This window comes from Desmodus rotundus, chromosome 1 (genome assembly GCF_022682495.2).
Source record: "Desmodus rotundus isolate HL8 chromosome 1, HLdesRot8A.1, whole genome shotgun sequence".
Classification (NCBI taxonomy): Eukaryota; Metazoa; Chordata; class Mammalia; order Chiroptera; family Phyllostomidae; genus Desmodus; species Desmodus rotundus.
In genome coordinates this window covers 1,192,973-1,253,920 of record NC_071387.1, presented here as the reverse complement: position 1 = coordinate 1,253,920, position 60,948 = coordinate 1,192,973, and the positions used below count along the sequence as shown (strand labels likewise).

The following is a 60,948-nucleotide window of genomic DNA, read 5'->3' as shown; positions in this document are numbered from 1 at the left end:
AAAGTCATTTTGGAGAAGATTGCGGAAAGCCAAACACAGACCGGGTTGGGGTTTTTTGTTGGTTTGTTTTGGGGGCGTCCCCATGTGTCACATTGCACACACAAGTGTTTATGAGTCAGCGGACAGGCTCTGGGGGCCCCCACTGCCCCCTGGCAGAGAAGACGCTGGAGCGGGAGCTGAGGCAGGCCTCGTGGAAGGCCGCGGCTGGCTTGTGAGGGGGGCTCGCTCACCACCCAGGAGCTTTGCAAGCCAGGCGTCAGCCTTGGTGCCTTCCAACAGCTGCGGTGAGAACGTCGGCCCCTCACACGCCAGCCGCCCTGCGAGGAGGCTTTTACTCCACGAGCTGGTTTATCAGCGCCTGGCTGGGCAGACTAACCGGAGCGCAGCCGGTGGCAGCTTGTTCCTTCTCTCCTCTTGTTTGCGGGACATTTTCCGCAATAAAGAGTTCACGAAAGCCCTGGCTGGTGTGGCCAAGTGGGTTGAGCACCGGCCTGTGAACCAAAGGGTCGCCAGTTCAATCCCCAGTCAGGGCACATGCCTGGGCTTCGGGCCAGCTCCCCAGTAGGGGCGCACAAGAGGCAACCACACATTGATGTTTCTCTCCCTGTCTCCCTCCTTCCCCTCTCTAAAAAAAAAAAATTAAATTAAAAAAAAAAAAAAAGGAGTTCACCAAGGGCATGTCCCTGGGCCTAGGAACCCCACGTCTAAGAACTTCTGGAGAAACATTTGAAGTAGGTTCTGTAATTCAAGTGGCTCCAATTACTTAGCTACAAATAAGTCACTTTTTAAAACATGGGTGCTTGCAACACTCAGTTCTTTAATGTAGACAACATAAACATCAGAAAGGAATTGGTCTCCTTTGGAAAGATGAGAAAGCTCTGGGGTCGGCCGCACACCCACGTGAGTCCACCCCACACCACCGCACTGTGCACTGAAAACCGGCAACGCCCTGGCCGGCGCGGCTCAGCGGGTTGGGCCTCATTCCGAAAGGGTTGCCGGTTCCATTCCCAGTCGGGGCACATGCCTGGGCTGTGGGCCAGGTCCCCAGTAGGGGGCAGGTGAGAGGCAGCCACACGTTGATGTTTCTCTCCCTCCCTTACCCTCTCTCTAAAAATAAATCAATAAAATGGTTTTAAAAAACTAGTTAAGATGGCAGGTTTTATGTCTCGTGTGTTTTACCACAACTGAAATTGTAAAGAAGAGGGTCCGTTCTGTTCCACGACGGAGTAGGGTTGGAGAATTCAGTGCTGTGGGGAAGTGAGGACGATCTTGTTGGGTGAAGGAGCAGGTTGCAAAACCCTTCGCTCAGCTCAGCTGCGCGGCGTTTGGGTGAGTGAAAACGCGTGAGCTCGCCCGGCCAGGCCGGAAAGGCGCCATCCACCGCCAGCGCCACGCTGGGCACCCAAGTGCCTGCTCACGAAGTCCTCCCCAACCCTGGAGGACCTCTCCCTGCCTCCCGCGAGGTGCCCTGGGGTCCGACTCTCCTCCTGCTCTGGCAGTGAACCCCGCTGTGTGGGGGTGTGTGTTGCAGGCTGTTGATGGAGAAGGGGGCGGATGACAGCCGGGACAGTGGTCATCACCGGGGGCATCTTGGCGACTGTGATTCTGCTCTGCATCATCGCGGTTCTGTGCTACTGCCGGCTGCAGGTACTCGGGGGCTGGGGCCGGGCAGGGGCACGGGCAGGCCTGGATGCAGGTGTGAAGCGGACAGCCTTGGCCCGATTCCCCGTGTGGGTCTCGGTGACCACGCTGCCCAGGGCTTTGCCAGTACTGGGGCTCAGAGGGTCAGGGCCTTAGCCAAGGGCACACAGCTTTGGGCCCTGCTCTCCCTTCCACACCCACGCTCCAGGGCGGCCTGAGGGAGGGGAAGCCACGTGCCAGTGGAGGCAGCACAGCCAGTGCCCAGGAACCATGCTGAGGCCAGGCCACCTGGCTCCCCCGTGCCTCAGTTTCCCATCTGCACAGTGCCCGCCTCTGGTTGCCATGCGGACACAGTGAGCGAACCCCTCATCCAGGGTTTAGCAGGGCGCCCTCCTGAAGGAGCTCCCCCAGGGGACGGCTGGCTGCCGGGACGGGGGGGGGGGGGGGGGGGGGGGGGCAGGCAGAGCGGCTCTACAGCCCTGCCCCTCCCTGCCCCCAGTACTACTGCTGCAAGAAGGAGGAGCCCGAGGAGGAGGAGGAGGAGCCTGACTTCGACGCGCACGCGGGCCTGCCCCCGCTGCACTCCAACCGCAACCTGGTGCTAACCAACGGGCCCGCGCTCTGCCCAGCCGCCGCCGCCTTCAGCCAGCGGTCCCCGCAGGCCCGCGCCCTCTGCCGCAGCTGCTCCCACTGCGAGCCGCCCACCTTCTTCCTGCAGGAGCCCGAGGACGAGGGCGTGCCCAACGGCGGCGAGCGTGTGGCCTACCGGACGCTCAGTCAGGAGGACCTGGCGCTGCCGCCCGGGGCCTTCGGGGGCCTGCAGGCGCTCAACCCCAACCGCCTCTCCGCCATGCGGGAGGCCTTCTCGCGGAGCCGCAGCATCAGCACTGACGTCTGAGCACCCGCCCCCCAGCAGGTCCCCACACCATGGAGGGGTCCCCGTGGCCTGCCAGCCTGGCCCCACACCTAGACCCGGGCTTGGTCCCGCCTTCCTGGCATCCCTGTCCTCGCAGGGCCCAGCCCTGGGTGGGCTCCGGGGCTCAGGGCAGGGATAAGGCCAATGCAGGCTGGCAGGGCCAGGGGTAGGGGTGGCCGGGCTGGAGGAGAGGTGGGTGCGATGCGGCACAGGTGAGCACGGCCCCCAGGTGAGGACTGCGGGGCGAGGCAGGGTCCCGGCACCCTGCCACCCTCATGCAGGTATAATGGACGGTGGCCTCCACCTCGGCCCAGCTACCTGGCCATCTCCGGCTGCCTGGCCCGCCCTGTCCCTCACTCCCTCCCTCAGCCTCAGGCAACCTACCTCTTCAAGGAAAGGTGGCCACGGTGAGGCTTGGGCCCCTGAGCCAACCTTCCCTGGTGATTTCAGACTGACTAGTCCGACCCTCCATCCAGAATAGTGGGGCTCTGTCTCTACCCCCGCCCCCCCATACCCCTGGCTTCCAGGGCCAGCGGCTGAGACCCAGGTTGAGCTGGCCTCTCTGCAGAGCCCCCTGGAGGGGGCAGTTTCAGGGGTGGCTGGGCCTTGGGGATGCCTAGGCCCCACTGGCTTTTGGGGGAAAGAGGGAAAAGAGGCCAATTTGTGAGCCCCTGCTTCAGGCAGCCCTGCACTGAAAGGCACAGCCCGTTCCTCAGAGCTGATGTGGTATGTGGATGGTGCTGTGGACCAGCGGCTACCAGACCCACTGTCTGCCCGAGACCTGGGGGAGGCCCTCCCGTCGCCGGGCCTCAGCCGCCAGGAGCCCGGCAAGCTCTGGTCCCAGCAGAGAAGAGTCCATTCTCAGCTCCCTCACTCCAGCCGGGAAACACTGCCCCATGGCGGCCCTGGAGGAGCACCCCAAACCCTGGTCGCCTGCCATGGGGAGCACAGCTCCTCACCCCTGCGGAGGCGGTGGCCCCTCTCTCCAAAGCATGCCCCAGCTCCCACCCTCTCCGGGTTGCTCTCTGCCTCTGGAACCCCAGGCAGGGTAGCCCCCGTCTGCCCAGGAAGAGGCACCGAGCCCCCAGCCCGCCGCCTCCCCACAAGACAAACCTGTGAGGACGAGGGACCGTCCCCGAGCCGTGGGCAGCCTGAGTGGTCTTACCCGAGAGCTGGGACGGCCGGGCCGGACGGGCCAGGTCAGCAAAGACTTCCTCGTTCCAGGCACTTGACATTCTCCCTCTCCTCCCCTCCTGCTCCTGCCTCTGTGCGACCTGCTTCCCAGAGCCCCCCGCGCCCCCTCCCTTGTGGAACCCACACGTTTGTTTCCCATGCATTAGCTTGGGGGTGGGGGGTGGGGGTGGGGGGCGAGGGCCCGGAGGTGGCACTTCCTGTGGCTGTTCTGTTCTGTCCTTTCCTCCGCTGGTCTCCATCCTCTGTCGATTCACAGGTCGGTTTGAAATGAACAAAGCGCCACCCGGGCGCGTGTGGGGCTGTGGGGAGCCGCCCTCCCCTCAGAAAACCAGAAAGCCAATAAACTCGTCTTTGACACCCCATGCCGCCGTCTGCAGCCCGCCTGGGGTTCCAGGCCAGCAGCCTGAGCCCTCCCGGGAACTTTCTGGACAGGGCTCAGTGCGGCCCGGGGCCAGGTGGAGCTCATCTTCTCTTGTCCAGCCCGTGGAGTCGGGGCTCTGCCCTGAGGGGCGGCCACGGCCAACCCCCTTCAAGTTCAAGTTTCCCGGGGGGTGGGGGGGTCGGTGTCCTTCTTTAGAGACCAGGGGCCACTGGCCTGAACTCTGAGCTCCTGGAGAGGGGCTGTGGGTGACAGGCAGGGTCACCTGGGGCAAGTTACGGCCATGTCTGGTGCAGAGTTGCCAGAAGGAGGACAGAGAGGAGGAGATGGGGGGTGGGAGGAGCCAGGTCAGGGTCAGGACACAAGGGGGTTGGGGCTGGATTATGGTGACTTTGAGCACGCCCACCCCACAGGCCTCCGGTGTCACCCGAGCATGCCACCCTAAACCCTATGCAGTGGCCCCTGAGCTGGTCCCAGTTCGGGATGGGCTGGCCCTGCATCCCGGGGAAGCAGCCACTTGCCCTCCTTTGACCTGCCCACAAGGAGACGCCGCCGCGACACCCTCAGCCCCACGTGGCCTCGCCGTTCCACGGCAGGCGGACCCATGAGTCCTCCCTTTGCTGTGGTGCCCACGTTTGCGGTGTCCTGCGCTCCCCTCGGCTGTCTGTCCTAGCATCATGCAGCCTGTTAGCGCTTCTCCACACTCTTCCCCACCCGCTCATCCCGGAGAGCTACTCCTGCCGCTGGGGCAGCCTAAACATCACCTCCCCCAGGAAGCCCTCTAGTGTCCCTGCACCCAAAGTCTGGATTAAGTAGCCCTCCTACAGGGCCCAGAAACAGTGATGTGGATGGCTCCCGGCCGCCCTCCTCTGCTCTGCCCAGCTCACCTGGAGGCGGTGCTTCAGATTAGCTAGAGTGCCCGCCAGCACCCCCCACCCTGTGTCCTGCCAGGACCCGCCAAGCTCTCCGCTGGTCCTCCCAGCCCCATGTTTTACTAGGGCCCTCCCACCCCCAGGTCCCCGCCACCGATAGGCTCAAGGATCCGACTGAATTCGGACCACAGCACCCGATTCCTGATGCCCCCAAATGCCCCTGCCTGCAGGCTGCCTACCCTGTCACCTTCCGTCCCTGGTTGGGGAGCTGCTGCAGCCTGGGCCCCAGGCCCAGCTTCCTGAGCTGGACAGCCCTGCCTTGCCTCTCACGCCACGCCCCCGCCAGCCAGAGCCACCAGGAATGCACTATGCTGCCATAAATACGACCACTTTATTAACATACAGGGGGTAGTGACAGAGACCACGGAGCAGGACACTGCGAGAGGGTGCCTCCTCCCGGCACACAGTGCAGGGGTCCCTCTGTGCGCAAGCGTCCTGCAAGGGGCACCGGGCGCCGAGTCGGTGGTGAGAGCTCCTCGGAAGGGGCACACCTCGGTGGGACCGGACAGGAGGCGCACCAGCACCCCCTGTCCACCCCCGCTCTGGAGGCAGGCAGGACCTTTCCAGGACTGAGCCCAGAGAAGTGAGGGGGGCCGGAGGCAGGAGGCCTGGTCGCCTCCACCTCTGGGCCCTGGGCCCCTGGGCAACTGGGTGCTGGGCGTGGGGTCTGCAGACACCCCACCCTCGGGCTCCGAGCAGCTGTGTGCACACGGCCCGGGCGGCTCTGTCCGGGGGAGCTGCCCTGTGCTCAGGGTTCTCCTTCCCGGGGTAGAACGGGCTCAGTGTCTTGTCCCGCAGCCCTGTGGCCAGGGAGTCCAGGGAGGGGCCGTGAAGCTTCGGCAGTCCCATGGTGGGGCGCTTGGCGGGTCCGGCGGCGGCCACCCAGCCTAGGAGTGGGGGGGCCTGCAGGAGCGGCAGCAGGCCTTGCTGTAGTACCAGTGGCCACACAGGTTCACCTTGATGGCCAGGGCGCAGTTGGTGCCCGGCTGGTCTTGGCAGCTGTCATCTGGGTGCGGGACACAGTGGGGGGGGGGGGGTACAGGGTGTAAGGATAGGGCCGCCACACCCCCACCCGGCCCCTCCCCGCCTCTTTTCCTTGATGAGGGCATGTTCTGGGGATCACCGGGCCCCTGGGGCAGGTGGCCCATTCATGCCCTTTCCAGGTTCAGGGGCAATAGGCCTCTATTTCTCTGTCACCCCTCTCCTGCCCTGGCCTGCCCCTGGTGATGTCAGGGTGCTGGCACGTGGTTGGGCCTGCACGCAAAGAGGGAAGGGTGTGCACACGTCCAGGGGACAGGCCTGAGAGGGGCTGCTGATCTCGGTCCCCAAAATACCCCCTGGGTGGCCCGCAGGTCCTAGGCCGAGCTCACCCCCTGCGCACAGTGCCCCCTGGAGGCCTGGAGACATGCTGCATGCCCAGCCCTGGGCTGCTGGCTGTCACCCTGGATTCTTGTCCCTCTCCCACAGCTGCCCCCCATCTTCCAAGGCTGATGTTCTGTCCACGGTGCAGGTCTCAGCACAGCTCCCGTGACCCTGAGCACCAGCCTGGCCTCACCCGCACCCCTTGCTCTCACCGCCCAGCCAGGCCCGGCCCTTCCAGCAGCAGCCTCGTTCCCCGGCCTGCCCTGGTCTCCCAAGCATTACCCCACCCCGCCCCCTGGCAGACGTCTGCCTGGCTCCGCCCACACCTCCTGGGGAGGCCCCCACTCACCTGGGGGCTCCGTGGGACAGGGCTGCAGGTCACAGGCCTGCCTGCCGACCGGCTTCACCAGGGGGTCGCAGCCGCGGACGACGTCAGTGCCCTGGTAGCACTTCACGTCGCGCATGCGCACGCCCGCTCCGCAGGTCTTGGTGCACTGATGGGGAACAGCGGGCAGGGGACCCCCGTCTCGCCGGGCTGCTGAGCCCCAACTCACATGGGGCACAGGGGCGCTCAGGGGGTGGGGGTGGGGTGGGGATTGGAGACAGGGAAGGGAGCCGGCTGCCAGCAACCGGCTGACACTCAGCCCCAGGCAGTGCGGCCTCAGATCCCGCAGGCACAGGATGGGCTGGGGCGTAGATCCCCCTCGCTCCACTACCCCTCCCTCCGGGCCTTTCCTGGGTCCTCTGGTGCGGAGGGAGACCGCTGGTTTTCCACTCCAGTAAAACGCTGTTTGTCATCGGCCAATTAGACGGATCCTCCAAAGCCACCCCCACCCCCACCGAGGCTCGCTGTCCAGATGTTGCCCTCGGAAAACCCTGCCGAGCTACCCGGGACAGCTGCTGACCCAAGTTAGCCCCCCAGCCTCCTGCCAACAGCCTACTGCCGGTGGCTCCCTCTCACTCCCCCTACGAGGCTGACCCCACGTCACCCAGGCCCGTCTGGGGCCTCGGCCCTCAGTCCCTGGGCCCACCCTCCAGTCCCGTATGCAGAGAATGAGACAGAACAGAGCCCTTGCCCGCTCCCAGCTTGGGGACTGGCCCAGGCCGGGGACAACGAGAGGCCAGCTCCACGCCACGCACAGAGGACGGTCAGCCTTGGGCGGATGCCCCGAGGGGCCTCGGGATGTGCCCTGGCGCCCACGCCTCTGTCCCTGGGGACTGGATGCAGTGGCTAGAGGAACAAGCTCACCGAGCCCCACACCCACTGTCCCTCCGTGCCAGTCACCCCTCACCTAATTGCCACCGTTCTGGCAATACAGGCGGCCCCGCCCCCAGCATGCCTGGCTGTCTTTGCCCCACCCCCACCCTTCACCGCCGCCTCCCTTCTGTGGCCAGCACCCAGCACAGCGCCGGCACCTAGCAGGTCCCTCCCTTTTTCTGAGGCCAGATGTTCTGTCCAAGGTGCAGGCCTTGGCACGGTCCTGGGACCCGAGCCCTAGTCCAGCCATACCTGCGACCCTTCCCACCCTCTCCACGAAAACGAACTCAGAGTTCCGGGGGGACCCTCGCTCCCGGACCTGTCTCTGCCTCCGCAGCCATTAGACGGCCCTGCCCCTCCTGCCCTGGGGGCAGCACCCATGCAAACCCAGACGGAGCCCCAGCTCACACGAGAATCTGCACCTTGAACTCCAAAGTTTGGGGGCGTGGCTTCTGCCTGTCACGGGCCTGCAACCAGGGGACCCTTCGGTGTGGGTGTCTGAGCCACGCTGCGCAGTGTCCCAGCGAACGTCCCCGTGACCGTCCGGGGCTTCGAGCCCCACGTGACCCTGTCCTCCACCCCTTCGTGTGCAGCATCGGCCCAGGAGGAACCTGGGACCAGGGCACTGGGCACTGTGATGTGTTCCGTCCCCACCCCATGCTGGGGGGCCACTCTGGGCCTCCCCACTTGCCCCCTTGAGAGCTCACATACTCCTGGGTAAGGGCCTGGGGCTCGGGGCCGTGGTGCGAAGGGCACACGAAGACCGTACTCATCACTCACAGGGCAGTCTGGCCAGGACTGTCTCTGTGCCATGAGAGGCTGAGGCAGCTACAAGCCCCGGGGGCCCTAGAATCGCACCAGGAGGCTGCAGCAGACCGGGAGGGGTGCCTGCCGCTCCCCACCCCGCCCCTGAAGTGGGGCTGCCCCATCTCTGCTGGCAGCCACAGGCACCCGGGGCCCCTGCCTGGTCCCGCGGGGCGACACTTCGCAGGTCCCTCACCCGCCCAGGACAGGATGGACATGAGCACCACCGTCCACCACACCCCCGGCGGCTGCAGCGCCCGAGTGGGCTGGACATCCCTCCAAACTTCGGTTTGTTCCTCAGTGAGACGGGGCGGGAAGCCCCTCCTCGTGGAGCTGTGGGCGCAGGGAGGGGGAGCCCTGCTGCCCGGGAGCTAAGGGCTCTGCCCCGGCCGCACAGGGAGTAGACAGCGGGCTCCCAGTCACCTGCCAGCCTGAGGCCGAGGGGTCCTCCGCCGAGGGGTGGGGCCCAGCTGCTCTGGAGAGCTGCAGCCAGTCCTCCTGGCTTCCCTCGCCCCCCGGCACATGTCCTGGGTGGCCTCTGCACTCAGGACCCTGCGGCCCGCCTGGACTCTGACTGACTCCCAGGCCAGGGCCTGGTCTGACAGCCCACAGGCCCCAAGGGCCCACCTAGGCTCTGGCTGCCCCGAGACAGGTGTCAGGCACACATGTCAAATGCACCACAAAAGGCGACAAGGCAAGGCCAGAAGTGCCCTGGGCTAAGAGAGGCCCAGGACCAGTGTGGCAGGGATCCCAGAGGTGAGATCCAAGGAGGCTTCCTGCAAGAGGTGACCCTGGCACTAGCTGGCTTGGTAGAGTTGAGAAGCATTCTGGGGGCAGAAAGCCGTGATGGAGGCTGATAAGGGGGACCTGAGGGCATGTGGGGCCGAGGAGGCAGAGCCTGGACAGGAGCAGACCTGCGGCCGGACCCCAGGCCACCTCGGGGGCTGGCGGGCGCTCACCTCGGACCACGGGCTGGTGTACCACTTGAAGCAGGGCCGCTCGAAGCAGGTGCTCTCCTCAGGCGGCTTCTTGGCCAGCCCACACTCGGGGCCGTTGCGTGTCTGCGGCTTCCCATTGGCCAGCTCCATGCACAGGACCAGCCTCTTCTTCATGCCTCGGCCGCAGGTGGTGTTGCACTGGGGCCAGGGGACAGACGGGGTCAGAGGTCAGGGGCCAGGAGGACCAGAACACGGCCCACAGTGACCCCCAGGGCGACGGCTCCGCCAGGAGATGGACGGCACATTGGCTGAGAGCCCTGGGCGATGACCGTTTGGCCCCAGACGGATTTGACCAAAAGCAATTTAGCAGAAAACCATCTGTTTTGAATCAACATGGTTAAGGACAATTGGCCCGAGATGATCTAGTGATGGGCAGTTGGTTGCCCGAAATGGCCGAGGGAAAGTGGCCTCGTTGGGAACAACTCGAGGGAAACTGCAGGTTGGGACTGTGAAGCTGGCCGTGAGGACAAGGACCCGGGCCCGGAGCAGGCACTGCCGGCCCCTCCGATCTCCAGACACGGGCCACGCAGGGGGCCGTGGCGGGGACAGACGGGGACGGTGTGAAATCCGCAGCATTGCTGAGCATCTGCCTACTTAGACTGGAAAGTTTGAAGGAGTTTCTGGCCTTTTGGGCTTTTCCTACTTCAAGTTCATTTTCAGTGAGCTGTGCCATCACCACTTACGTCTAGGCCCTCGTTTTGACCCATCTGTCCTCCGGCCACTTGGCTGCCAGCCCAAAGTTCCCCCAGCAGGGGCGCCTGCGCCAGCTCAGACCACTCACCCGCTCCCAGTCCTGGGCCAGCCAGTGGGCCGGGCAGTTCTTGTCCCCGCAGGGGTGGATGGCCAGGGGCTTGGTCTCCGTCTGGCACTGAGACTCGGGTACCACCCGGCCGTCGCTGGTCTTGCAGTACACGTGTCTGATCATGCGGCCCTGGCCGCAGCTTCCACTGCACTGCAGGGGGACACCCAGGGTTCGAGCCCAGCCCGGTCCCCAGTTCCCCATCCCCCGATGACATCACTCCCAAGAGAGAGGACCGCCCCCAGGCAGCCTGCGGGAGCGGCTGCCATGGTAACCACGTTGGAAATAGCACGTTCTGTTCTAATTACAGAGACACTGCATGCTTGGTGAAAAACACAGAGACAGAAAAACACACCTAAAACCCCTACAAGGTCACGTGTGCCCTCAGCACCCAGAGGGCCCCCCAGGGAGTGTCTGAGCTTCTTTCTTCCCGACCAGGAGACAGAGAGAGACACACAGGGACAGGCAGAGGGGCCGTGAGGCGGGACCGCTGTGCGGGCTGCCTGTTTCAGAGTAAAGGTCCTGATTCTGCACAGTCACGGGAGGGAGGCCGGTCCCCCCCCCACACACCCTCACTCCAGCAACACGGGGAGGCCGGGGCCCTGCCCTCACCGGCCCCCAGTCAGAGACGGTCCACTGGCGGTCACAGGGGGGCCCCGTGCAGTCCTTCTCCCCCACGGGCCTGGTGCTGGGGTCGCAGAGCTTCTCGTCCTCGGAGCAGCGGATGTCCCTGGTCACCACGCTGCGCTCCCCGCACTTGGCTGTGCACTGTGGGGGGCCGGGCGAGCACAGGGTCAGGACGCAGCGTGCGGCCCTGCCCGCCGCCCCGGCGCCCGCTCACGGGGCGCAGGCTCACCTCCGACCACTCGGACATCTCCCACTGTGGCCCACAGGCCGGGTTGCGGCATATCTTGCGCTCCTCGGGCCGCACGGCATCAGTGGCCTCGCACAGGTCACTGTACACCGAGCTGTCGAAGCCGGGCGACAGCATCTTCCAGCAGCGCACGATGCGGAACTGGTAGCCCTCGCCGCAGGTGCGCGAGCACTCGCTCCAGCTGCTGGTCTCCCACCTGTCTCAGGAGGGGCGGCCTTCAGCGACCCCCATCTTCCCGCCCCACGCAACCCCGTATGCTGGGACAATGCGTCCCCTCCTCCTTCCCCGTGTGGTCCAAAGACACAGGGGCCGAGCCACACGGGACTCTGGTGAGGCCACTCTGTGGAGGCTGCCGCCCTGGGTACCCGAGCTCTCTAGGGAACTCCTAAGTGGGGCCCGGGTGGGTGCCTGGAGTGGCCCCACAGCTGGAGCTACCTCCACCTGCTCTCACCCACCTCCTGGCCTTCCTGACCCTTCGGGGAACCCAGGCCTGGCCCTGTTCCTTTGCTCAGGCTGGGATCACGCCCCAGAGCCCCAGAGCCCCAGAGCCCTGAACCCCACCGTGGGGGCTCTGATGGGTGGGCAGGACCCAGAGCCACCCACTCAGCTTCAGAAAGGAGCAGAGACCCTGCGCAGGGGGTTGAGGGGGAGCAGAGTCAGAGAGCAAGACAAGTTTGCTCCTTCAACAGCAGGCTGGTGCCCACAGACTCATCTGGGGCCCCCACACCAGCCCCCACCATGCCTGGGGAGAGGACACGGTCAGGGCTTCACCTCCAACCATCCCTGAGGCAGAACAGGAGGCCAGGAAGACAGGGCCTTCCCCCCATGACAGGGACAGGCAGTCCGCCTGGAGTTTGGGGTACTACCTCTTAGGATTCATACAGATCACACCAAGTGAGCCTGGGGCAAATGTGCCACCCACAGCGGAAAGTGGTGTCTCAGTCCGCAGTGGACAGCGCTGACGGGCCCCCACTGAGGGTAAGGCTCAGTGACGGGCGGGGGTAAGGGGCGGGGAGGGGTGGGCTGAGCACCAGAAGATGCAGAGGACTCTGACAGGCAGGTTGGTGTGCCCCGCCCACAGAGCTCCTGGAAGGAGCAGGAGGGCCCCCCTGCTCCTCTGGACAGAGCAGAGCCTGCTACCAGCCCCTATCCTGACACACACCCTGCTGGGGGCGGGGCGGGGCAGTACCTGGGCTGGCACTCCCTCCCAGCGCAGAACTCCTGGACCGGCTCCGGACGGGTCAGGGCGTCGCAGTAGCTGTCGTCCACCTCGATGCCATCGTAGCGGACACACATGGCGTAGGTCGACATGACCCCTGAGTTCCGCACAAGAGAAAGGCCTGTGAGCCACACCTGAGCACCTCGGAGACCAGCAGACCAGCAGACAGGTCTCTGCCAGTGGGCAGCCACCCGACTTGCCCGGAGCCCAGCTTCCTGGTTTGAATCAAGGATGATGACCGCAAGCAGCTCACAGAACCGTGACAGGAGCCCTGGCTGGTGTGGCTCAGTGGACTGAGCGCCGGCCTGCAAACCAAAGGGTCACCAGTTCCATTCTCAGGGCACATGCCTGGGTTGTGGGCCAGGTCCCCAGTAGGGGGCGTGCGAGAGGCAACCACACGTTGACGTTTTTCTCCTTTCTCCCTCCCTTCTCTCTCTAAAATAATTACAATCTTTAAAAAAAAAGAGAGAGCTGTGACAGGAGAGCTCAGTGAGGAGGGTCTGACCCTTCTCTTTCCCGCCCGACCCCATCCCAGCCGCTTTGGAGAACTCACTCCGGCCCCTGGAGAGGCACACGCAGCCAGCCGATCACTAATGACGGGCGGATGGCTGGATGGGTGGGTGGATGCAGGATATGGACAGGAAATCTAGCATTCCCGCCCTTCCAGCCTCCCCGGATACAATGTTACAGACCCTCGGGCCCGCCCACCCTCCCGGGGCTCCCTCCAGTCCTTTTCAAACTCCCTCTCGCATCTTCTTCAGTGTGATTCCCTTCCTGGGCCCCAGGGCCCCATAAATCCCATCAGGGGACGGCATGGAAGGGGCCAGCTCCGCCCCACTGCTACTCCCTGGACCAGCCCCCACACTCCACGTCCCTGTCCCCCTCCCCCAGCAGCCCCACGCCTGGCACCCAGGTGGCCACACTCTCCAAGCAATGTGAGTCCCTGCCACGGAGCTAGGATGACTCAGGGTAGTTGTCAGCATTGGTGAAAGCCTGGGAGGGGGCAGGGTGTTTTATTGTTGTCCTTGTTGTTGTTGTTGGGGGGGGGGGGTGAGAGAGAGAGAGAGAGAGAGAGAGAGAGAGAGAGAGAGCAGCCTTCCTGAATGAGGGAGAAATGGAACGCTCCCTCCCTGCTGGTGGCCAGCATCCCAGGGGGAAATCAGCTTCTGGTGAGTGGGGAACCCTGGCCCCTCACTCTGCCGGCCACAGCCAGCGGCACCAGCCCCTCCAAGCCCCAGCCCTGGTTACAACAACCAGCCTGGGAAGCAGCCCACCCGGGATTCTTTCCTTCCTCCGTGAAGGACAGGCCAGGCTGCAGTTGCCGGCCCCTCTCTGCCAGCCTGGGCCGTGTGGTCCTCAGCCCCTCGGCAGGGGAGGCAGCTCCCGGGCCAGGTCTGCTGGGGAGGTTCCAGGCCTCGGACACCAGCTCTGGGGCCCAGGGAGGGCTGCCGCTGGGGACTCTCAGAGCCTGGCCATGTGCCCAATTATTCACTTACTCCTCGTGGAGCGGGGACCCAGAAGGTCCTCCCCAAGAGGGACTGGAATTTGAGTCCCAGCTCATTCTCCCCTGGTGGGGTGAAGAGGACATTGTCAGACTTCCCAGGCCTCAGCTTACTTGTCCCCAAAATGGGAGCCCCCCCCGAGACACCGGGAGAGTCAGAGCCCACTTTCCTGGACTCCCTCTTCATGACCTCAGCCCTGAACACAGTGCTTCTCGAACCTTCTTAGACCGGGAGCCCTTCCTTTTGGTGAGTGACCAGGGAACAGAGGGGAGAGGCTCAGGGTCCCTGACCCCCCCCCCCATCCTGGGGCGGCTGCAAAACGGTTGAGGTACTGCCGAGACTCGGGGTAAGAGCGCCCACCGGTTCACCTGCGGTTCTGCCACCACAGGGTGTCTTGAAGGGAAATGAGGAGGTCGCCCTGTCCTGGCTGAGCTGGGGGACGGGAGAGCTGCGTCGTGGACCTAAAAGCCCTCCATGCACCCTCCAGGGCAGCGAGGGGCGCTGCTGCCTCGGCAACTCAGCGGGACATTCACAGACACCGAACACCACCGGTCTGGCAGCCCCACCAGAGCCATGGGCAGCCTGGCTGTGTCCCCGCCCAACCACAGAGCCCCAGCTAGAGAAGGGGTGGAGCTCGGGCCCCCCATAGTGCCTGCCAGGGTCCCACTGCTGGCTCTGACCCCCACAGCAGCCCCAGGGGCAGCCGATGGAGCCCAGCCCCTGGGGGCCACAGCCAGTGTCTCAGGGTGGTGGTAGCCGGCCACGTGAGCAGAGGGATGTGGCTTCAAGTCCCAGCTAAGCACATGTGTCTGCCTGTCAGGAGCCACCAAGGGGTCTCCATGCCCTGCCTTGCCGCCTCCAGCAACTGTGGAGTCCTCACCCCCTAAGATCCCTTCCTTTCCACCGAATGGACATTTGCTCCAACAGGACAGCAACAAAGGACAGTGGGTGAGGAGCACTGGGGGGAGCATGTAACACCCAGGAGGCCACCCTCGCCGTGGTCCGCCGCTAGCAGGGCACCCCGACCCGAGTCGCGTCCCACTCCCTCCCAGGAGGGCCGTGTGGGGGGCGGCGGCAGGCGTTACCTGTGGTGCAGGTGGCGCTGCAGGGCTCGTGCGAGGAGAGCTTCCACCGGTACATGTCCGCCGGGCTCACGCCTTGCTTGCGCGCCTTGGGCCTGGTCCTGAACACGAGGTCAAGCGGAGAAGGGGGTGAGAGGCCACGCAGGCGTGTCCTCACCCATGGGGGCGGCGGTGCTTTGGCGTGATGGCACCCCTGTCCTGAGCCCCAGGCGGTCCCCCGCCCCCGCCCCTCTTAGGGTAGAAGGGCCCACTGTCAAGGATGGGGGGCGCGGATTAGGATGCAGGGGACGTCGCCCGTCTCAGTGACTGACAGTCCCAGCGTCCTGCACTGCGGCTAGTCACAGCCCCTTTCGGAGTTTGGGGCCAGGCCAGCACGGAGCAGCCCCCCACACATGCTGGCTTCCCGCTGTCACCTTCTAGCATCCAAAATGGGTCCTCCTCCCCACACCCTCCCCGGGGAGGGACATCGGAAGGCACTTCATTGCTGAGAAGGTGCCAGAATTCTCTCCTGTGGCCTCCCCCCAGGGTCCTGACTGAACAGGACACTAGCCACTGGGCTCCAGTGGTCAACATGGAAACCTCGGCACGGAAGGGGACGGGGCCGGGGCCAACTATTGTGAGGACTGTTTGCTTCTCTGGGCCGGTGGGCGTGCTGGGCCCGACCTGCGACCTGTGACCTCCGTATCTGCTGTGCAGGCTCGTGGGGGGGCTCAGCACGGGGGAGGGGACGGGCAGCAGCTCTCAGAGCCTCAGGCCTGAGATCACAGGTTTTTCCCACTGCCATGGCCCATGGAGCCCGCCACCCTCGGAGCCCGGGGCCAGGCAGGGTGCGAAGGCCTGGCCCCCGCACATCATCCAGACCTCGACCCCCCAGCCCCTGCCCTGGGCCCAGAGGGCTGGCTGAAGAGGGGAGGAGCTAAGTATCCCAGGGCGTGAGCGTGGGCACAGCCACGGGTCCTTTCCCGGGGACCCGTTGTCAGCTCTGAGGACGGTTGTAGGGCGTGCTCTCGGACAGGCCTTCTGGTGGAGGCCGTGGCTGGCACTCCAGCTTTCGGAATTTCCCAGGTGCAGGAGAGAATTGTTGTTCCCGTTTACTTTGCATGAAGGCCCCCCGGGGGCACACCTGAGGTGCCTGAGGACTGGGGAGCCAGGAGAACGAAGAGGGAGGGGACAGGCAGGAGGGGTGAGCACAGCAGATGGTGGCCCGGCCCTTTCCCACATCCCCCAGGGAAGGAATGCCCACACTGTCCTCCTTAAAAATGAGAGGAATCTCGGGGATGCAACGTCCAGCACAGGAGAGGCAGCTGGCTGTACTGCACTCGCTCCGTGTGGGGCCAGGTGGGGACTGGAAATATCGGGGGATCACTTTGTAAAGCACACGAATGTCTAACCACCATCTGCACCCCTGAAACCAATACAAAGTAAACTGAACGTCAACCGTATTTGAAAAATAAAAGAAAAAAATCGAGAGAAAACTTTAAAATGTATCCCCTCCCCACCAGACCCTGTCACCTGAGAGCAAAGGACCCGTGGAAACCGGGGTGACCACCCAGCTCCTGTGAGCCGGGCCCCTGGGCCCGGAAGGCCCTGGAAGATCGCTCCAGACCCTGGGCTCCCCCAGCTGCCTTTCGGCAGCTTTAAATCCTCCCCCAGAACAAGAGGTGAGCCCAAGCCCCCCACCCCCCAGGGAGCAGTGGGTCAGCCCTATCTAATTACACAGCCCGCAGCCCACAGCCCGCAGCCCACAGCCGAGTGACTCATCCCTGACTCCCTGCCTCCCGGAGCGTGGCTGGTTCAAAGTAACCCTCCGGGCTTTAAGCACAAAAGGTACTTCTGGAGGGGCGGCCCAGCGTCACTCTGAGCTCCAGCCTGCGTCACTCTCGGCTTGCGCAGCTCTGGAAAAGCCCTGCCTGTGTTTGCGCAGAGAGGCGCCAGGAGAAAAACACCCCGGAAGTGGCTGCACCCCCTGCCCTTCACTGTCTGGAAGGGAGAGGGGACCCCCACAGCCTTGCAGGTCCCAGTGGCCAGCCCCGGGCAGGTCAGGCTCCGGGGGACAGATGGCGCTTGTTTATAAATGAACCAGAACGCACTGCCCACTTCTCTGCGCCCCCAGCCTGGTCTCAGACGCTGGTCCCCAAGGACTGCCTCCCTCCATTGTCCTGGGAGGATGGAAATAACCTTTCCTTTGATCCCACCCTCCCTCGGGGCAGACTCGACTTCCTGTGTTTGGACAGCCCGCCCAGACCGGCTATTTTAGCCGGTGGTCCCTGCCTGCCCTCTCTGCTCAGCCCTTTATGTTAAAAGGCCACCTTTGGTTTCAGCGTCCTTTGATGGTGGCCCCATCTCCCCACATCTGTGCCTTTCTGAGGGTTGGAGATCAATTGTATTGGTTCCCATGACCCCCTGCAGGCACTGACAACCCCAATGCCCCCGTGGGGCTGAGGAGGTGGGGTAAGATTCCACTGGGGCAGGGCAGACTGTCTAAGGACCCTGCCCGGGGCATCCTGGGCACCGGAGCTGGCGGGCCCTGAGGCATCTGTTGACAAGTTCCTTGCTTAAGGAGGGGGAAACTGAGGCCCCGAGAGGGTCTGAGGCGTGTTTGTTGTTTAAGTCAAGGGGTTTGGGGAGCCCTCAGACAGCCAGGCTGACCAGCCCGAGCCTGCTCCTGCCCCCACCGTCCCCCCACCTGTGCACCCTCACTGCTGCGTAAGCTTGGGCCCCTCAAGGTGGCCCTCAGCTCAGGGGGCTTGTCGCCACGGACTGTCCTCCAGTGGGGATGGGCAGGCCTCCAGGGTGGCAGGCCCAGGGGCACCCTGCTCTTGTCTGCCTGCCACACAGGGAGGCCCCTCCACGGTCAGCCCTGACTGTTCAGGCGTCCCCAGCTATGACTGCCTATGTGCCCCAGGTGTGACTCTCCAGCTGTGACTGTCTAGTGTCCCCAGCTGTATCCTTGCCTCGGGGAGCGGGGGGCTGACCCCAGGCAGACTAGCCCAGCCCCCCCAGAGGCAGCTCCAGCCCCTCCCCCCCTGCAGCAGAAGGCCTTGTCCTCATGCCCGACTCTGGCCTCCAGCTGAGGGACCCACTGGACCCTTCCCGGTCTCCTCTCTGGCGCAGCAAAGGCTGGTGCCAACTCACCTGCACCTGGAGAGCGGCCTGGAGTGCCCACCTCAAGCCCAGCGGCCGTGCGCACAGGGACTGTCCCTACAGAGAACCCAGGGACCCGAACGCTCGGGCACGGTGACCCCGAGCATGCCACGCACCTTCTCTGAACCCCAATAGCCACCTAACTCTCTGAGCAGGTAGCAAACTCAGCCCCAAGCCTGGCTGGCGAGGAGCGCACTGGACAGGTGGCCCTCTCCCTGCCCTCCCGCCCCCTTCCAGCGGCATCAGCTCCGCACATGGGCACACGGCTCTGGGCTTTCACCCGGGGGACTAAGATGCACAGACCTGGGGGGCAGGCGGGCGTGTGAGCAGGGGCAGCCAGACCCGCTCACCGCACAGTGAGGCCTCACTTCCAGGACCCCACTGTGGGGGCCCCTGGACAGGGCAGGGCAGGGGCCGCACCGCCTACCTGGCCTTGTGCGTCCTGTTCCCGGCCACAGCGGGCAGGCTGGCGCTGGCGTTGGGGAACGGGGCCTCTGAGGAGGCGTTGGCCACCCTGTCGCTGCTCAGCTCCAGGTAGGACCCGTTGAGTAGGTAAGCGCCGGCCCCCTCACTCTCCTCATAGTCCACATAGAGCCCCTCGGCTGGGGAGCCCTGCGGGGCGCCCTGCACGAAGATGCCATTGCCCGTCTCGTTGAGGGCGAGCTCCTGGGAGTCAGAGCCCACGCCCAGGCGCTGGCCAGCGATGACACTGGCCGAGAGGATTCCCTGGGAGGGGAGGCGGGCGCCGGCCTCGTGGTCGTCTGTGTCCCCTGGAAGAGCTGACCCTGTGGCATTGCCATCTACGAATGAGAAAGAGGCTCAGCTTCAAGCTCCCTCATGCGGAGGCAGGCGGGGGGGGGGGGGGGGGGGGAAGGGCTGCCCTGGGGTGGGGGTGGGGGGCCACCAGTGCTGGAGGCCCAGAGCCGAGCCTGGAAGCCCCCAGAGGCAGGTCGCTGCCCCCCGAGTGGACCCGGAGCACCGAGTGGAGGCCCACAGGCTGGCCTGGACAGGCTCTTGTGGGGAGTCGTCTTGACCTCCGCAGTGGGTTGAAGGGGTCCCCCAGAACTCATGTTCACCCAGAACCCCAGAATGTGAGCTTGTTTAGAAATAGGATCTTTGTCAACGTGGTGAGAGACCTCGGGATGAGGCCGCCCTGGGTTTGGAGGGGTCCCCACCCATGACCGCTGTCCTTGGAAGAAAGGGAGAGGACGCAGGAAGAATCACAGAGGAGCAGGTGTGTGGGGACGCAGGCAGACCGCAGTGGCATGGCCAAAAACCAAGGACACCGGGGCCCCTCAAAGCTGAGGGAGGCGGGCAGGACCCCCCAGAGCCTCTGCAGGGAGCGCAGCTGCCAACAGCTCGGCTGTGGACCTCTGGTCTCCAGGACCGGGGCGGGGGGGGGGGGGCACCTCTGGTGTCCTGGGCCGCCAGCCCATGCTCCTTTCTTACCGTAGCCCCAGGGCGCCGACCCAGCCTCTCGGGTGTCTTCTACTTAAAGACACCAAGGGTCTTGCAAACCCACTCCCCAAGTCCATGAGGGGACACTTCCCAAATCCAGCTGACCCTCTCTGCCCTGGGAACAACGCTGCTGAGCTGTGGCGGCCAGGAGCACAGCTAGGCTGCCGGGCCCGGGGTTCCGACTCTGGCCGCTGCTTCCCTAACAGCTGCTTCTCCAACTTCCTGCCTCACCCCCCCCCCCACCAGCCTGCCCCTCAGGCCGAACCTCCAGGTCCTCTCTGGTCCCCGCCCGCTCCCCGCTCCCGTGCCCGCAGCCAGCGAACCCTTGCCTGTTCCAGAGCCCTCGGCTGACCCTCAGTCCCCTCCGGAGCTCTCACCACCCCTCGTATGCTGCCTGCCTCTACCGAGTGACCAGGGGCAGGGCCAATGGGGTCAGAGCGGCCTGGGTCTCACTCCCAGCTCCCCACTCGGGCTGTGTGGTGTGGGCAAGTCCTCCCTCTGAGCCTCCGTCTCCCCATCTGTCATGGGGGACAACCTCCTCCACCTCAGAGAACACACCACAGGGCTCAGGCAGAGGCCTGGCACTGTGCCCGCCAGGACGCCTGCGAGGAACTGACCCCTCTTGTCTGGCTCTTCTGCCGTCTGCAGGGGACCGCAGGCCCTTCCCCGAGGCCCCTCTCCCCAGGAAGCCCCCCCCCCCCCCGCCCCGCGCCCCATCCTGTTACCTCGGAAGCCCTTGCCCCTGCGGGGTCCATCGAAGGCCCTGCCGCCGGCCTGCTCGCACACCTCGTTGGTCTCTTTGCTCAGACCCAGCTCGATCCCCGGGCCCGGGGCGCCGAACAGACGGCCGTCCAGGCCCAGCCGCTCAGAGGAGGCCTGGCCGAAGAGCGAGCCGTTGTGCGGGAGGAAGCCCAGCAGCCCCGGCCCGTCCAGCTCCTGGCTCTCGGCGCTCTCGGAGGTGGGCTCGGAGAAGTGGTAATAGAGGGGCTGCCTGTGGGGGGCAGGGGGCGGCTGCCCCAGCGTGTACTCGAAGGTGATGGAGGGGCTCTTGCCGTTCTGGTTCCACACCTGGGGGGGGCAGAGATGGGAGCCTGTCCTTCCTCCCCACAGGGGCCGACAGCAGGAACAAATGAGTGAGTGAAAGGCGAGTAAGAAGGTGAGAGGGGGAGGTGGGCGAGCGAGAGAACGGGCACAAATCAGTGAGGAGTGAGTGAGTGAACGCAGACCGCACTCACTCAGGTGGAGGCACTGAAACCTGAGCGAGCGAGTCACCGAAGGAAGGAGTGAGTCCTCGGCCGGGCGAGAGGCTGCCGAGAGGGGCCCACCCCGGCCCGGGCGAGGGTGCTGCCGCGGGCGCAGACACGGCGCGGGCCCCTGCCCGCCGCGGCGCACGCACCATGACGTTCAGGCCCTGGTCGGTGGGCCCCTGGGCCACGATGTACTCGATGCCGGTCTCGTACACGTCCATGGGCCGCCGGTACTTGACCACGGTGCCGGCGATGTTGAAGTTCTTCGGGCTGTCCACCTTGAAGTTGCCGTTGAAGAAGAAGGAGCCGGCTTCATCTGCAAGAGCTGGCAAGTCAAGGCCGGTCACGGGGCTGACCAGCTGGAGGGAGGACGAGCGGCAGGGGACCGTGGCCACCCCTCCCCAAACGCCCTGAGGACAGGAAACCCCCCCCCACATGGAAGGGATGCCGTGTGTGCGGCGGCCAGTGGCCCCGGACACTGAGTACCAAGGACACAGAAGCACTTCCCCGTCAGCCTGAACTGAACAAGGACGTGTCTAGGTGACCGCAGGTGGCTGGCCCAGGCCCCGTTGGGTCCGGCCATCCTGGCCACCTCTGAAAGGCTGGACTACGAGGGGGCAGGTGGCATCCAGGCTTAGCCTCCTGGTCTGGAGCAGCAGGGCCAGGCCTGGGGAGGCGGCCACTGGGCAGCGGGCATCAGCCAGGGTGGGCGGGACAGGGCCGTCCAGCCAGCTTCTGCTGCAGACTCACTGTGTGACCCTGGGCCAGTCACTGCCCCCAGCATCCCACATGGGGACTCGACCTCAATGCCCCTCTGGGGTCCACACGGAGGGACGCTGACCTGGTTGGCCCAGAGCACTGCCCCAGTGGCCCAGCAGGCCCTTCCCGGCCACCTGCAGCTGACCAGCTCCATGCTCTCTCTGAGCACCGTGCCGCCGGGCCACGCATGCAGGTGCAACCAGGCTGACGGTTCGCCCAAGACCCCATCCTGCCGGACTCCGTGAGGGAGGCCCGGGCACTTTCAGATCACCCTCTCTGTGAGGGGGGCGCAGTTGGATGGACATGTGGAAGGGGGACCTCAGTAGGATGGCCCCGCCCAGGGCCTGCCAGGCCTAGCGCCGCCCAGACAGCAGGAAGGCGCATGCAGCCTTGCGTCCTGCGGCCTGGAGGGGCAGCAACTCTCCAGGGCTGGGGCGATGGTTTGGGGCAGCCGGCCATCCCTGGGGCTGTGGAAGTGACCACAGGAACAGCTGGGAGACAGGGCAGTGAGGAGGCAGGCTCCACGCTTGGGGACAGTGTGTCTTCCAGGAACCGGCCCGAGGAGGGAAGAGTTCAGCTTCCAAAGCCCCTGATGCCGCAGGGCAGCCGGGCAGTTAACTGCTGACCAGGCAGACAACCGGCAGGACACGTTTGCTGGACAAATACCCGCAGCGCAGCAGTGTCTCTAAACGCCGGCTCCCAGGGGTGCGCACGGGTCAAATCCCCGGCTGGCACCCAAGTCCTGTTTCCGGACAGCAATGACCTCCCTCCCTGCGGCTTTCCCAGGGCTCTGGCTGAGGCTGCCCTTGACATTTCCACGCGTCTGATTCCCGGGCAGTCGCTTGGCAGCCAGCTCCAGGAATGTGGCATTTCCAGGCCTCACTGCGGGCACCGGAGCGGCCACCTGGCAGGGGCTTGGCTCCCGCGAGCAGATGCTGGGACTTGGGGTGCACAGCCCTGCCAGGGCGTGTGCGGGGCTAGAGCCTGCAGCCCAGAGGGCAGCGCCGGGCCGGCTTCTCCCTTGATGACCCTGAGCAGAGCCCACCCACCACACCCCGTGAGGAGGGTGGTGTCACACCACCAGTGCTGGCTCTCACAGGGCCACCCTGAGAGGCGGGGTGGTGCGCCAGGAGTTGGGAACGGCACCACACCTGGGTCCTCGGGCTGGCCACCTACTGCCCCTCTCTTCGCCTCCACCTTCGCCGCTCCTGGAGGTCCCACTCCCTACCCTGGAGGCAGCGACCCACCTCCAGCTTTTGCCAGGCTCTCCAGGGACGGGCAACTCACTATCTGACGTCACGCCTCCCTCCACAGTCGAGCACCTCTGAGTACACCAAGGCCCTTCCACACCCGAGGGAGTCAGCTTCCCCAAGACCCGCAACACGCACCAGGCCGGGCTCCGGCTCCAGCAGCGCGCCCTCCTCTGCAGGAAAGGACCCTTCTCTGCCCAGGCGCAGGGCCCCGTGCTCAACCACAAGCCCGGTGAGGCAGCCTCCTGGGCCACACAGACATACCCAGGACGTCGGCGGACTTCTTCCGCTCCACGATCTGGATGTCTCGGGCGCCAGCCGGGATGTGGGTCACCAGAGAGTAACCTGGCGGATGGTGAAGGATGGTGAGCAGCGGGTCTGGCTGTGGCCGCTGCCCCTCAGTTGGAAAGGCAACAGCTGGTGGCGCCCCTTCCTGTGCTCCTGGGGGGGCCTGTCTAGCTAAATAGAGGCAGGTCCAGGGTCCTGCTGAAGCCCCTGGTGCCACCTGAGGGCTGGCCGCCGCCCAGGCTGGAGTCCAGGCTCCCTCAGGCTCCCTGCCATTTCTTACCAAAGCCACAGCGGCACTCATCGGTACCTGCCCCGGCCCCTCCCGAGGGGCACCGAGGGCACACAGCGGCCTTACGTCTGCTGGAGCCAAAAAGACTTGGGCCCCGCCCTACCAGACACCCCCAAGATGACCCTGCGGAAGTTGCTGAAGGCCTCAGGCCTCAGTTTCCTCATCTGCACCAGACGTGGATGAGAAAGGACGAGGCCCCTGGACGAAGTCAGCTCAGGGCCTGTCGTCCAGGCCCCCCTGTCCAGTGGGGAGGCAGCTGGGGGACCCCCACAGAGACCCTGCAGCCGAGGGGCTGGAGACTGTGAGGAGTGGGGGCCGAGGATGGGAGTGCTGTTGGTGGGCACTGGGGAGTGGTCCGGGGGGAGGAGGAGAGAGATGCTTAAAGCCTAAGACAGAAAATGCCTTCTGGGGTGGCAGGGGGTAGGTCTCAGGTCTCAAAACCCAGGGCTGTCAGGTGTGACACTCACACAGCAGGTTCCCACCTGAGAAGTGGTCGAGCCCGTGGGCACCTGCCTGCCCAGGTGAGCTGGTCCCACAGGCCAGCACCGGGCGCCCTTCCTCCCTGTCCTGCCCCCTTCCTAGGCCCCTGAGGACCCTGAGCTCATCCCTCCTGGCAAGTGGCTCAGTGGTCAGCGCCTGGCTCTTCAGGAGGGAGGGCAGGAGGCTCTCACCCAGAGTGTGGCCAGTTTCTGCGGTTCGAACCCTCCCACCGGGGCCACGCAAGCCCCCAGCGTGCCGGCACCGGGGACGGAGTGGGAAGGGGTGCCCGGCAGCCCACCCGCTGCTGTGGCGTCTCCACTGTGCACGTGTCCTAGTGACACAGGTGCATGACTAGGACGTGGTGACTCTAAGTATCGCTCATTCAAAGGTAGTTTATGTACATTGGTTTTTAAATTAGTAACCAGCTCATGAGATTCCTGCCTGAGCTCCCTTAGCTCTCGTACCGCCCAGCCTACACACATGGATGGGGGCGGGCAAGAGTGTGGGTGAGCGTGTGGGACCACAGACCCGGCAGCCCTGGGTGGCAGTAGGACCATGAGAGGGCCAGCCCCCGCCCCCCACACCGAGGGCTCCCTGAGGGAGTGAACCTGGTCTACCTAGCACCTCCCTGTGGCCTCAGTGTCCGGCGCACAGTAGGTGCTCAGAAAGAGATGCGCAGCGTGGACCCGGGCTCTGCCGTCCCCTAGCCCGGGGTCCCCCACACCATCAGAAACGGACTCCATGGAACAGGAAGCTCCCAAATGTGCGTGCCCAGACTCAGATCTGCCAGCGGCAAGGAGGTGACATGTGACTCAGTTTCCCCCTTTCTGTGTGGCACTCACAGCTCCCTGAACTGCTGACAAAGGCTAACCCTAACCCTCTGTCCAGTAGGCATCCGACAAAGAGCTGCTGGTCACTCCCAGCCCAGGGGGGTGCACAGAGCACCTGGCCAGCCCCCAGGCCTGGGTAGAGGAGCAGGTGGCCCACAAGGGGCAGGAGCTGGCACAGTGACACCCAGCAGGTAGGAAACAGGTCCCCCACAAGCCCCTGGAGGGGGAGCAGCAGAGTCTTACCGAGCTGGGCGTTCCCCTTGCGGTAGGTGCCCACCACATGGGTGCAGCTGCTACCGTCCCCCTGGCAGACACCGCACTTGTCCAGCGTGTGGGTGGAGAAGAGGACCCCGTCACAGCCGATGGGCTGCAGGAAGGGAGGTGGAGAGGGCTGCTGGGACGGTGCGGAGGCCGGGCCTGGGGCTGCCCTGCCACGGCGGGCCGCCGGGCGGCCTGCGCGGTGAGACCAGCGGCACCCATGCTACAGTGTTTAACAACCTCACATTTTCCAGACACGCAGACCCCTCGCAGGTCTGTGAGCTTGCAGGACGTGCCGTCGCGGGCGGGGACCATGAGCTGCCGCTGGCCGTCCACAGTGGTGCAGTGCAGGTCACAGGGCTTGCTGGAGATGTGGACGTAGTCGTCTGGGGAGACGGAGGGCCTCAGGGGTGGTGGGACGCGTTCGGGGACTTCCCTTCTCCCTCCCACGGAGACTGCACGCCCCCCCAGCCTGGAGAGCGGAAGGGACTGGCCCAGGATCCCGGCGGCAGGCAGGAACCAAGGGGCAGGTGGTCTGACCCAGCCCCCGCTCTGTGAGTTCTGGCCTCTGCCACCCTGTGGGTGGGGACAGTCCCCCTCGCAGGAGGTCGGAGCCAGTGGATGGCCCCACGCAGCTGAGCCTGGCTGCCCTCCACTTACCCCACGCTCGGGAGAGACCAGCTGCCGGACGACTCACAACCTTCCCCAAGGCCCCTGTCCAGGCCACTTTGCCCACCTGTCCACCCACTGGACAAGTGTATCCCCCACCACAGTCCCCAGGAGCTGACCCATCGGGTGGGGGGGCCGCCCCGCACGCTGTGCCTGCGCAGCGGCCGGGTGAGGTACCGGGGTACAGGGGCTTCCACTGGTGCCGCCGCCCGTCGTACACCTGGGAGTTGAAGGAGATGCACTGCTCCTCGCGGAAGCTCCGCGAGTCCGGCGGGCACTCCTGGGGACCAAGCACATGGGGTGGGGGAGGAGCTCGGCGCATGACCTGCCTGTCCTGGCTGAGCAGGAGGAGGCCACAGTCCGGGGCGGCCTCCCACCCCCCACCTCTGTCTCGCTGGCTCCGGGATGCAGTGAGCATGAGCAGAAGGGCAGCTCGGAGCCCTCAGCACCCTCGTGCACCCTCACGCTAGCCCCGGGCCTCAGGGTGGTGCGGGAGGGCTGCAGTGTTTCACAGGTGGGGACAAGACACCTGGTGACTGTCAGTCCCCCAGGGAGCTCCTGGTGGAGGACCTGTGGGGGGCAGAGACCCCAACCCTGGAGCTCCCTGCACCTGCCGGAGGGCACGGCGGGTGGCCCCACCTGACTGGGTGTGGGGAGAGCGCCCTCACCCAGGGCCCCTTCTCACAGGATGTAAGGGGCAGGCCGGGGACTGAGTGTCCAAGAGGATGCCTGGCACCTGCGGGGAGGGGGGGCGGCAGATGGGCAGGGCCTCACCTGTACTCGGCACAGCTGGTACCTCTTGGACGTGCCTGTGCAGGTCCTGTTCCCAGCACCCGTGACCGACGTCCTCCTGGCGGGAAGCCATGGGTGCTGAGCTGGTCCCGGGAGCAGCCAGCTGCAGGTGCCCACACTGCTCCTGCCCCTGGGCTGGCCCCCCACCCCTCCCCTGACCACTCTGACCAAGCGGTCCTGCTTCCACACTCAGCCCCGCTGCTCCATGAGAGCCAGGCTCCCTGCACAGGGATTCAAGCAGCGTGAGCGGGTTTCGAGGTCCCTTCCCGGGGGAGGGGCGGTACAGGGATCACCTCTACGTCCCCATCCCCTCGCCCAGGGTCCCCTTGCCCAGGGCCCCGTACCCAGGGTTAACGATAATGACGACAATGTTGCCCGTGTGCCGGCCCTGCACTGCAGCTCACGCACACGTGTGTTCTCAGAGATGTCAGGTGGCTCTCGCACACTCTCCGCCCCTCAGAGGGGGCTGGCACTCAGAGGGGGTGTGGGACTTGCCCACGGTCACCCCTCTAGGAAGTGGCAGAGGCCACACTCGAACCCAGGCCTGTCCGGCAGCAGCTGTGGCGCCACTCGTTTACTCAACTCAGGCCTTCCGAGGAGAAGGCCGGGGCTCGCCCCCCGCCCCCGACAGAGCCTTAGGGAGGGATCCTGCTTTCTCGTGAAGGCCTGTGCCCCATGCCTTGGAGCAGGGTGCGCCCAGAACGCCGCCGGCCGGCACCCCTCGGGAGCCGTGTCCCTAACAGGGCCAATGAGGAGACTGCGCCCTGGCCTGTCCCGTGCACCCCACACTGAAGTGTCCCCCCTCCCCTCTGAGTCCCCGCACCTCTGCTGTAGGCAGTGCCGCTCCTGGGACGTCACCCCGGCACCACAGCTGCGGGAACACGCCGTCCACTTGGTCCACTCCCCCCACCAGTAGGCAGTGGCATCCGGGCCCCCCTCCAGGCTGTCGGCCATGGGGCTGTTGTCCTGGGCGAGAGGCCCCGCAGGGGTTAGATGGCCTTCCCTGGTGGTCTTGGAGGGGCGCTGTGCGCCCAGGCCCTTCCCATCTGAGATCTGGACCATCCCAGGTGCTCTGCAGGGTCCTGAGGACTCACTTACCTCCCGAGTGGTGCAAGGCCTGCCCGGGTTCTGGGGGACACTGCCCTCCCCGTGTGCGCCCCCCACTCCAGGACTTCACTCTGAGGGGAGGCACCACCCTCAGCCCCGCCCCACTGGACCTGGGGGGCTCTGGAGCGGCCAGAGGCCCCGCTCAGGCCTGACCACCTGTCACACGTGTCCCTAGCACTGTGGGCAGGGCCCCCAACCCCTCTGACACCAGCCCCTCTGGGTGAGGGGCCACACTCCCCACTCACCGTGGCCCCACTGGACGCCACACCACCAGCCATGAGCACCACAGCCAGCAGGGACCAGGCCCAGTGAGAAGGACGCAGTCTGCCATCCATCCTAGGAAGCAAGGCCACTGTCACCGCCAGGACAGACGCACTTCCTCTGTCAGTTGACCAGGGCCCACCCACTGCCAGGCCCACGGGGCTAACTGGGACCGGTTGGCAGTGACTGCCCAGCAGCCCTGCTGGGAGGGAAGTGACTGGAGACGTCTGCCACGGGCTGGAGACGCAGGACGGCGGGGCATGTGCCAGGCCCACCCCGCCCTCCCCGCCTCCTGCCCCGCCCCCCCAGTCTGGGGGCACTTGGGGTCATGTGCCCTGCTCTGCCCCTGGACACCTGAGCTCCCGGGGGGCCGCTGTGGGCCCAGGCTGTGTCCTCAGTGGCGGAGCTGAGGCCCGGAGACTCAGCCCAGCTGGAGCACCTTGGGGTATTTACCAGCTCGGTGCTTTCTGGCCATGGGCGAGAAGGGAGAAGGACGGTCTGAGGGGTGAGTCCATGGACACCCCAGGTACCACCAGGCCCTTCCCTGCCCTGGTCACGGCTCCCCCTACCCCCCGGCCCCTCGGGGATCTCAGGCAGAGCCCGTGCCCCTGCAGGGCAGAGCATGAAGGGCCCAGAGTCACGGGACAGTCTCCCTCTCAGGAAGCCAGGGCCCCCGCCCCAAACGCCACTTGACCCCCCCCTACTTGGGGAGCCTCCTACCTCTGTCCCCCAAAGGGAGGGATGGTGGCCGCAGGGGGCTGGGGGCTTTAGTGACCTCTGTCTAGAGTCTGTCTTAGGTCCTTAGTGTCACTTGCCAGCAGGTTGGAGAAGGGGTTTCAGAAACCACCAAACCCCCCTGGAGCCTGGAACCCAGAGAGGGGAGCCAACTTTCCCAAAGCCACACAGCAGAGCGGCAGGCTAGCCTTGGGAGCCCAGAGCAGACCCTGGCCTCATCCCCTACACCAGCTCACTCCAGGAAAGACAGGGTGGAAGTCCCCTAGCCCTGCCGTCCCAAAGCCAGCTCTTCTACACCCGCCCCCCTCCTCCGACACCCCCCACTCCCTTGCTGCTTGAGCACCTGTGGATCCTCAGGTGCTACGCCAACGCCACCCTGGCACCCCGAGAGTGTCTCTGCCCTGGGCAAGACAGTAATGCACCCCGGAGAATGCGGCTGGGGCCCTCGAACCCCCACCTCCCCCACCACCACCTCCCCTCCCTACCCGTCTGCACCCTTCCCCCACAGGCTTTTGCCGCATCCCCCTCCCCAGCCTCAGGCCCAAGGAGCCCCCTCCCAGGTCCCATTGGCTAATGGGCGCTCGGCTCCTGCCTGCGGGCTGAAGACAGGTGCTGAGCCGGCCTCGCACTTGGTTTTCATTAAGGCCCAGACACCGCTGGCTACAGGCCAGGGCCAGCGCATGCGGGATCCAGCCCTCCCTGGGGTTCAAAAACAGCCACCGGCCGGCGGGAGAGGTTCGACAGCCGCGCAAAGGAGAGCTTCAGGCACCCGAGGCTGGAAGCGAGGGCCACCCTCAACGTGCCCCGCGGGTCTGGACCCCTCCCCACGGGGCCCTCCTCCTGTTACATAACACACAGCTGAGGGGCCGGGGGATACTCCCGGCTCTGGGCTGCCTGTCACACCCGGGGAGGGCCGCAGTGGGACGCAGGACAGCTGGAGGCGACCTACCTGCCCCGGGTCGGCAGGTTGTCCTCCTGGAGAGGGGGGCCGGGCGGCAGGGGGGGCGGGCGGCGCCAGGTGTGCCTCGGAGCGGCGGGCTGCCTGTCCCCTTCCTCCTGCTCCCCGCCCTCCTCCACTTCAAAGAGCACCCACGAGAGGGGTTCCCAGGGAGGCGCGCAGCCCAGTGGCGGCGCGCAGCCGCCTTTATAGCTGTCAGGCAGACGGGGAGGATCTCACACTTCCCACCAGGCTGCTCCCCCGCCCGCCGCCGCCGGCCTGGCGCACACTTTAACCCGCTCCGCGCCTCTGGAGCCCAGCCAGGCCGGCCCAGCTGCCTGCTGACGGCGGCTCGGCCCGGGAGCAGCGAGCAGGGAGGCCGCCTGCCTGGGTCCAGGACTCAGGGTGGTGTTGCCGGGTGTCCAGATGGAGGGACCTCTAGCCTGGGGTCACAGAACAGGCCTAGCCTTGGCCCGTTTCTGCCCCCAGAGGGGCCTGACCCCGGGGACCCCCTAGGACGGAGCCCTGGCCATCCAATACACACAGACTGATGGCCCCATGTCACAGGTGGGAAGACCGAGGTCCAGAGGGGACACCACGCTCCAAGCTCACCCAGGTGGGCTCCACAGGGGTCTCCTGGGAAGCAGAGGCCTACGCAGGGGGAGGGGCTGAGGAAGACCCAGGAGAGTCCCGTCAAGGGCTCCAGGGAACGGACTGAAATGGCCACAGCCCACTGACCAGATGGCCAAGATGCCCAGGGTGAGCGGGGGCAGGCGTGGGGAACTGTGAGGATGTTGGACAGCAGCTTGGCGGGGCACAGTGGCTGGGCAGCCCTGGGCAGGCCAGGCACAGAGCCCCAGGCCCATGTCCCTGCTGAGTCAGAGCGTGGGGCCCGGATGGAGAGGTCATCGCTCTCCAGCCCTCCGGAACCAGGCAGACCCCAGCCTCTGTGGGGCTGCCCCTGAAGCCGAGCCGGGACCACCCCCTTGCTCTCCGGGCCCCCCAGGCCCACCTCCTGGAACACAGAGGCCCCTCCAAATGGTGGGGGGGCGGGCCTGGGTGAAAGCAGGGGAGGCCTTGGTCGGGCCACCTGAGCCATTTCTCCCATCGCCCCTCTCAGCGCTGCAGTGGCCCTCGGAAAGCCCCCTCTGTCCCTCTGTGCCGCTGCCCAAAGGCAGTGTGTCATCTCCTTCAGCGGCCTCCCTGCCACTGAGAAGGATCCCACCCTGGGAAAGCTCTACCTGAGTTGTGGCTGCCAGCAGGACCGACAGGGAGGAGGACAGCCAGCGGGAACAGCGGCGCCCACTGCCCTGCACCTCGCCTCCCTCTTCCCAAAGCCCTGAGGCTGCTGTCTCCGTCACCCCCACTTCACAGATGGAGGGACTGAGGCACCAAGACTGAGTGATGCTCCCGGCCACACACCCGGCAAGGGGCCTCTCAGGGAGCCCAGCGCTCCTGCTGATCCCCACTCTCTGTCGGGGGTGGGGGGTGGCTGTCACTCTCATCCCCTACCCCCAGCCCGCCTATCCCCAGAAACTCCAGGGAGGCGGGTCTTAGTCGTCTTGCTCTCCCAGGGCCCCTGGGACGGTCAGTGGAACCCAGGCCCACACTGCCCCCTGCGGTCGGCACGCTGCGGCGCAGACGACGCCACACATGCTCCCAACCCCTCGCAGATGCGGGTGGGCCAGGGTGGGCCGCTCTTGCTCTGGAAGCCTCTGCCCCGTCCTTCCCCTCCCGCCTAGCCCAGGGTCCTGCACCCCAGTACCAGAGCTCCCCATCCAGCTGACAGCAGGGTGCCTAATGGGGGAGGACCCCACAGCCACCTGCCTGCCCACCAGATGGAGTCTGGAAGACAGGCTTGCCCCCAGCACCCACCCTGCTTGGGGACCTCCTGCAGGTGCATGGCCTCAGCCTGCTGCGCTCCTCCCCGCCAAGTGCCACCAGGGAGCCCCCAAACTCCAGACCCCCAGGGAGCTTGGGGAGGTGCTTGAACCACCAGTGGCCTGGGCATTTCTGGGGAGACACCAGGAGCCTGAAACCCTAGGAATTTCGGGGATGAAGAGTGAGTGCCTGGGTGTGGAGCTGCTGTGAAGCCCCACAGAGAAAGGGTCAGCACAGCCCTCCTGCGGGCAGGCCCAGGACACCCTGGGACCCACCTCCAGCGCCTGGCCAGCCTTCTAAGGCAGGGACATGAAGTGCCTGGGGCCCCCAGGCTGGCTGCCCCACAGGTGACCAGACGCCAGCACGGCTGAGCACAGAGGGGCCACGCGCGGGCTTCAGGCTCTGCAGGAAGTCCTAATAGCGTCATCCCTGAATTCATGTTCTTGATGCGACTCCAGGTGGGGCGGTACAGCGAAGCAGCCTGCAGCCGGACCAGGAGCCTCGGCCTTCACAGGGCAGGTCCTCGGCTGCTCTCCGCCCCCCAGGGACCCAGGACCCCCTGAGTCCTGAGGTGGGCTCCCAGCCACTAGCCCTGAGTGTATCCTTGTGCCCAAAGGAGCAAACATTAACATAAAATACGCCCTGGCTGCTGTGGCTCAGTGGATTGAGTGCCAGCCTGTGAACCAAAAGGTTGCCAGTTCGATTCCCGGTCAGGGCACATGCCTGGGTTGTGGGCCAGGTCCCCAGTAGGGGGTGCACAAGAGGCAACCACACACTGATGTTTCTCTCCCTTTCTCCCTCCCTCCCTTCCCCTCTCTCTAAAAATAAATAAATGGGAGAGGATGTGGAGGGGAGAGAAAGCTTTGTCCCACTTTGTGAAGGAGGAAGCCCACGTGTTGCACCAGGCCCCACGAGTCTGCCGGTCACTACCTCCTGGCCTCGCCCCTCCTACAAACCAAACAGTGCCCCGGCTCCCTGCTGAGTCACTGAGAGAAATGATTTCAACCCCCCCGTCTTAGCTACTGTCCCCCTCTCTGGAGCCCTTCTTTTGTACCCCCATCTGTACATGCTCAGTACTCCCAGATGATCTTCCAAGGCCACCTCCTCCAGGAAGCCCCCAGGATCCCCAGCACTTTGCTTTGGCTGCTCATATTGGGCCGGAATCACCTTCCCCGAGCTGTGGCGGTGTCCCTTGTACCCCCAGCAGAGTAGGGCCTACATCCTCAGCGTCTCTGGGCGGGGGCGGGGGGTGGACAGCATATAGTAAGCGCTCAATAAACAAAGGGATAGGCGTGTCAGGCCGCTCCTGGTGCCAGGCCTCCTCATCCTTTGGGGGTGAGGGCGTGGTGTGCCCTCTACTCTCCCCAAGCAGAGCTCCCTGTGGCGGTGGAGTGGCCCCTCCAACTGCCCACACTGTCACCGCCAGGCCCTGGCTGGGGAGGGGTGCCGTGGACACCTGCTTTTTAGGAAGCAGCTTGTCTTTCCACCAGAGCTTTCCGGACGTCTAAGGAGGGGCCGGGAAACAGGGGAACGGGCACATGGGTGCAGAAAGCAGAGGAGGGGCCTGGGAAAGCAGGGTGGAGCTCCTGGCTGGTGCGGCTCAGTGGACTGAGCGCCGGCCTGCAAATCAAAAGGTTGCTGGATCGATTCCCAGTCAGGGCACATGCCTGGGTTGTGGGCCAGGTCCCCAGTAGGGGGGGCGCGAGAGGCAACCACACATTGATGTTCCTCTCCCTCCCTTTCTCCCTCCCTTCTCCTCTCTCTAAAAATAAATAAATAAAATCTTTAAAAAATAAAACAAAACAGGTAGGGGTCAGAGGAAGGCTCAGGGGGAGGGGCTGGGGCAGGGGCAGGGCACAGTGGGCCAAGGGATGGCCGGCCCAGTCCTACACAGCCCAGAGCAGAGATCAGAGGGTCCCCAGACATGGTCCAGAGCCCATGGGAAGGGGGCCCCACCCCGGCACGCAGAAGCCAGTCGGTCAGGCCCAGAGGGTAGCCCGTCTCTGCCCCTACCCCCAATGGCCTTCCTGTCCTCCTCTCGGCTGAGGCCCAGGGCCTGGGACAGCTGAGCTCTTGCACCTGACGGGGACTGGGCCACCAAGGAACCATTTGGCCAGGCCCAGAAGAGGGCCAGGCCCCAGACGGCAGCCCCAGCAGCCCACCACCCCCTACCCACGAGCACCCAGCCTGGGCCCCGGGGGCCGGACCCTCAGGAAGAAACCCTGGCAGACCCCAGCGGTGGGCGGCAGGAGCCCGAAAGGGACTCTTAGTCTCCTCCTGTCCTGCTTCTCAGCCAGGAGCTCTATTAGGCCCAGTGCTGAAGTTCAAGTGTGGGGACTCCGGGTGCGGGAGGAGGGGTAGAGCACTCTTGCCCTGAGAATCTTCAAGAAAGAGGCTCCTTTGTCCCCAGATCTAGGGCAAGGAGAACCCGTGGGAAGCCCTGGCGTGGCTGGGATGTCAGCTTGCTGCTGGAGAGGGGACAGTGGGCTGGCCGGGGCTGTGTCTGTGCGGCAGGTGCCCAGGGCCTGCCCAGAGGGTCGCGCCAGCCTTGCTGCCAGAGCAGCTCTGGCAGGGACAGCCGAGAGCTCGGTGTCACTTCAGCGAAACTGAAGGAGCCCTCAGGCCTGTCTGCTGCTCACAAGGGCTCCCCAACAACACGCCTGTTGCCAAGGACAGGTTGGGTCCCCAGGAGCTCTGTCCCCTCTCTGCCTCACCCTTCTCCACACCGAGGTAACGGACTCCATGAAGGGCGGCGCCCAGCAGCCGGGATGTGCAACGTAGACAAGCCGCCCTGGTCCTGCCCCTGGGCTCCCGACAGCCCCTCCTCCAGGCTCGCTGGGGAGGACCCCCGTGGCACTGGGGGGGTGCCCTCCAGGGACTTTCTGCCTGACACTTGGGGTGGACTTCCTGGAGGCCCGCCCCACTCAGCTCAGCCGCGCACGCGGCACCCACTGTGGCAGGGACCGCGGGAGCGGCATGTGCAGGCAAGGTCTTGAGGCCCAGGTGGTGGGAAGGGGTGGGGCCCCCCCACCTGGCTCACCTGGCAGGTGTGCAGGAGCTGGGGTCTCCTGAGCAGCTGCTGTTCAGCCAGCAGCTGATGACACCACATGACGGCTGCCACAAGGCCAGGTGCACGCACAGACACGCCCATCACGTGCACAGGTCAAAGGCCACAGGCGGCAGCCCAGGCCGCGGACCCTGTGGAAGGGGCTTGGAGCACCAAAGCCCAGACCGCTGCCCACCAGGTGCAGGGGGGTCCTTCAGGGGCCCCGACACGGAGAGCCCCCAGGGCCGCTGTGCTCTGGGGTGACCAGAGCTGTGGGCGGATGTCCAGACATGGAGGACGCAGACGCAGCAGCTGGCCCAGCAGTCCGGGGCCGGGCAGAGCAGACAGGCAGCTGTCCCAGGGGCGGGTGGCATTCCAGGCATTTCAGCACCTCCATAAACCAGGCTTTGCTGGCCAACGAGGGTGAGACAAGGGGGCTCAGGCAGGTGGGCCCCTGCGCCCGTTCCCCACGCGGCGGCTGCCCCACCCAGGGCACCCCCAGCCAGGACTGGCCCCTGCTGGGTCCCCATGGGACTGATGCCACCTGCTGGGCAGAGCAGGGATGCCACAGGGCCCAGGGGCTGGGAGGGGAGGCCAGGCCACTGTGTCTGAGGTGCTGGTCCCTGTGCGTGCTACACTGGACGTGGGCACCCAGGGCCCATCTTCGTGCCTCTCTGGCCCTCAGTCTCCCCCCGGGGACATGGGGAGAGCAGAGGACCTGCCCCACCCCTGGCTGCGGACAGGGCTCAACGGGACAGAGGAGGAGGAGGGCTTGGCCCAGAGCCCCTCACATGGCCAGCGCTGAATAAATGTCTGTGTGTGTAAGCGGTTTTCAAGACACACACAGGGCCGTGGGGGTGAGGAGAAGGGGGAGACACACCCCACCGGGGGGTCAGAGAAGGCGGAGGGCCACATCTGAGCAGGGGAGGCCAGCTCGGTAGGGGTGGCCTGGCCAAAGGCAGGCGTGCTGCCTGTGGGGTCTGGTTTGGCCAAAGCAGGAGCAGGTGAGGTGGGGTGGGGGGTGGGGACCGTCGAAGGCAGCTGGCAGGCGGAGGCCGCAGATGCATGGGGAGGACAGGGGCTGCCAGCTCACGTCCCTGCTGGCTCGGCGCCTGCCCAGGTTGAGTCGGCTCCCAGCCCAGCCCCGTCCCGGCCCCCCACCCTGTGCCTCCGGAGGCAGCACCGCCCCCAAAGCAGCTGGCCTGTCTCTTCCACTCGGTTTCCCCGGTCCCAGCTCCCTGGGCCAATCGCTTCCCCTGCTCCGGGGAGAGCTGAGGGTCATCTCGGTCCTGGTCAGAGCTGGACGCCTCTCCCCCACCAGCTGGTCTGTCTCCGCTCGGCCAGGTCTCAGATGGGAGTCACACGCAGGCCTCCCCACCCCCATTCTGCACTCCGGCTCCCCACCTTAAATGGCAGCTCGAGGCCCAGACTTCCCGCAGGGGCTCCTGGGGGTGCCCCGGGCCCAGCCACCTGTCTCCCTGCTCTGGGGCAGTCCCTCCTCATCCCCTTCCTCCTTAATCACCCAAACACACGGGCAACCACTCTGGCCTCCCTCCAGCACGCCCCCCACCCCGTTCTCTGGCTCCCCTCCCTGCAGTTTACAGCTGAAAAACACACACACACTCACTCACTCACGCACAAAACCAACTGTGGAATGTTTCCCCGCTTCTGAGCAGGGTTTATGGCTCCAGAGAGTTCTCTGCTAACACCTGGCATCTAATCGCATTTCCTCCCCACACGTCGTCTGCTCCTGCTGGAAGCCAGGGCTGCGGCTGGGGGCTGGGGGTGAGCAGGAGCTGAGGGGCAGACGGCAGGGGGCAGGGGCAATCAGGGTTCTCCGACGGGCCGAAGGGGGTCGCCTGCCTCTCACCCCGAGCCGCACACAGGGCAGGATCTGGTTTCCCCATTTGGAAAGGGAACTGGGCTCCGAGCGCCAGACCAAACTGCATAGCGGGCCCCCCCACCCGCCCCGATCCTCATTCATTCTTTTCACTCATTCAGCTGTGCTGGTTGAATGCCTGCCAGGGGCCGGCTCGGCCGCCGAGGGCCAGGACAGTGAGCTGGCTGGCAAGCCCCGCGCAGTCACAAGCAGAGCAAGCCTAGGCCCACAGCTCTGCCAGTGGTGGGCATTGGGATGGGAGCGAGTGGGCACCTTGGCCTGCCCAATGTGGTGGGGAGCCTTCCCCTTGGACGGATGGATGTTCTCGAAGGGGAGGCGGGAGGCTGGTGGAGACGGGTGTGCTGTGGGCCAGGGGTGGGGTGGCAGGGAGCAGAGCAGGGTGCAGAGGGCCCTGCGGTCTCCAGAAAGGCCGGAGCTTGCCCGGGGGCTGCAGGGGCTAGGCAGGCACTCGAGCTGCAGGATGGCTCACAGGACCGCTCACAGCGAACAGCAGAGACAGCTCTGGACAACTCCGGACACGAATAAGATTTCTGGCAAGGTCGAGGCACTCCCAGAGGGAGGAGGGGAGCCGCCGGGCCTCGGACGGAGCCAGGGGACCGGCCACAGCCTCTGTCTGCGGCGTTGAGAGGTGCCAGCACCTCTTGGCCTCGCTCCGGCGGTCCCCGCACGCCAGGCTCCACGCCCAGAGGGACAGACTCTCCACACAGCAGACCCCTGCCGGCCCAGCAACCACAGGAATGGGACGCTTGACACAATGTGGGGGGACCTCAGGGATTTCCAGTGAAAGAATGCAGCCCCCCAAAGTGCTCGCTGTCCCTCTGTGGGGCGTTCCAGAACTGGCAAGGCCAAAGCCATGACCGAGGTGCCTCAGTGGCCGCGAGTCCCTGCAAAGGACACCAGGGACACCCGGGGTGGTGGGGACGCTGTGGTGGTCACACACCTGTGTGCACTCGTCCAAAGTCATCGCGCTGCATGCTTCAGATCTGTGCCTGTGTCCGCGTGGGGCGTCATCAGAGAGCACCCTGTCATGATAAAAAATAACAAAAGGAAACAGGAACAAAAGCTGTTCTTCTGCTGAAACCAACAAACCAGTGAACCAGGCTCCCAATCATTCCAGGGAGCCAGTCCGCCCGGGTGGCCCACACACACCCCTCATTCCTTGGCCGGAGAACAAGGGGACACCTGCCTGACAGCTCCCCCAAGACCTCTTGCAAGAAGGGAAGGTAATTTCCGGAAGGCTAGGAATGCTGAGAAGGCAAGCAGCGCCCTTCACAGATGCCGGGGTCTGTGGACTTCCCGGGTAACCAAGCAGAATGGGGTGTCAGTTTTAGGAGTCCGGTCACCAAGGAAACCCAAGAGGGAAGGAGCAGGCGAGTGAGAAGCACACAGGGGCTGGTAACACGTGAAACTCACCCACAAGGTCCTTCCAGTGTTTAGACGTGGCTCAGCCTGGGTTCTCTGGCCTCTCGCTGCCGTGAACAGGTGACTCCAGCCCGGGTCCCCTGACCCCCTTGCCCCGGGCTCCCAAGTGCCCTGGGGAGAGGGCCAGTGTGGAAAGTGGCGGGAAGCTGGAGATCATGCTCCAAGGTCATTGCCTCTGAAACAGAAGTATGGTCTCCTTGAATTAACTCTGGCCTCTCAAAAAATAAAACTAAGAAACTGAAACCTCAGAGACAAGTGCTGATCACGTGGCTGTCAGCTGTCGGACCCTCTGCTCGTGCCGCTCGGCCTGCGCCCTCAGATCCCGGCCTCCCGTGCGGGCGTGTACTGCACAGCTGCCCTCGGAGCCTCTCCTGCCTTGGGTGTTCCCGGCCCCGGGGACCTGGGAGGCCTGCAGCCACCGCTCCTCCCCAGCCAGTGCCTCCCTCCCCGGCCCATGGGGACGCTCGTGGCCAAACTGCTCCTGCCCACTCTCAGCAGCCTGGCCTTTCTCCCCACCGTCAGCATCGCTGCCAAGAGGCGCTTCCACATGGAAGCCATGGTCTACCTCTTCACCATGTTCTTCGTGGCGGTGAGTCTGGGGGGGGGGGGCTGTCCCACAGGTGGGGGCTGTCCTCCAGCTCCTTCCTGTATTTTGTGCTAAAGAAAAGTGATTTCCAAGTGAAAGAAAAAGCCCCAAGACCAGGAGAGGGGTGTGGGGGGGCCACGACACCCCTCTGGGCCTCAGTTTCCCCACTGGCACCAGGCGGTCACTCTGAGGTTGGTGTGAGTGAGGCCCCATGGTAGACCAGGTGCGGTCCGTGGAGGACAAGCCCTTCGGGGTGCCCCTTCCTTGCCACTGGCCGGCCACTTCAGGCCAGTGTGGCTCCAGGGTCCCCTCCCCCACTCCTCTCCCAGCGGTGAGAACAGGGCAGCTGAGCTGGGAGGGCGAGTGAGCCAGGCCCGGGAGGGGGTGAGCAGGCCTGGGGGGAGTGCAAGGCCCGTGAGTCCGACTGCAGAGTCCGGAGCTGGCCCCCATTCAGCAGGGCCCTGCTCCCGGGCACTTGCCTCTCTTTCTTTGGGTCCTTCCTTCTCTCTCTTTCTACGTGTCTGGGGGACCGTCTCGGAGCTCCCTCTCCCTCTCCTCGGCCCCCACACCCCACCCCGTCTCCCCATGGGTCTCTTCCCCTCTGTGTTTCTCTGACTGGTTTCTCTGTTTCTCTCTGGGTGTATCTTTTCTTTCTTTCTTTTTCTTCGTCTGTGTCTGGTTGCCTCTCAGTTCCTGGAGTCCCATCCCTGTCCCCTCTCTAGCTATCTTCCTCGGACCCTCTGTGTGTCTCTGCCTCCGTCCATCCCTCTAGCTTCTGTCTCTCCATCTGTCTGTCTGACCAGTCATCTGTCTGCCTCTGTAGTGGATCCTTGAGTGGAACCACATTCCCGGCGTCTCAGGGCCCCACCTCTGGGTGGGAGAGACCTTAGCTCCAAGGGCACCGACCACGAGCCAGAGCCCGGGGTGGGGGTTTGCTGGGTGCCACGCGCACAGAGCCTGGTTAGGCTTCTCTGTACCCCGTGAGCCTGGGACCGTGACGGCCCCTCTGTCAGGCGAACACACCGAGTCCCGGGGGTGCTGAGACTTGTGCGCCCAGGAAGCACCAGGCGAGCTCCTGAGCTCCTGGCTCATCCTCGGCGTTTTCCAGAGGGCCATTCCACTCCCCTCTCGGGGCCCCGGCTTGGGAGAGGAAGTCAGCGTGATGGGTGAGAAGTGGAGGCACAGAGTGGACGCAGGACAAGGGAGTCAGGGCCGGGGACAGGCGCCAGGGGTCTCGTCCCCCAGGCCCGTGTTGGACCCAGCCCAGCAAACCGCAGGCACCGCCTGTCCCCACAGGGGCTGGGCTGGTCCCACAGCTGCCTCCCCACCACCCTCAGAGGCCCGCCCTGCCCCACCCAGAGTGGCAGGGGCAGCTGCCTCCTGTGACAAATGTTCTCAGGCCTCTAAGCCACACTCAGCCCCTTTCTCCGGGAGCCCCTCCCAGCATCACCATGAAGTCCGCCTGTGTCCTGACCAGGACCCTCCAGGACAAATGCCATTTCCACACTGGACTCTGTGCTGTGTCACACGGAGCACCTGGCCCGCCCCACGAAGCGGCTTTTCTTGTCCCCGTTTGACAGAGGGGGCCCGAGCAGTCAGCCACTTGCCCGAGCTTGCAAGGCAAGGACCCACTGGGTTGGCCTCCAAAGGCTGTGCGCTCTCCCGCAGCCGCACCCTGCCTCGACAGCACCCTCCCAGGGCTGGGCCTGCCCCCTGCACCCAAAGATGGCGGGAAGCCTCAGCTGCCCACCTGTCCAACGGAGGGCAGGGGCCCGGAGTGGGGCTCCCAGACCAGCTCTCCTTAAACTGCTCTGGTCCCTGCCTCCCGGACCCTGCCCCCCATGACAGAGGCTTGCTGAGCACCAGCTACAGGGCGCTGGTCACGGCCAGGAGGAGGCGGGCACACTCCGCTCTGGGTGGGGCGGGGCACGGACCCTGCCCAGAATGGCAGAGCGATTCAGTCTACAGGTGTGCACGAGGGTCTGCGCCACAGAGGGGAGGTGTGGGGTGCAGGGCAGCGGGCGGGGAACTGGGGTGTGGGGGCGGGGGTGTGGTTCTAGGAGGGGCAGGCGGGGAGGAGGACATCCCTGTCACTCATAGGGCAAGGCTTGGCCTAGAGCCATGGGTAGGGGCAAGCAGCCTCCTCTCTCCTCTGTGCCACAGGGATTGCACCCCTTGATCGTACCCCACCTGAAGCTGATATTTCCCTAGCTACTCAATCACAGACACTGCCTGCTTGCTCCCCTAGCCTCTTCTTTGCCAGTATCACTTCAAACCGTGCGGCATCCAGAATGCAACATCGGGTGGGGCTGGCTGGAGCTGAGGGGCCGTCTCTGCCTCGTCGGGATGCTCTGCCCCCAGCAAGGCCTCCCAGGTGCACCTGCACTCCAGGTCGCCTGCGGCTGCAGCCAGTAGGAGCTGTGAGCCCATCCCTGCTGGCCCCACACACCAGGCGACCCCGAGCCGTCCCGGGGCCCCCAGACGGGCTGCTGCCTGTCCACCCCCTCCCTCCTGCTGGGCCAGGCTCATCAAGGGTCCATTGTGCTGGTCCCCAGCTTGTCTGTGCTGTGGGACTTGTCAAAATAATTATGTCATGTAATTAAATATTACCTAGCATGAGGAAATGTGTACCCGAAAGGGGAGTTGTTTTCTGTCAGAAAGAAGCTGGCAGCTTTGAAAATACTCCCTGCGGGCGTTTTGCTTTAACGTCTGGCCCCAGGTCCGGGCGCCCACATGGACCGGCCTGTGAGAGCGCCGGAAGCGGAATGCCAGTCGAAGTCTGTCTGTCTGTCTGTCTGTCTGTCTCTCTCTCGCTCTCTCCCCACCCCCACTCCTCTCTCTAAATTTATTTAAATTTGATCGGTGGGACAACGGCGAGGACGCCAGGTGGCTGTGTTCAGCACGTGCTTTTCAAGCTTCCCGCCCTTGAAAGAGACAGATGCGGAGAGCGGCAGACTGCTGGTTCTCAGAGCGGGTTCCCCACCGGCAGCCTCAGCACCGGCCCCAAACCCTGCCCGAAACGCAGACCTCCGACGCCACCCCCGACCTACCTCTCGGGGGATGGTCAGCAAAGCCCAGTCGGCTCTGAGAAATCCCACTGAGGGGCGAGGGGCAGCCCAGTCACCAAAGGGGTAAACTATGGAGGGAAAGGTCCCCCAGGCTGCTGAAGAGCAGATTGGCACCCCCCCCCAAAGGCGTCAGCCTCGCATCCAAAGGTCAGGGAGAGGGACCTGGCTCAGGGACCCTGGTGTGGAAGGGACCTCCGCAGCCTTCGTCCGAGTAACCCCCAGCTCCGGGCCACATGACCCGCTGGGGGCAGCCGCCAGCAAGGCCCCCACTTCACAGAGGCAGCCATTAGGTGACTTTGCCCAAGGTCTCCCAGCCCGTCAGGGGCCCGGCCCCCGGCGGGCAGGGCCGGGCTCAGCGCTGTGCCCGTCACTGACCGCCTGGGCCTTCCGGCAGTTCTACCACGCCTGTGACGGGCCCGGCCTGGCGATGCTGTGCTTCTTGCGTCACGACATCCTGGAGTACTTCAGCGTCTACGGGACGGCACTCAGCATGTGGGTCTCCCTGATGGGTGAGTGGCGCCCCTCACCGAAGCCCGGCTGCCCACCCCGCCCGCTGCCTCTGCTCCCCCACCCGCCCTCGGAGAACCTCCTCCCTCTCCCGGGCTTCAGGGGCGGGCCTAGTCTCTGAAAAGGAAGGCGGTTCTCGAAGGCCCGGATTCCTGTTTTTCACCCCTTTTTGAAAGTACGCACCCGACAAGGGCTTGTGATGACGACTTTACGCAGTGGAGGAGGTGTCAGAGCGCTCCCCCAACCCCGTCTTTCAACCGGAGAACCCTGTTCACCGTTGGGGTTTGCCCCCAAGACCTGGCTTCACACACGTGACTCAGGGTTTTCAGCTTGGGTTTGTGTGAAGGCCGACTCACCCCACGCACACGGCCCTGCAGCTCTGTCTTGCTTCCCGCTGCCTGTGGCGGAGTTGGGACATGGTCCTTTTTGTGCGGGCCTCCTGTCAGTGACAGGCCCTATGGAGGCCCTGATGTTTCGCGTCTGCCTCTGGTCTGCGTCTTCCTCCTGGCCGTCCTACAAAACGGCTTCTTTTCCAGTCCCGCGGCGTCCATGGGGAAGCCTGGCTCTGCCCTCAGGCAGCTGGCATCCAGGCCTCCAGGGCACTGGGCTGGGCCTGAGGTCCTGCTAGCTGAGGGGCAGGGCTACTAGCCACAGCTGGGCCCCTAAGAGACACCTCCAGGAGAGCCGCAGCCGGGGTTGGGGGTGGGGGACAAGGAGGCCACTCTCCTCTCCCGGTCTCTGTCCCCGGCCCCTCCAGCACTGGCTGACTTCGACGAACCCAGGAGGTCCACGTGGGTGATGTTCGGCGTGCTGACCATCGCCGTCCGAATCTACCATGACCGCCGGGGCTACGGGGTGTACTCAGGCCCCGTGGGCACAGCTGTTCTCATCATTGCAGCCAAGTGGGTGCGTACCGGGCAGCCCTCCACAGAGGGGCCCTCCCCTGTGTCTCCCTTCCCTCCCACCTCTTGGGCAGGCAGCGGGCTGCCCACAGCTGAGGCCAAAACACATGGAAAAGGCCCTGGGGGCCCAGCCACACAGGTCTGGTCATTTGTGTCTGGGCCTAAGCCGAGTTGCTGGACCTCTCTGACTCAGTTTCCATATTTGTAAAGTGGGCATTATAGTCCAGTACTCACCTCACAGGGAAAAGTTTTTAAAGATGTTATTTATTTATTTTTAGAGAGAGGGGAAGGGAGGGAGAAAGAGTAGGAGAGAAACATCAGTGTGTGGTTGCCTCTCTAGTGCCACCTACTGGGGACCTGGCCCGCAACCCAGGATGTGCCCTGACTAGGAATCAAACTGGCAACCCTTTGGTTCACAGGCTGGCACTCAATCCACTGAGCCACACCAGCCAGGGCTGTGAGGCACCTTAAGTACTGACATGGAAGTGGCTTCTAATGTGCTCAACCAACAGTAGCCATTTGCCATCAGTACTGAAAAGAACGGCTGCTTTGGAGATGTAATATCAATGAGAGATGGCCGGGGCTAATCTGGGAAGACTTGCTGGAGGAGGTGGGCCTTCAGCGTGGTTCTAATGAGGAGGGAGGATGTGGTGTGAGCTGGACAGGAGCTGGAACTGCTCGTGAGCGTTGAGGCAGGGGTCTCCGACGCCGACGGGCGCCCACAGGCCTGACGCCCACGAGGCCCTAACACACAGTCCCCAGGCCCCTCAAACCCTCTGTCGCCACAGCACCCTCCTGGCTACAAGGACCAGAACTCACTCCCACTACCCGAGCTAATGAGGGACGCTGTGGCAGGACGGACCCAGCCACGCCCCCCAGGACCCCAGAGTGGAGGAAGGGGCCTCGCTTAGGCCTGGGAAGTGGGAGGGCATCACTCCGGGGAGGGGCGGCTGGGCCAGGGGTGCAGAAGGTGCGCGGAACCCATTTACAGACTCAGGGGGGTAGACAAGGTTCTGGGGGCGAGCCCTTCACTCTCGGCTGCTCCTTCTTGCGCCCAGGAGCGGAGGGTTGGCTCTGCCCTGCGGCTGATGAGCAGATACGGTGCAGAGAGACGGCACGTTAACAAGAAGTTGCGGCAGGATGGTCCAAGGCCAGGCCTTGGCCCTGACAGCAAGAGAAGAGACACAGCGTCTTCCCCACCCCCACCTGGGGAAGCCACGCTGGCCCAGGAGGCCCCCGGAGTGGCCTGTGAGTGTGTCCGTCAGAGGTTCTGGCCCCGAGGAAGGACCACGTTAAGGAACATGCTGGAATGCGTGAATGTGGGGACGGGTCGCAGGGTAAAGGCTCCTTGTCTGGCCTGGAGGGCTGCTCGGGCCGGCTGCATTGTCATTGGCCAGAAGAGTGGGCGGCCACTCCCCAACGTCTGCACCACACTTCCTGGGGCCATAGACCCGGCCACGGAACTGCGAGGGCGGCCTGGCTCCCTGCGCCTGGGGCTCAGCTTGCGATTTCTAGACCATCAAACGTGGAGCTTATGTTGGATTTCCAGGGGCAGCTGATTCCAGGAAGGAGGGTGGCTTTTTCTCCGGGAGGTGCATCCCTTCTGCAGCCAGGTTTGGGAGCAGCCGCCTCCGTCTGGGGTCAGGAGCTGGCAGGGGTGTGAGCAGGGGTGTGAGCAGGGGTGTGAGCAGGGGTGTGAACAGGGCTGGGGCGGGGCCAGGCCAGGGTGCGACCTGGGGCAGGCGCAGGGCTGGCTGGCCAACTGAGGGCTCCCCGGGCCACCACAGCCGCACCCGAGAGCTGCTTGCACTAGCGCAGGTCCCGGTTCCTCACAGGCCACGGCCAAGTCCAGGAAACGACACTGAACTTTGTTTCGTCACTCGCTCAGGAGCAAAGAGGGCCCCGGAATCTGGAGGCACCATGCGGGGCCTGGGGTCAGGGGTCTGGGGCTGCCACCCGGACCCCCAGACCCCCCATGATGGGTGCAGCCGCCTGTCTCACTCCCGCCCAAAATGTCCTTGCTCTAAAATAGCCCAGCCACGTGGGGCCCCCCTCCCCGGCGTCGGCGTACACGGGCCGTCTTTCTGGATGGAAACGCCCGCTGAGCCTTCTCAGCGTCGGCCCCTGGGGAGTCGCAGGTTCGACCTGCCCGTCACGTTTGTGTGATCAGTAGACGGCGTGTCCATTGGCCACGGACTCACCACAGGCTGCCACGGGCCATCACGGTCACCCCCGTGTCCACACGGGCAGCAGGCCCAGCACCCCAGCACCCCCCCCCCGGCTGTGAACTCAGTGTCTAGTCCTCCCACGGGCCCCCTGCGGCTGGGACAGAGAACTGTGTAGGGGGCCTGTTACATCCCAAACAGGCGTGCGGGGGTCTCGGGCTCAGGGCGGCCGTCCCCGGAGTGACACTGTGACCTGAGGGCTCGCCCGTCACCCCCGTCCCTGCAGCTGCGGCAGATGAAGGAGAAGAGGGGCCTGTACCCCGACAAGAGCGTCTACACCCAGCAAATAGGCCCCGGCTTCTGCTTCGGGGCCCTGGCCCTGATGCTACGCTTCTTCTTCGAGGTACCTACCTGGTGGGGGGTGGGACGTGGCCGGTCCACAGGGCCATGTCTTCCCAGATGGTGGCGGGCACCGCCTTCCATCCCTGGCACCGCTGGCAGAAATAAGGGGGGTCTGGGGCAGCAGCCCTCACCTGGAGGGGGAGAGGGGGCCAGGGACAGAGGGAGGGGACGGAGGAAGGGAGAGAGGGGCCTCAGACTCATGGTCAAAGGCCAGCCAACGGCACAGTCCTCTGGTGCTCTAGGGGCTTGGTGGCCAGAGAGACCGCTATGGGCTGGACAATGAGGGGAGGACAGGTGAGGGGGTCGGGAGGAGCCCCCGCCAGTGGTGGTACAGAGCGGGCGGGCACAGGGCCCTGGACGGGACAGGAGCTCCGGGGAGCGGCCAAGGCCACGGACTGACCCCCACCCATCCCGCAGGGCTGGGATTACACCTACGTCCACAGCTTCTACCACTGCGCCCTGGCCATGGGCTTGGTCTTGCTGCTGCCCAAGGTCAACAAGAAGGCCGGGAGTGCGGGGCCGCCAGCCAGGCTGGACTGCCCCACGCTGTGCTGTGCCTGCGTCTGACCACGCCACAGCCCGGCCCCGGGCCCTGCCTGCCCGTCTCCTGCCTGGTGAGCCTTCTTGTCCTTCCCCAGCCCGGAGTGTCCAGGAGAAGCCCTACCCTCGTGCTCTGGGAGGGCGCAGGGGGTCGGGGAGCATCTCTTCACCAAGCGATTCCCACGAACCCCCTTGCGACGTTTCTGCTGGCTGCTGAGCGCCACGCCGGAAAGGAAAGCAGTTTCTCCCTCCTGCAGGCCTCGGCCGCGACGGACAACTGTGTGTGCAGGGCCCAGAGCCACCGCTGTCTTCTCCCTCCCCCGCCTTCACCCGAAAGCCCCTGCCTGCTCCTGGCCACCGAGGGGCTCTCGCATCCTCCCCGCGCCATCTGTTTGCTCCTGGAAACTGGCACCGACGCTTCTGTCCCGAGGCCCCGGGCTCTGAACACGCCCGTTTAGGAAGCCGGGGCCAGCAGGGCCAGTTCTGTCCCCAGCCCGGGCCTGCCTGCCCACGGCCACCCCTTTGGCTGGGTCCCTAAATTAAGTTTTTTGGGTGACAATAACCAATAAGAAGCACCTCGATTTATTGGCCTCACTGGGAACCCTCATGCATGCCACGTCCTCCTCTGAGCCTGCCCGTAGCTCCCCGGCCTGGGCAGGTGGGCCTGGGTGCAGAGACCTGGAGTGGAGGCTGGTGATGGCTGTCAGGCGGGGCTCGCGGGGAGGTCAGCCTGCCCCCACGCAGAGCCTGTCTGCTCCGGGCCCCGGGGGGTGGCGGGAGCGGTCTCCCAGACATCACCTCACAAACCCGAGCCCACCCCGCTGCCCGAGTGTCGCAGGCCCTCCTGTCAGGGAGGAAGTCCCCCACACTTGTGCGGGGCCTGTTTGTGTTTCCAGAACACGTCCACCCACGTCCGCCCCACCTCGGGGCATGGCCAGTTCTTTGTCCGGGAGTCACCTCTGGTGTGCCTCCTGGGGCCCGGAGGCAGCTGGCTTCAGCACCTGGGTCTGGAGACAGGGTGGACCCCTTGGCCAGGCCCCCCCCACCTGCCAGCCTCTCTGACCGCCCCCGGGTCCCACGTCTTGGGTCCTGGACGCCCACAGCGGGCCCTGGCTCAGCACCTTCCTGTCCCCGCAGCCCGTGGCAGGCAGAGCAGTGCCCAGGGCCCTCACCGAGCTGAGGAAACAGGGCCACCCACCCAGGCCTGTCCCCACCGCAGGGCCCCAGGGGAGCAGGGGAAGCCCCACTGGCTGCAGGTCTGATTGGGGGGTGCACACACATACACACTCGTGTACACGCACAGGCCACATGAACAGTCTTCCCCTCTGGCCAGGGGACACTCAAGTCACAGACCAGGCTGTGAGGGAAGGGAGACTCTGGGGCCGTGTTAGGGGAACCAGGGGCGTTTCCCCGGAAACAGGCGTGGGCAAGGTGGCTGGCCCTGCTGGTCACCACCCCCCAGCTCCCCTCTGCCCCTGCCCCCCGCCCCTCCCTTCCCCCACCCCTTGCCACCCCCCGCCCACCCTGGGGAGCATGCCCAGCTCCCACCTCTGGGGCGGCACATGGAAAGTTGGAAGCAGCGGGATGCTCCCAAGCAGGGAGGAGGCAAGGGGCCTGCCAAGCGCGTACGGGCCGAGCTAACAGGCTGCTCGCTGTGGCCGCGGTGATTTACGAGGCCGTCTGGGAGCCTGGCCAAGCCTGTAAGTCATGGACAATTAGGAGGCGCTCTCCAGCCCTCGGCCCGTCCGCCTGGGCTCCAGGCCCACCGTGCCCCTCCCAGGCAGGGCCAGCCCGCACAGGGAACCTCGGAGGGCTCCGGAGCATGTTCTGCACCCACTTTGCAGATGAGGACACTGAGGGCCAGGACGTCAGCGGCTGGCCCTCGTCCCTTGGACACTGGCCACTGCGTTGGTGGCTGTGCCGGGTCAGTCATCCAAAAGGCATGAGCCTCGGGCCTGAAGAGCCACTTGGACATCGTGGGGACTCTGCCCGAGGGCCCAGAGGAGATGCCGGGGAGAGGGGCTGGAAAAGGAGGAGGCCGCCCAGAATGGCCACCCGGTACCTCCAGACAAATGAGGAAGGAGTGTCGCGGCCTCAGAGGGAAACACCCCTGACTGCCACCGCGTCATCCAGCTTCAGGGTCTTCGTGTCCCTGGAACCTCAGACGCACGGCACCCGGTGAGGCCTTCCCCACCCACGTTAGGCTCCAGGCACAGGACTCAGCGGGGCCTGGGGAGCCCGAGTCCCAGGGTCTCTGCCAGCGAGAGCAGGAAACGCAGCCCCGGTTGTTCCCGGAGTCCCCAAACAGCGCCGGGCCAAGCACCGGCTATGACGGTGGCAACGTGGAGGGGCGCGTGGCTGCAGCACGTGGGAAACGTGGCTGGTGCATCGAGGAGCTGAGTCTCTACCTGTGCGTCAGTTTTACTTGAGATTTAAACAACCGCAGGTGCAGGGTCGCAGGTACAGCACAGGCTGCCCGGTTGCTTTTGAACTTCCGATGAACAGCAGACAGCAGTTCCCCAGAGTGGGTGCGGTCCTGGGGGCCCGCCGGCATGGGACACACTCAGGGCAACTCGCCGCGCCGCGCCCCGCAAGGCCATGGGCTCCGGTGCCCTGCCCGGTATGATCGGGCAGCCCCGCCCCAGTGCTGGCAGCCACCGCACGAAATGCTGCTGCTGCAGGAAGCAAGTGGACGGGCCACTCTCTGAGCCCGTGGGTTGGGGACCCTGGGTACACCAAATGACCCAGGTAGAGGTGCTGCAGGACCCAGTTCTGGTTGTGGCCGCGCGGCCAGGACAGGGGGAGGACGTGGAAGGCAGGATAGCATGCCCCCCAACGCTGCTGCAAATCGTGTCTGAACCGAGGGGAGGGGGCGTGCAGAGGCCCTGCAGGAGCACCCCTGGCCTGGGCCCGGGTCCCACACCCTGCCGAGCATGGGGCGGAGCCACTGACGCTCTGGCCTGGCCACCACCAACAGGCCCCCTGCCTGGCGCACGCCCCCTCCCCGCACATAGGCCCAGAGCCTGGCTAGGGGAGGGCGCCGCACACCTCCGGCAGCCGAATGGAGAAGTATTATAAACATTCACAACAACTAGACAAAACAGTCTATTGTAGAGGCCCCTCCGCTTGCACCACCCCCCCGCAGGGTGAGGCTGGCATGGCATGAGGCGCCCTGGGCCCCCGCCAGGACGTCCCCTGTTTGCCCAGCACGGTGTTTCCGTCTGAGGGCGTCTGCGTGCCATGGCCTTTGTCTGCTACTGAAATTTCCTGTCTGTTACTCTCTTCTCCAGCAAGACCATCTGAAACCCAAAACTTTTATTGCCCCTTTTAAAGAGGCTTTACAGCTCCCCGTCCACCTCAGACCCTGCGCTATGCTGGAGCTGCTATTGCCGTTAGGGGGAGCGTGCTGGGCGCGCTCCGGGCTACGGGCCGCAGGGCCTTGGCGGGAGGAGGCCCGGGAGAGCGTGGCCAGGTATGTGGGCAAGGCGGCTCTGCAGAGTCGGCAGGAAGCCCCACGGGGCAAGGCTGGCCTGCTGCTGAGCTGATTAGCTGGTTAACAAAGCTGGCTGAGCAATGTGGCCGGCAGCAACGGCCACCCACCACGTGGGGGACTGGCTGCTGTCCTGGCCACCCCTTCACCACTCGGTCCCCTGGGGCCTGTATCGTCTTCGTCCCCGGTCTCCTCCCCTCTGACCGGCAACATCAGCCTCCTCTGCAGGCCACTCAGGCACATCAGGGTGAGTTAAAGCAGAGGTTGGCTAGACCGGAACATTCTTGGGAGAGTGGAAAAGGCAGAAAGAGGAGGCAGGAGGCCAGGACCAGGGCTAGAGGGTCAGGTGTCCGGGGACGGAAGCAGGCCTGGGGGCCAGGTTCTCCTTTATGGCTCTAGGTGAGCTCCCTGGCTTCTCCCAGTTCTCTCAGCCTCAGTTTCCCCCTTTGTAACAGCATCTACCTCCCATGCGTGTCTGCCAAGATTAACCGAGATGACGGAATCCAAAGCACTTCGCACCGTGTTTTATAAATAGCATTTTTTAAAATAGCATCGTTATTATTTGCAGTGGTCATGGGCAGGCAAGTAAATCTCTGGGATGTCCCAGAGGGCTCCTCATATCAGGGGACATTCACCCCAGGTATGAGACCAAAGACTTCCATTTGCCAAGGAAACAGCATGCTTAAGCCCCATGTTTGTCATGGACTATGGAATTAACCAAAGAAAGCTGCCTGGAAGAGGCAGGTTTGAGCCTGAACCTAGAAAAGCAAAACAGACTGAACCGTGTGAGCCAGCGGACTCCTGGCTCTCGGGACTCACCTGCGACGGCCTCACAGTCCCCCAGGTGCAGGTCTGACTGTCCCCCGTGCCCCACCCTGCCACCGCCTTCAGCCTTCCCGGCAGAGCAGTGAGAAAACCGCGCTGCCCGTGGAGAGAAAGGCACCAACAGCTAGGCCGTCCTTGTTTTTGTCTCTGGCACACGCCCCAGGACGAGACAGAGGCGGCTTTGGGCAGAGGTGCTCCTCTCCTGCCCTCTTCCTGGGTCAGGCAGGTGAACCCACAAACGGACTTTGGGGGCAGGCGTGAGCGGGCTTCCCTGCCACCGCCTTGCAGGGCGGCGGGGCGGTCCTTCCATCGGGGACTTCTTGCGCCTTCCTGTCAAGTCATCATGTCTTTGCAGGGTCTCGGTCTGCCCCCGGTGCCTGACCTGGCCCAGAGGGAAGCGAGGGGCACAGCCCCTCCAGGGCCCAGCTTGCACATCGCCGCCCTCCTGGGTGGTCCCCAGGTGCCCAGCACCTTTCCAAACCCTGTGGTGCCCGGGGAGCCAGACCTCCCGAGCCCGCACAGTGTGGCGGCAAAGCAGGGACAAGGACCCGGTGGGGGTGGTGTGCTGCGTGCCAGCCTGAAGAAGAGGGGCAGTGGTCCAGGGGAGGGGGCGCTGCAGTGGGCCGATGGGGACCGGGGTCAGCTGGGCCGCCAGGTGCCAGAGGGCCGTCGTGTTGTGGGGAGGATGTTAGGTGGGGCGGCCTCGAGGTCATGTCCCACCGCTGTGACAGGGGGAAAAACTCAGGGAAGAGACCAAAGGCTGCTACCGGCAGGAGGGACAGTGAGCCAGGAGGGGGCAGTGAGAGGGGGCGGGTGGTGGCAGCCACACAGCTGGCTCGAGGACCCTTGCCAGCTCCCCAGCTGCTCAGGCCTCCACGGGGAGCAAAGCATGGTGGCTGGTGCCACCCGGAGCACCGTTGGCCTGGTGGATCTCGGCCTCGGTCCCCAGCCTGCCAGGGACCAGTGTCGAGGTGGCCTGTCACCAGTGGTCACAGCCAAAGCTTGGGAATGGTGCACTGGTTCTGTCAAGTAGTCCAGAGTCCAGGACACCCCCGTTTCCCTGGTCCCTTGTCTTCCTGAACCCTTTGGGGAATGGGAGAAACGGTCGTGGGCTTTCCCAGAGGGCAGCAAGCGCCACGCGCCCACTGCACGCCCAGCGGGGCCAGGAGACACCCGCCCCTGCACGGGGAAGCTTGGCACTGGGTGGAGCCCCCGCCTGCCCCGGCTCCCATGCTGCCCAGACCAGCATGCGCACGCACGATAGGAGGTCTCGGTGGGGGCAGGCTCTTGGCTCCTTGAAAAGTCCACTAGCTAGTCGGTGACCTCAAAAGCCGTAGCCTTGACCTCTTGCTCGCCTGTCCGCCAGGAGCAGGATGGAGGGATGGCTCTAGAGGGCCCAGTCCCCAGGGCCGTGTAGCCCCCGACGCCCCGAGAAGCAGGGACCTTGGCTTGTACTGCTGAGGCCGTCCAGTGAGGAGATGGGGGGACAGCTCCTCACCCGCGCCCACCTCCCACCCCGTGCAGAGAGCCTGTCCTGGCCCAGGAAGGCTGGCAGAGGTGCAGGGACCCCCGTCCCACAAGCAGACTGGTGACCCATTTTCAAGCCTCTGTCTGGTGTGGGGTGAGCAGCAGCGTGAATTCCGCTCACCCACCCGTGTGCACTCTGGAGAAGCAGACGCTGCCAGCTCCACCCGCCCTCTGGGAGTCCCCTTTCTACGGAAGCCGAGGTCCCCACCCGGGGGCCAGCCAGCAGACGGCGGTGACCACCCCGAGTTCAGGGCCAGGCTGGGTGGGCCTGGCTCTCTGGCCTGAAGGCCCCAGGGGAGGGAGAGGTGAGCGGGCTTCTGAGAGCTCCGGCCTTTCGTGCCTTCCTTGGGTTTTGTTTTCCCGGAAGCTCAGCTCACAGGAGGCTGCTGGCTGAGCGCCCCAGCCGGAGCCAGGCTATGGGTGGCTGTGGCCACATCTGGAAGATGTTTAGCAGAGCCCCGCCCCCCGCACCGCAGCCTCGGCCTCCCAGCAGCAGCTGATAAGCGCCTGCTGCCAGCAGGAAGCTGCCGGCCTCGGACCAACAGGCTGGCTTCCAGGGAGAGGAGGGCAGAGGCCACTAGCCCATTCCAGAAGCCCCATAACGGTGGAACCCAAGACACTGGGACAAAAGGTGACCTTGGGGGCCAGCGAGGGCTGGCCCATGCCCCTGCAGACCCCTGCTCCTCTGCCGGGCCCACGATGCCCAGGCCCCACGATACCCAGGCCCCAAGAGTCCTTGTGGTCACCCCCATGACGGACCTCGCAGCCCAGAAGGGTCTCTCACTGCGTCCCCTTCTGTACCCCGAGTCATCAGGGCCGTCCTGGCTGACCCCTTGCACAGGTTGGAAAACCAAGGATGGACGAGGAGGTGGCGAGCGTGAGGTCCAGCATGGAAGGGCTTCCTCATCCTGTGTGCGGTCCACCGCCCCTCACGGCCCCTCATCCTGCTGTCCGATGGAACGGGGGGAGCTCTGCTGTGGGCCATCCAAGCCCCTGGTGCAGCACCTACCGTGGGCACTCAGGGGCCGTGGCCGCAGGGTGTCGTGGTTCCAACTGTGCCGTGGTGGCAGATCAAGCAGGCAGAACCCGGCGAGGAGAGCCCAGCGTGAATCAGACAAGGGGCCCGGGGGCCAGGAGGCTGCGGGAAGAAGAAGCCGTCGCCGGTGCTCCTGCCTCCGGACACTGCCCTGCGCGGCTCTGTGCGCACCAACCCTGGACCCGTCCTCGCCCGTGTGTGACTCCCACAATGAAGTCTCCTTTCTCCACTGCAGACAAGTGGGGGTTCGAGCTACTCCTGCCCCTGATTTCTAATGGACCCCAAGGTCCGTCTGTGAGATACCAATGTTTCAGCTCAAGCTCGTTGGCCATGTTGCTTACGGCACCTGTGCCCCTCTAAGCAACCGCTGTCAGCTACTGGGGGGTGGGCAGTGAAGTCTCCCCCTCGGGGAGGGACAGCCACTCACAGCTCACACCCTGCCCCCAAATAACTCAGAAACCCAGAAAGTAGAGCTTAAAGGAACATCTTGACTTTGGATTAGGCAAAGATTTCTTAGCTATGACACCAGAAGTATGATCTATCAAAAAAAAATAATAATAACTGATAAACTAGACCATCAAAATAGAAAACTTTTGCCCTTCAAAAATCATCACTAAGCCCTGGCCGGGACACTCCGTTAGCTGGAGCATCGTCCTGTGTCGGATCCCCAGTCCCTGCACAGATGGGGGGTGGCCGATCGGTGCTTCTCTCCCGCATCGATGTTCCTCTCCCTCCCTTCCTCACTCCCTTCCTCTCTCTCTCTCTCTCAAGTCAATGAAAACTGTCCTCGGGTGAGGATAAAAAGATACAGAAAGACAAGAAACAGACTGGGAGGAAATATTTGCATATATCATAAAGGACTTGTATCCAGAACACATAAATAAGCCTTCACAACTCAATGATAACAAGAGAAACCACTCAAGAGAAACAGCAGACAAAAGATTTCAACACTTCGCTGCCGCCGACGTTCAGTGGTCAGCAAGCACCAGAAAAGGTGCCCAGCACCGCAAGCCTCCAGGGAAGTGCAAGTCCAGCCACAGGGCCCTCCCGCTTCACACCCACCAGGGCGGCTGGCATCCAATTTCATCCAGTTACGCCCTGGCCGGTGTGGCTCCATGGACTGAGCACTGGCCTGCAAACAAAAGGGCCGCCGGTTTGATTCCCGGTCAGGGCCCAAGCAAACAAATATAATGTCACAGGGAAAAGACAAAAGCTTCAAGCCAGATAAAAAGGACAAAATCCAGCTATCAGCTCTTTTTGAGAAGCATGTCGACAACATAAAGACGCAAAAAGATAGAGAGAAAAAGTTTATGCAGATATCAAGCCAGAGAGAGTTCCGAAAGCAATATCCACATCAGAAAAATATACTTTAAGTCAAAAAGGACCACTGGAAATAGTTCATTGCTTAAAGATCAAAATGTTTGATTCATTGGGAAGATACAGCTGTTGCTACCTGGGATGTACCTACTAGCAAAGCCTCAAGAATCACGTGGAGAAACGACTCCACCACTTGAGTGGCAGATTTAAAAATGGCTATAGACGTGTAATTTACAGACCATAAAGTCACCCATATTCTGTTCAACAAGCTTTTGTCGTTTACCATGCAATGCAACCCTCACCCCAGCCCATTTTTAGGGGGCTTTGCATCACCCCGAAGTTCTCTTGTGTCTATTTGTAGCCAGTCCCTGCAACCCCCTCCCCAGCCCCGAGCAGCCACCGACCTGTGTCTGTCTCGGAAGTGTCACCTCTTCTAGGAACTGGACGGTTCTATCTGTGTGAAAATTGTGTTGGGTTTTTTTTTAAGATTTTATTTATTTATTTTTAGAGAGAGAGGAAGGGAGGGAGAAAGAGAGGGAAACATCAATGTGTGGTTGCCTCTCACACACCCCTAATCAGGGACCTGGCCTGCAACCCAGGCACGTGCCCTGACTGGGAATCGAACTGGTGACCCTTTGGTTCTCAGGCCGGCACTCAATCCACTGAGCCACACCAGCCAGGGCGTGTTTGTTTCTATATACCGTCATTGCCAATATACTTGGGCAAATTTCTATCGTCTTATTTTGTCTTTCTTACGTTTCTCTTTGTCTCCTTTGCTGCCTTCTTTTGGCTTATTGAGTTTTTAAGTTCTACTTGCCTGTTGGTTTAGAACTCACACGTTCTCTATCCTTTCAGTGGCTGCTCATCAGCGTCCCTCGTGACCGTCGCAGGGACTTCAGAACCACTGAGCCCGAGTCCCTCCCTCCTAACGGCAAGGCCATTGCCGCCCTGCAGCCCTGCTCCATCTGGTTTGGGCACGCAGGACACTGTTATGGCCCCTCTCTGTCAGTCTGCCCGTGCGCGTGGCCATCTCCTCGATTTTCATCTCCCCTTGGTGCTCGCCGTCCCATCAGGGGTCCCTTTCCTCCGGTCCAGCCTGTCCTTTAAAATTCCCTCAGGCATGAATTGTTGGTAGGACGTTTTCTTGACTTTTATGTGCCTCTCACTGTCTTTACTTTGCCCCTTTTCACCGGCTACTGAACTCTAGCTGGACAGTCATTTGCTCTCAGCGTTTCGATGACATCATCTCTCTATGGCTGCGTTCCCGTCATTGCACGGAAAAGTAGGCTCTTGGCCTCACGCACTCCGAGGTAAGCTAGATGTTCTCTCTGGCCCTTTCTCGAGCCTTCTTTTCATCTCTGGTGTTCGGCATTTTTACTCTGTGGAAACTAGGTGCCAATCTGCCTCACCCCCCTTTTTTCTTTAAATCTTGCTTGAGATTCATTAGCTTCTTCTACTGGGGGAGGGCTTCCGTTCATTGGCCCTGGAACAGTTCCAGCCTTAATGCTCTTCAAATAGTGCCCTGACTCTGTCGTCTGTCTCTTCATTTTCTGGGACTCCAGGGCGCAATGGGTTCGCTTCCCCACTGTTTTGCGTGCGGTCTCCCCGTCCCGGGTCCTTTTCTCCCACGGTGGCCAGTCCCTCACTGCCTTGGCCTCGTCCTCCAGTTTGCTGATTCCCTCCACAGTTGTGTTTAAGCCGTTAAACTATCCTTTGGTGTTTAACACCAAGTAGTGTGGTCTCTTTTTATTTCTAGGAGTATGCTTGTTCTTTACTCACGTGTTCAAGTCCCTTTTGTTTCGTCTATAAAGCAGGTTTGTTTTGTTCTCTGGGCCTGACAGTTAAGCCCTGATTTTCGCCGATCTGATCCTACCGCCTTGTGTTCTGCCGCTTTCGCTCACAGCGCCTTGTCCCACCGTGCGGTTGGAGAGTTTTTGCTCTGAGTGACTCATTTGCTGTACAACTTCATAGAACTTTTCTGAGGCCTGAGATCGAGACAAGTGCCTTCAGAATGTGTTTGAGGCACTTGCTCCTGCCTCCCACCAGGGGCCTTCCCCACCTGAGGACCCTTTAAACTGAAGTCCCTTGTCAAGGTTTGGGGGTAACTGGGGGGTTGCGAATGGAGGCCTCACACACGAGGGCCAACTAACAATTGTGAACTCTTAGAAAACTGTCCCTCCTGACCTCAGCATCAGCACTTGAGATGCAATGCCTAGTGGGTGGGTGATTTCCTGGTTGACCTTGATGGGGAGGTGAAGCCCTTAGGAACCCCGGAGTCATAGAGGTGGTGTTCTGTTGGACCCCCAACATGGCCAGGCTCTGGCCTCGAAGGAGTCAAAAAAAAAAAAAATGATGCCCCTATTTACCTGTGACAATAAAGTTTTAGTTCTGCAAATTCAAAAGGAGAAGACAGACTGTCCTTTGGCCTTCGCAAACCATAAACACCAGAACCAGCATTAAATCCACCCCAAATTGTTGGTGACAACCAGTTTCAGTCAGCCAATCGGTGGTGGCCACGGTCCAAGCATTATACTGTCTCGGCTGGGATCACCCAGTCCCCAACTCTACCTTCTGCCAGTCCTCCCAGGCCCGACACCACACTCGCTGAGACTCTGGGCCAGACCAGCAGTTTGTGGAGCTCAGGGGTGGGGTGGGGTGGCCTGTCCATCATCATGGTGGCTGTTCCCGGCTTCATGAGCAATGGTTTCAGCTTTTGGTCTCCGAGGGGGCCCAGCGGCCACATGCTCCTCACCTCAGAGTAAAGCCAGTGTGGGCGTGCCACGCTCCTCTCTGGGCGCCCTCTTCCCCGTCCTGGCCTGAGGATTCTGCGCCCCTCCACCAGCTCAGGACGGCATTCAGCATGGACATCTTCACTCTACCCAGAGACTGGGGCAGCTTCCAGTGGGAGGGTCGGTGCCAGTTCTCAACCAGCTGCATTGAGAGGCATAGAAACCTGTGTCCTTGCTTCATAGATGACAAAACTGAGGCATGGGACCTTACGTGACTCACCACAGGTTATCAGAGACTCAAATGTCAACCCAGACATCCGGGCTCCAGGGTCTATGGCACTTACCTCTGCATCTGAACAACTGAGTCAGTGATAGGTGAGTTCACCCATGTGTTCACCCGTCCATCCACCCATCCATCCACCCATCCCTCCATCCACCTATTCATTCACCCATCCATTCATCCAATCCGGTTGACTCCTACACGCCAGGCACTGTCTGAGGCCCTGGAGATCCGGTGGTGAGTGAGATGACATTGCCATCCTCGGGGAGCCAACATCCCATGGGAGGGTGCATGGGACGTGCTGTGGACCTGACTTCCCAGAGGCACCAGGAGGAACCAACAGTCGGGGACTGTCCTCCCAGAGGGACCTGGGCCCACCTGGCTATTTGGGCCAGATCTCCAGGCTGCAACCCACCCTCTAAGTGCCCATGCCTGTGGGGGGCAGCAGCAGAGGGATCCCGCATCTCAGGCACTCCGAGGCACAGAGAACTTCTGAGATGCAGCTGAGGCCGGCAGCTGAGCTGAGTCCTGCTGCAGAGACAAGCTCCCCGATAAGGACTCACTATGGGCCTCGTCCTGGGCCTGAGACCTGGATCCAGGGAGGGCCCAGGTTGCAGTGGCTGGCAGGCTTCTCTGTGCCAGCAGCCCAGCGGTCACAATGGGGGGTTGCGAGCTTCTCCACCGGCAGCCGGCACCTTCCCTAACCTCACAAGTCTGAGAGAGGGCGTCCCCTGCACGGGGCTGTAGACAGAACTTTCGGCCCCGGGTGCTCCTGGGAGGCCTGCAGACGTCACCACTTTGTCCACAGCTTGGAAAGCAAAGCAGTCCTTGGTCTCTGTCCTGTTACCCCAAGCGTCATGGGTCCCTGAAAGGATCCAATACCTGTGTACCTTGGCCAGCAGAGCTGCTGGGGAAAGGGTAGAGTTTCCGATATCATTCAGGGAACAGCTGGGCACAGCTGTGTCCTGAGGACATGACCCCAGCCAGCCCTGCCTGGAACACAGGGTCCGACACCATTGTCAGCCCGGGCCCCACTCCAGGAGGCCAGACAGGGGACAGCGTGTCCTGGGGCCAGGCTGGCCCCCGCCCCCACCCCCTCAAGCCTGCCGGGTGGGAGGACAGCTCCGGCCCCAGAGGAATGTGGAAGCTTCTCTGGAGGCCTCCCAAACCAGACGTCCTCTGTGGGGTAGGGCAGTGTGTTGGCCTTCTCCTGAGGGGTGGGTGCGGTGGAGAGGGTAGCATGGCTGGAGAGGGCACAGCGGGAGAGGTTTGCCATTTCTGGAATGCCACACTGTGGTGCCCACCCACCTGCTCAGAAGCATGGTGACGGGGAAACCTGTCCCGAGTCCTGCCTGTGGGCCACTGGGGTCTGAGATGTCCCTCAGCTGAGAACCGATGCTCTACCTGCCTGTGCCCAGCGGGATGCTGGGGGCCAAGTCACGTTCACCCTTAGCTCAGATTCCAGCCGCAAAATTTCCCAGGGCGTCTGGTCAGGATGGCGACATAGGCGGACACGGCTCGTCTCTTCACACGACCGCGTCAAAATTACAAATAAAATACAGAACACCCATCACTCAGAACTGTCAGAAATCAAGTTGAATGGAAGTGTGACAACTACGGAATTAAAAAAAAACACACCAATCCAGACTGGTGGGAGGGGCGCAGGCGTAGAACGGGCTGGTCCCACACCCACGTGTGGTGGATTAATATTCAGGAGGGAGATCTCCGGAGTGAGGAGTCCCAGCCCCACACCAGGTCCCCAGTCCAGGGTTCCAGTGCCAGGAAATTAAGTCCCCACAACTTCTGGCTGCAAAACCCAGAGGGGATTGAGTCAGTGGAAGAAACTTCTGAAGCCCCAAGCAATTTCTCTTAAAGAACCCACACACGGACTCACCTACTCAGACTCACTCCTCTGGGCTCTGGCACTGGGATGGCAGCTTGAGGGGCACCAGTGGCATGCAGGGGGAGGCTGAGGTGTCTGGCATCAAGGTGAGCACAGGCCATTGTCCCTCTCATAAGCCCTCCCCACACAGAGAAAGCTGGTGCCACGTCTGAGACTCTATCAACCTGGCTAACACTGTTTGACCCACCATGGAGATCCCCAGAGACTCCGCCCCACCCAACTTACAGGCCCACCCAAGCTGCTTTTCCATATGAATGGTCTTGGCTCCCAAATCCTCTCAAATAGGCACAGCTGGCCCCACTGAGCCCAGGCCCAGCATGGCAGCAGCCAGCCTAGATTCACAGTCTGGCTTCCCCTGGGGATCTCCAAGACCAGCACAAGGAGAAGCCCTCTCAGATTGCTCTGTAGCTCAGGCAGGGTGGCCCCAGGCAAAGCACAGGTGGGAGCTGACCTTGGCCTGCGCCACCCGGGAAACCCCAGGGCCAGCACACCCAGTGGACCAGTTGGAGCACCACCACCCTGTCCCTGCACAGCTGATCCTCCCCAGAGGGCAGAGGTTGGTGGTCAGTGGTCACAGCCAGTCCTTGCAGCTGCCTGGCCTGGGGAAATCCCTCTCATTGACCTGCTAACAGCAACAAAGGCTCAACTACAAGAGGAGGGTGTACTCAGCCCACATGAAGGGCAAACCTCGAGTACCCAGCTTGGGTGATGGGGAGGCTGTGCCACTGGACCCCACAGGACACCTACTGCATTAGGCCACACTACCAACACACGGAGTCACAGCAGCTCTACCTAATACACAGAAACAAACACGGGGAGGCTGCCAAAACCAGCAGACAAAGAAACACGGCCCAAATGAAAAAACAAACAAATCTCCAGAAAAAGAGCTAAACAAAATGGAGATAAGCAACCTATCAGACGCACAGTTCACAACACTGCTGATCAGGCAGCTCAGGGAACTAGTGAGGAGCTCAGCAGCGTAAAAAAGACCCCGCCAGGAACGAAGGGCACACTAACCAAAATAAAGAACAATTTACAGGGAAACAACAGTAGAGTGGATGAAGCCGAGAATCACATCAATGATTTGGAACATAAGGAACCAAAAACAACCCATCAGAACAACAGGAAGAAAAAAGAATCCAGAAAAATGAGGAGAGTGTAAGCAGCCTCTGGGACAACTTCAAGAGTCCAACACTCACATCATAGGGGCGCCAGAGGGAGAGGAGAGGAAGAAATTGGAAATCTATTGGAAAAAATAATGAAGGAAAACTTCCCTAATTTGGTGAAGGAAATAGACATGCAAGTCCTGGAAGCACAGAGAATCCCAAATAAGATGGATGCAAAGAGGCCCACGCCAAGACATGTCACAATTAAAATGCCAAAGGATAAAGATAAAGGGAGAATCTTAAAAGCAGCAAGAGAAAAGAAGTTAGTTATCTATAGGGGAGTTCCCATAAGACTGTCAGCTGACTTCTCAAAATAAACTTAGCAGGCTAGAAGGGACTGGCAAGAAATATTCAAGGTCTTGAAAAGCAGGGACCTACAGCCGAGATTGCTCTACCCAGCAAAGCTGTCATTTAGAACCAAAGGGCAGATAAAGAGCTTCCCAGACAAGAAAAATCTAAAGGAATTCATCATCACCAAACCATTATTACAGGAGATGTTAAAGGGACTTATTTAAGAAAAACTATGAATAATAAAATGGCAAAAATACAAATCTATGAATAATTGAATCTAAAAACAAAGCAAACAAGCAGAGCAGAGGCAGGATGGTGGACACAGAGAGCATTTAGACGGTTGACGGATGGGAGGGGTGGGGGGATGGGTGAGAGGTGAGGGATTAAGAAGTGCAAACAGGTAGTTACAGAACAGACACGGGATGTAAAGTCCAGCACAGGAGATGGAGCAGCCAAAGAACATGCACACGTGACCCACGGACACGAACAAGGGTGGGGGGA

At 63.4% G+C, this 60,948-nt stretch overlaps 3 protein-coding genes across 4 annotated transcripts; 2 read left to right on the top strand and 1 right to left on the bottom strand.

Moving 5' to 3' along the window:
• Positions 1 to 1,554: 1,554 nt before the first annotated feature.
• FAM163B (family with sequence similarity 163 member B) lies at positions 1,555 to 2,539 on the top strand. The gene is made up of 2 exons (XM_053926557.1): positions 1,555 to 1,647; positions 2,141 to 2,539. Exons 1-2 carry the CDS (start codon positions 1,555 to 1,557, stop codon positions 2,537 to 2,539), a joined length of 492 nt encoding a protein of 163 aa, XP_053782532.1.
• A 2,835-nt stretch (positions 2,540 to 5,374) lies between these two features.
• Positions 5,375 to 29,615, bottom strand: ADAMTSL2 (ADAMTS like 2). Of its 2 annotated transcripts, none has more exons than XM_053918971.1 (19): positions 29,477 to 29,615; positions 27,777 to 27,867; positions 27,248 to 27,390; positions 26,407 to 26,482; positions 25,810 to 25,912; positions 25,204 to 25,349; positions 24,949 to 25,072; positions 23,083 to 23,163; positions 20,959 to 21,134; positions 20,288 to 20,630; positions 18,532 to 18,904; positions 14,964 to 15,061; positions 12,347 to 12,473; positions 11,140 to 11,353; positions 10,896 to 11,051; positions 10,266 to 10,436; positions 9,446 to 9,622; positions 6,774 to 6,918; positions 5,375 to 6,068 (listed from the first exon to the last, which is right to left on the bottom strand). In XM_053918971.1, the coding sequence occupies exons 2-19, from the start codon at positions 27,864 to 27,866 to the stop codon at positions 5,950 to 5,952; spliced, it is 2,862 nt and encodes a 953-aa protein (XP_053774946.1). In that variant the 5' UTR covers position 27,867; positions 29,477 to 29,615; the 3' UTR covers positions 5,375 to 5,949. The 2 variants fall into 2 exon arrangements, with proteins under 2 accessions (XP_053774946.1, XP_053774953.1); XM_053918978.2 differs by lacking the exon at positions 29,477 to 29,615 and adding an exon at positions 28,147 to 28,239.
• An 8,552-nt stretch (positions 29,616 to 38,167) lies between these two features.
• On the top strand, positions 38,168 to 46,441 carry MYMK (myomaker, myoblast fusion factor). The gene is made up of 6 exons (XM_024562014.3): positions 38,168 to 38,302; positions 41,762 to 41,876; positions 42,632 to 42,780; positions 45,228 to 45,344; positions 45,761 to 45,957; positions 46,141 to 46,441. Exons 1-5 carry the CDS (start codon positions 38,168 to 38,170, stop codon positions 45,908 to 45,910), a joined length of 666 nt encoding a protein of 221 aa, XP_024417782.2. The 3' UTR covers positions 45,911 to 45,957; positions 46,141 to 46,441.
• Positions 46,442 to 60,948: the final 14,507 nt, after the last annotated feature.

Excerpts from the sequence above, each read along its gene's own strand:
- MYMK (XM_024562014.3), top strand. The coding sequence starts at position 38,168 with ATGGGGACGCTCGTGGCCAAACTGCTCCTGCCCACTCTCAGCAGCCTG. Across the intron at positions 42,781-45,227 it reads TCATCATTGCAGCCAAGTGG|CTGCGGCAGATGAAGGAGAA; the intron begins GTGCGTACCGGG and ends CCGTCCCTGCAG. Across the intron at positions 45,345-45,760 it reads TGCTACGCTTCTTCTTCGAG|GGCTGGGATTACACCTACGT; the intron begins GTACCTACCTGG and ends CCCATCCCGCAG.
- FAM163B (XM_053926557.1), top strand. The coding sequence starts at position 1,555 with ATGACAGCCGGGACAGTGGTCATCACCGGGGGCATCTTGGCGACTGTG. Across the intron at positions 1,648-2,140 it reads TGTGCTACTGCCGGCTGCAG|TACTACTGCTGCAAGAAGGA; the intron begins GTACTCGGGGGC and ends CCCTGCCCCCAG.
- ADAMTSL2 (XM_053918971.1), bottom strand. The coding sequence starts at position 27,866 with ATGGATGGCAGACTGCGTCCTTCTCACTGGGCCTGGTCCCTGCTGGCT. Across the intron at positions 25,913-26,406 it reads ACCAGCTGTGCCGAGTACAG|GAGTGCCCGCCGGACTCGCG; the intron begins GTGAGGCCCTGC and ends CTTGGTCCCCAG. Across the intron at positions 25,350-25,809 it reads GTGGAAGCCCCTGTACCCCG|ACGACTACGTCCACATCTCC; the intron begins GTACCTCACCCG and ends CCGTCTCCCCAG.